General features: G+C 41.2%; 1 pseudogene; it reads left to right on the forward strand.

Annotated features, from left to right (window-relative positions):
• The first annotated feature begins 71,441 nt into the window (after positions 1 to 71,441).
• The window catches only part of Ube2c-ps1 (ubiquitin-conjugating enzyme E2C, pseudogene 1), an 871-nt pseudogene continuing 223 nt past the window's right edge, over positions 71,442 to 72,089 (forward strand).

The following is a 72,089-nucleotide window of genomic DNA, read 5'->3' on the forward strand; positions in this document are numbered from 1 at the left end:
AGCTACGGTGTACTTATATATAATAAATGAATAAATAGAAATTTAAAAACATAATTTATTTCAAAAAACCAATTTTGGAGAAATTAACTTTCAGGATTCAAGTATCTTTTCTCATATCTTTTGGGGTTTAAGGACAATCAGTCATAGTGCCTTGCATGACTATGTATATATACATATATACATGTACATATATATATATATACATATATATATGAATATAGAAAATGTTGAGAAGAAGCGAAGACAGATGACCAGACTTCCTGGGCATCACTGGAGGCTTTTACACTTGTTCCCTAATTTTAAACTTAAGACCTTTTATTAGCAGGCAATGGCTGATCTAAAAGGGGCCACCTTCTTAAAGGAAACTGACTCTCCTACCCTCTTCCCTCTCTCCTTTTCCATAGCTTTAAATTGCCAAGACACCCTCAGTTATGACTCTGAATCCATTCCCACCTCTCCCATGCTTGAGCACACACATGTTTCGTGCATGCCGTGGTTTGTAGTAGGGATTCATATGGGAGCTTCCCTGTTGTATCCAGAGAATTCTGATTCTCCATAGTCCGGTGCCACCTCTGTCTCTTAGGATTTTACTGTCCCATCTTCCAGAAGAATCCTTATGGCTTTGCAGGAGGTATTAATGAACATCTCGTGGCCTTGCACCTCTGCAGTGATTTGGAGAAAGGGTCCCTGTAGAACTATGATGAGGATTGAGATTTTGCCAGTCACATGAAGCAATCCCATTTCTCCCTGCATCATGGGGAACATGAAAGATTGACTGAAATCAACACAATTTGTGGATGGCTGATGGGCCATGTGTCTGATGTTGTCACTGCCCCGCATTTGAGTTTGGTTCTCTTACACGTCACCTTGTACACTCAATGCATATCTCTTCTCTGGAAAGCTGTTGTGTGCACCCAAAATGGCACCACAGTCCAGAAAGTAGAGGAGGTCATGGGAAAGACTATTAATTAGGTCAGTCTTGACCCTCAGCTGATCCATCATATCCCGGAAAAGCCATAAAGACATTGGGATGGCTTCTCCCTTCTTTTCCGCAGCCCTTTCAACAATTATGTTACGACTAAGGGCCATCTCAGAATGCCAACACCCACGCCATGACACCCTTTCTGAGGACAAGAAGCTAGCTCTGGGTTTTTCATTGACTTTTTACTTAATAGTTGAAACATGGTGTTCCAACATCATTCATTATTTCTGTGTTTATACCCTAGAAGGCTACAGAAAGGCCCAATCCACCATTGTGTTTTTTCCAAATCCTATTACAAGGCTCTATGGAGAAAGTTGTGAGGACACTTTCTGAGTCGAATTAAATAGTACATTCAGAGTGCTTTATAAGTGCATTTTGCAGAATGGTGATTGAGTTTGAAACTCGGGTCAACTGGCTGGTTGTTACTTCTGTAGAGCAAACATTTCTCTTCTGATCAGGATTCCAAATACCCACATTTGGATGCAAATATGTGACTGCCATGACTGATTTCTTGGGACTTGCCTGTGCAGTATCTCCTTTCTTCTTCGTGCTATGCTGAGCTTCAAAGAGCAGCCAAAGACCTATATGGGTCATGGGCAAACAATAGCTAGTTTTCTTTTTTTTTAAACGTGAGTTTTCAAAATTATAGTTGGGGAGAGGGATATAAAATATGTCAGAACTAATATTGTGTATCTCAGTCCAACTATAACATGCTCATGCTTACTGCGGGTCCATTGAGCTACAGATCAAAGGAACAATGGCCAGGGAGATTGGGCTTAGAACAGAGTTCCAAATTATGAACATAGTTGTACTCAGACAACAAAACAATCGTCAAAGCATCTTTGGCTGTTGGTTTGTTCGTTTGGCGTTTGTATTGGGAAAGGAATATAAATAACCTATAAAGTTTTGGGGAGTCTCTTAGACAGGCCTGATCAACACACTAAAATACGGTCTCTCGTGAGGACAGAAGCACTTTTAGAGAACCTCCGGGAATACAGCGTAGTCTTTTCTCAGAAGTTTTCTTTCTTCCCACCCCCACCATCTATGAATAGTTTTTACCTCCAATTCAGCTAAGTGGGAGAATTGAAAAGTAGGAGAGAGTATCACTGGTAGATATTCTGCTTCTGGCAAGGCTCTAATTCTATTTCCTGCTTGATATATCATCTTATTTCCATTTTCCCAAAATGTAATATAGAAACTTTCCATAATAAACGATTCTTAATTTTCCACCTTTTTTTTTTTTATGATTGGCATTTTCAGATTTCTCAAGGAGTCCACGGGTCGTTTCTTCACATGTTGCAAAAATAAACGTAAAAAAAAATGAGAGGCTTGCCATCGTCGAGCAGACATTTCTGAATTAGTCTTGAAGCCAAGAGAATGTATTCGACTGTCGGGAGAGGACTGGGGCCAATCGCTTGTTCTCAAACAGATATCAAAGTTGCTTGAACAAATGGTTCCTGTTAGCTGGAGAAAGATATCGAATGGAAACCATGTGCCCCTGGACCTTGTGGTTTCAAGTTGAACCACAGGCTACAAGAACTGCCAGGCTCTGGCCTTGACTTCAGCCATGCTCGTGGGGAAGAGGAAAATTGTCAGTGCCACCTCTAGACTTGTCTTAATAAGGAGACCCAGGAGCACCTACAGCCAGGACGGCAGCCATGTGAAACATCAGAGAATCTATGCAGTCTCCAGGGCATCAGGACAAAGACATTTGATTTTCTCTGGTGAGCACCCGAGTATGGTAGAGATACTGTGGGGCCCTTCTAGGAAACAGACCACAACCCAGGGAGGCTAAAGAAGAATAGAAATTTGTATCTCCTTACAGCTATCATTAAAATGAAGAAAGACACACCAGAAGAATTAATGGAGTCCAAAGTAAAAAAAAAAGGACAAATTTCTGAATGGCATCATTTATCAAACTCCAGGGGAAAAAATAGAGAACATTGTAAAAGGATATGAAGTGCTATTTTATATCGCGAAGGCAAAAGAACCATTTAGCTACATACACGTGTCCTTCCGCCCTGAGCGTGGGATACGTCTTTGCCCAGCCATCAAGCTATGGAATAGGATCCTGAAAAATGGTAGCTTTGACCGTAAGTTACCAAGCAGCTAGAAGGAATGATGAAAATGTCCTCCGCTTCCTCTCCCATGCCTTGCCTTACAAATCCTCTTTATTTCAGAAGGATTTATTTGGGGCAGCTCTGGTCCCCACTAGTTTGAGAGAGGAATAAAGAATCACCGAGAGCTTGAACGGATTCAATACCATTAGTCTTAAACTGTCAAGCATTCTGCTATCGAGGTGGAGAATTACATCACGGAGTCTAACACCCATGTGTAAGGAGCGGTAAAACACACACACACACACACACACACACACACACACACGCAGCACCATATTGTGTTTCAACAAAGATCTGTCCCTGGGAGCAAATGTGCCACGGACATGGGGAATGTTGGAACTGAAGGTGGCTGTGCAGGGCTGAAGGGGTATATCAGCAACTTCCCTGCTTCCCTCTTGATTTTTGTATTAAATCTAAGACTTCCCTGAAACTAGTCTTTAAACATACCTCAAATTTGTCGTGATAAACAGAAAATCAGTTATGCCTTGACATTTTGATTAAATGATTAAGCTAAGCTAAAACTTATAGAGGTGAAGATTTACATGCATATGATGCATGTGTATAGGTTTATATATATAAAGGGAAAGAGGGAGGAAGGAAGGGGAGAGAGAGAGAGAGAGAGAGAGAGAGAGAGAGAGAGAGAGAGAGAGAGAGAGAGAGAGAGAGAAACACAGAGAGATCTTCTCTGGTTGGTCTTTACTGTCATCCTGACCTGGTTTAAAATGGTGTAGGAGACACAGCTCAGAGGATGTGCAGAAGTGTGTTTCCAGAGAGACTTAGCTGAGGAAGATCTACCCCGATGTGGGTGGCACTATGCTGTTGACTGAGTTCCTGAACTGAGTACATGGAGAAAGTCTGGGCGCCAGTATTTGTCTCTGACTGATTGTGAACATAATTTGCCCAGCTGCCTCATAGTGACATCACCGTCATTCCTTTATAATGGACTGTTTTACCTCAAACCACCAGGCACACACATTCTTTTTTTCTTTAAGGAGATTTTCTAAAAATACATATAAATTTAAAATTTTGTTTAAATTAGGGAGCCTTTAATGGAAATGTTGTCATGGCAACAAGAAAACTAAGATGGCAGCTATGTCATGCGCTTATCTCCCATACAGAACTTCTACATGTTTCTAAAAAATTAATGTAGTGTTTCACACCCCAAGGCAAACATCTCGGGAGGCATGAGGTTTACAGTTATAGGGAGAAAACATTAAAATGGCATTCAGACATTTCACCCATTTCTACCTAAGAATTTTCTTAGGCTGAAGTCACGCGGGTCTCACTTTGCCTTCTCCGAAGTGTCTAAGGGACACACACATTCACCTGTCAAGAAACATGCTCACAGCAGTCAGGGGAGTGCCTGCAAGAGCAGAGAGACAGCTCCTCCAAGGTAAAATTCAGGATCAAGGTGGCGTAATCCTATGAAATATGAATGGCACAGCCTTACTGTTTACATAGCCATTGGGTGGATTGCTATTGCTTATGTTTACTCTGATCAATAAGGTTTCACACATTAGCGAACTCGCTCTACTTTGGTTCACTGTGAGAAGTGAAGGGATCTCTGATCACTCTAATTATGAAACGAGCCCCCCCCCCCCCCCCGCAAAAAAGTCAGAACTCCAAGGCCCTTTCCAAATACAAGGAACTAAACCAATACACATTCCGGACTCTCAAAGAGTGAACTACATGAAAGCTATGGAGTCGAAACTAACTTTGAGCCTGTACGCCATTAAGAATTTAATGACTACCGACTATGTGTCAGACACGTGTGGAATTTCTCGGTCTACATACTAATGCTACAGGTGGTCTCAGAGTGCTTTACTCATCCCAACACTCAACAATGTCTGCCTATATTTATATTCTGCAGGCATATAAGTAATTCATAGACAGCACGCAGAGGATAAGGCTGTCAGTCATTGCCAAATACCACCACACTTTATCCCTGTTTAATTGACAAAAATAAAAACGCCAAACCTTGAAAGAACCAAGCTAACTCACAATCTATTTAAAAATGATCATCACTGGTGTAGCTCTCTATTTTTTTTTCCTGAAATGACAAGGTGTTTCTCCTGCAATTATTTTAACATTTCTTAAAATAATATGCATATGATATGCAGGTATGCATAGGACTTAAGTCTTACTCTCCAGTGAGGATCCACACTCGTCATGGAGGAATTATCTTTATACCACGTTTACATATTATGATGCAAAGTTTACAGCAGAGAGTTACAGAGTTCTAATCAAGCCAACAGCCCAAGACCTATATGAACCTTAGGTGTGGAAGAAGGACAAGTGAACAGGGCAGAGAGTCTCAGTATCTTAGCCATCCAGGTAGCTGCAGCCAAGTGCTATACTTAATGACCCATCCTGTCAGTAGATGGCACCTGGAGCTTTAAACTTACACATTGACGAGGCTGTGGTGAAGAGGTACCGTCTGCCTTGATTAGACAGAGGGAAAGAGAGAGGCAAAGAGACAGAGACAGACCAAGAGACAGAGACAGAAGCAGAGAGGCAGAGAGAGAAAGAGAGAGACAGATCAAATCAGCGCTGATGCTTCACGGACCCATTTTGACAGCATGGTCATCCGGAAGGACAATTTCAACAACTCGCCTTAGCATGTGGTCACTGAGACTGACCACAAGGATTTGATATTTTTCAGGACCAAAAGCATGGTCTACAACTTAAGGACAGGGTTTCCTGTTTTAGCAAAGCCTGCACAACTTAATTGTAGAGTCAGGTGGGAATTGAGCCTCCTAAACAAGTACAGTAGGTGGGGGGATGCTTGGTATTAAAAATAAACAAAACCCTTGGTTTTACTTTTCTGAAGACCAGCTTCACCGAGGTGTGATTGACATGCCTTACAACTGAATCACTCTAGAAAAGACAGAAGGAGAGTAAAAGGAGAGAGGGAGGCAGAAGGATAGAAGCAGAAACTCTCACAGGACTTGGAATAAGGTATGATCATACATTTCTAAGAAATGTGGCATTGAAAAAAGAAGAGAAAGAAACATGGCATTGAAACCCATTGTTTTGTATTCTAGCTCTGAAGATACATTTGCAAATGATTTTTAAGAAAAAGTGTAAAAATGCTGACCAATGGTTGACAAGAGCTAAAGGCATCCAACAGCCTTTCTGGAGAACTGCCCTAAAGGTACGTCTGTACGCTAGAGCGACCAGAGCAGGGATTGAAATCTGGTAGTCTTCTGTCCAGAGACCATAGTAGAAACTCTCCAGAAAGGGTGAAAATTTGGAAAGAGAGAGAAAAGGTTTGATGTATTCTCCACCCACAATCAATAGCCACATTGTTGTAAAGATAAAATGTTGACTGTTTTTCACACCAAAGACCCATTTGCTTATTAAATATTTGCTATCTAATTAAATGGGGATAAAGGTATTATTATGGCAAGCAACAAATACCCTGGAAGTTCAACTTGTCATTTTTAAAAATAATTTTGGGAGGAGGTCATCATTTAGGAAAGAAAAATTTATATGTCAATCTGAACTCCCCAAACTATTTCCTCTGTAATTTGTTTTATAACCAAACCAGCGTTGATTAAAAATAATGAATGCAGCAATCACCTTTTAAAGCATTACCCTTTAAAGGTCTGTGATCCTTTTACCGCAATTCACACTGGTGATCATGATGTCATTATTTACATGGAATCAACAAAGGCTAAAAGAGAGTTTTCAGAAATGACTCTGGCACTCACAGAAACTAGTCTCAGTAGCCACATGTGAACGAGAACATGAAGTATTTGTCTTTCTGTGTCTGACATATTTCCCTCAGGGTCTGGGAGAGAGGAGGACTTTAAGGGAGGTTGATAGAAAGGGGTTAGACTACAGGTGCAGAAGTAATGACTTCTAATGATCTGTAGCATCTCGAGTGGAGGAACTCCAGCTCACAATAACCCACTGTTTGAGTAACTAGAATACAAGAACATGAGTTTTCTAGACAAAGAGATTGCAAGGAGACATAAATACATTTAATCCAGTTCTGATCAGGATACATTCTATGCACATACTAAAATAGCTCAGCATGGTTCATACACATACATAATGATTAAGCGTTAATGAAAATCCATAAGATTACTTAAAGAGTGGGCATAGTAACTATGCTCAGATGGCACACATTATACACACATACACACACATGGAGGAAGAGAAAGAAAGATAGACAGAGACAGAGACAGAGTACATTGGACCCCATGAGCATGTGCTATTAAAATGAGAGTGATAATAAAAGTAAGCCTACTAGGAGCTTCAAACAATGCAACCTCCCTAGGTATCCAAAGTTCACCAGTGATCATTCCATGACAGTTTCTTTATGTGAATGGATTGTGAGTGGAAATGTCCTGTCTTTCTACAGAAGCATTAGACACTTGGGTATGAACTCACCATGTGCTGGAGCTCAATGCCCGGATGGAGTTCTACCTTACATTCAGGGTTGAGTCTTTTCTTTGGACAAAGGAGCCTGAAGACTGAGTGAGTTTTCTTCCTGTATGGTCAAACATAATCTACCTGGGGCACAAAGATCTTGTTCTTCATTTGAGTCCAGAATCAGCAAATTCAATCTAGCAGTGGCAGGCCCGGGGCAAAAATGGAATGCCAACAACAGGCCAGCAGTCCAAACCACGAGCTTCTGGAAAACAAGATTGGACTTGGAGAAATGACACCAATCGTGGAGCCAAGAAATCTCACCCAGTTCAGTGAACAGTTTCTAGTACACAGTGCACATGGATGGCCAGGGGCATCTGCCTTCTTCTAGTCTAACAAGTATGTCAGACTAAGGTCTTAGTGTAGCAGCCTCTGATGAGGTGAATTCTATGCTTCTGGCTGCTCTCACATTCAATGGCTGTTTTGGTCAAGTGACTATGAAATTTTCCTGTGCAACTTCTTGATTTCTTGAGTAAGGACATGGTTTTGTCTTTCTATCTGACAGTAAGCTACATTAACTTCATGCTGGCTCTATAATGAGAAATTAAAATATTTACCAAGTACCTATCCTACTGTAGTTAGCCTAGCCTAGTCTATACTCATCTCTCTTTCTCACCTGCCTTCTTCACAAATCATCACATCATCTCGGATCTTCAGAGACTCCCTAAAGGAACCAAAGATTCAAATGCCCAAGAGTCAATGAGAGTCAATCTACATCTCAAATGTGATCACACCAGAATAGCTTTGTAGTTTTCTCAAAGTTCCAAAGTAGCTCCAGGGAGCTACTCCAGCTCCCTGTTTCTTTATGTATAAAGAAATGATGTTGCCGTCAACTGAATTTCTATTTTCCCTTATAAAATATTTTTTTAAAGATAGGATCTTCCTGTGTAGCCCAGGGTGTCTCAAATCTAGACTCTCATGTCTCCTGCTTACAGTGTACCACGGTTATAGATGTAGAACAGGACCCCTGGGTAGGGTAAACTTCTGAAATATATCAAGATTTGACACTCTAAGTAAATGCTCATTATATTAAAGAATAATTTATTCCTACTGGCCATGAGATGTGGCCTCCCGCATGTCATGCATAAAGTTTTGAAATACACAGTCTGATATTCTTGCACCACTGGAATGAAAACACCATCACCATGGTATCGATGACGGTTGAGGCAGAGATTCTGACAGAGATACTGATGTTATCTGCTGGGCGTTTAGTCCATGCCAAGAACCATCTTGAGCTTTGCAATATATTATTTTAGTTAATTGAACACACTGAAATTTGATCTTATTATATTCCCCCACATGAATGGCCTACACACATCCTGAAGCCAATAAGAAATGCCCTAATAACACATTGTTTACTTTTCCTAACCCTTAATGAATGACTTACTTCCATTTGGTTAATGGAAACAAGTTCCAACCCGCGTCAGGGCTCATTAGTTTAGAGTCACCCTATCTGCAAAGGTGCTAACAGAAACAACCTGGTAAATACTTCACGCATAGCAAGTGGAATAATGGACTATCCACCCATGTCTTCATTAGTGGCTACTTGGAACCATCCCAGGTGATAAACTTCATAAATAATATTTTACTTAAGCATTTAATGCTCTTGGCTCATTGTTTAAAAGAATAGCACCGTGAGGAGATAAGAGATGGCACTGTAATTTAATGCATTCCCCCTTATTTTCATTGATGGTTTGCTCACTTCTTTGCTTAGGCCATGTGTTCATCGTCCTTAAACTCTAATTACTGGAAGGATATAACATGATGTTAATTACCTCTTGGACTATCACCATCTATTTCACAGACCCCTAAGCTGTGAATAATACCATTGGCCTTTCTGCTGGACAAGTGGCAACCATAGATGTGTAGTCAGCTAGACATGGTGGCACTCCTCCAGTGCCACCATATGAGGAGTGGAGGCAAGAGGATCTGGAATTCAAGAATATCTTCACTTACATGAGACACTTGAGGTTCACTTAGGACATGTAATATCATCTCTAACACAAGGCCAGGGGAGGGACTGGAGAAAAGTCTCAGTATGTGTATTGTCGGCCACCCAAGCTTGAGAACCTGAGTTCAGATCTCCAGTACTCACACAAAAGCCAGGCAAAATGGCTTCAATCCCATTGAACTAGAGCAGCAGGGACAGGTAAGTTCCCAGAGCTGATTGGCCAGACAACCTAACTAAATCTACAACCTTCCATTTGAGTGCAAGACTCTGTCTCACAAGAATAAGTATTTGGAGAGAATCAAAGAAAGATATCTTGATGCTACGTTGATGATATTGACCTCTAGTCAATCTCTCTCTCTCTCTCTCTCTCTCTCTCTCTCTCTCTCTCTCTCTCTCTCTCCTTACTACCTCTCTCTCTCTATCTCTCTTAGTCAAGTAAAATTGTTAATTAAATACCAAAGAGGGAGAAGAGAGACAGAGACAGAGACAGAGACAGAGACAGTGACCTAGAGAGATAGAGATAGAAAAACTGGGTCAGGATGTAGCTGTCTTCCTAGCTCCAGTCTGCTTTTAAGAGACCCACTTGCTTTTGAGAGCTCATTGCTCAGTGGGTATCTGTTCATAAAGTACATTAGTGGATCTGGGACCAGTTCTCTTCTCCTTTGCTAAAGAATACGACCTAGGAGTTGAAGGACCTTGGATACCATTTCTAGGGAAATACATGGCTCCTGTTTAAACAATATGCATCCATAGATATCAGTCCACCTTATCTCCATCAAAGAACCCTCCCCTGGTGAGTAGCTGAACAATATCAGGCATCCCTCGGTTGCAATCTTTCTTGACTCAAGGCATGTCCAAGTAAGACACCATTGGGATGGTTAAAGTGAATGATCCCCTATTCATGATATAGTTCATTATGGCAAAGCAGGCATGGCGGTCTTAGGCCACTTGCTCACATCTTTGTAGATCAGAAAGCAAAGAAAGGGAATTACTGGTACACAGTTTCATTTCTTTCTCTCCTTACAAGAACCTAGCTTGTGTGCTACATGTTGAGGGCAAACCTTCATGTAATGTTAATCCTGTTTGGAAAACTTCCAGAGACTTATTTCGCTCCTGGGCTTTTCTTAATTCAATCAAGTTGATTATCAAAATTCGCTATCACATGTTTGTTTTCTTTTGTTTTGATTTGTCTTGAGGCTGGCCTAGAATGCACCATGTAATCTATCTTTGAACTTGCACTGACTCCCCTGCCTCAGCCTTCTGAGTTCTGGAGTTACAAATCTGAGTCATCATAACTGACCCTAATATCTTTAATTAGTATTAATTAATTAAGTCAAGGCATTCACTATATAGACAATTGCTTGATCAAATCCTTAATTTATATATGTAAGGTAGAGATTTTGAGCAATCTTTTCACGAGGTGAAATGAAACATTAAGGCATTTAATAATGGCATGCGCCAGACAGTAGAATTGGGAAACATATTTGACAGCATTCTGTATTTTGCATACAAAGCTGATGTCTTGTACCTGTCACGTTTTATTTGGTATAGTAGGTACTCATTGTCATCAGTCAGTTAAACTTTCTTACATTACTTCATATGGTCAATGCAGCCATGAGAAAGATGGGCTTTCAGAGTGAGCCTCCTGATTAGGTCAATGAAAAAGACTAACTGCATTATGGAGGCAATGGCCCAAGAACTTGCTTCTCTTGATTGTATCTAGAACTGAGCTGACCAGCATCCAGACATGAATAGCCTGTAACTTGTATTGTTTGAATATTATTGTTATTGTTGCTGTGAATCCATTTGTTGTTGTTATGTATGCATTTGTTGTCATTATATATACACATATATGGGTGCGTTCATGTGAATGTGGAGATCAGGAAATAACCTCCATATTCTCTTTTAGGTGTCTTCTACTCTTTATTTAAGACAGGTCCTTTTATTGGTCTAGAAATATTCTGAGCTGAACTTCAAAGATCCCTGTGTCTCTGCCTCCTGTCTTCCCTTCTCTGAGATCACAAGCACACAAGGCCATGCTCAGCTTTCTATGAGAGCTCCGGGTTCTTGAGATCTGAATTCAGGTTCTCACTCTTACTATGCAAGTCTTTTATCAACCAATCCAGCTTCCCTGTCCTTGGATTTTATTAATAACCCATCATCTTGTTCTTTTTATTGGTTTTCAGATATTTTCAATGCAGGATGTTTAATGACAACACATATTTAGATTTTTTTAATCAAAGATCAATTGTACTAACAGAACTGTTTGCCAAACTGAATTGTATAATGTTCTTTTAGCTACTTGAGTTACAAATGTTGATATCACACGTCCAAGACACATTAAAGACATCTCTTCAAGGGGTCATTCTCTTTTCCATTTCCGTGTATGAAACAGTTATGCTAGAGGGCAGAGATTCGCTAGTTACTTCTCCATTGCAATTGTAACTTACATGTTCAAAATGGGAAGAATCCAAAAGTCTGATGGCTTCTCTGAAGGATAGACAAATAGAAAGAGAGAAAGAAAAAAAGAAAGAAAGAAAGAAAGAAGGAAGGAAAGAAAGAGAGAAAGAAAGAAAGGAAGAAAGAAAGAGAGGAAGAAATAAAGAAAGAGGAAGGGAGAGAGAACAAAAGAGAAAGAAATAAAATAACAAAAAGCAAACATGCAATTTCAGAATTGATATTTATATAAAAAAATCTCAATGAAATGGCATCTTATTGACTGAACCCATTAGCTGGGTATCCATCCAATTGGATGAAACTTTAAGTTACTATTGTTCATGGGTTTTATTCAAGTAAAGAAGTGAGAAGGGAAGTGAATGTAACTGGAGCTTGTGAAGTAGCAAAAGAAGAGAAATGAAAGCCAGGCTTCTGTAACTTTTGATCTTTGTTAAACAGCAGGACACAGAGTTACAAAGGAAACAAGTCTTGGGGAAATGTGAGGGCAACACGTATGGGCTGTGCACTGAGTAATTTCCCGTGGAATAAAAAGAGGGAAAGTTTATTTAACTAGGAACTGATGTACACCACACGGCTGGCTGGCCAGAAGAGCAAATAGAGCTATACAATCAAGACCAGCTCTTGGAATAAGACACTGGGCAGGGGTGGTTTTTAAGTAGGAAAAATAAAAAGAAGCTTGTGTTAGCATGTTGTCAGAGGCAGATTCCCCATTTTCAATGGGGACCAAGAGGGATCTGCACAATGGTGTCAGTGTTGATGACAAATTTTCTATCAAAGCTGTTCAGAAACCCTCTAGAGTCAATGTTAAGATGGGCTATTGTTTAGTGTACAAAGCTGTTGTGTGTGTGTATAGATGATAGAGATACTGGTTCTATCCTGTGGAACTGAACGGCTCTGACATAAACTCTCTAGGCTACTGTTTGTTTGCAGTTTTTGTGTTAGCTTGAATTTTGGTTCAAATCTGTATCCATCGATGACTGGTGCATTTAAGAGAAAGGCCTTACTTTCCCTTAAAAGCTCATCACGTCGTAACCATGCCTAGGAAAGAAGCACAATTGCTAGCCCAACATTCCAGTCTGATGCCGAGAATAGCATCTGGTCTAAAAGCTGGGCGGGGTAAGACATATGTATGACAGCACCAAGTTAAGTTTTGTTAAGACAAAGATGAAAGGCATATTCAATTCAGACACAGAGTGCCCTAAGCAGAGAAGTCGACAATAGCCACAAATGAGTAGTGGGCTCCTTAGTAACTTACCTATACAATGCAAGATAGCGCTTTATGGTTCCCAGTTTGCCTTGTGATTATCATATATTTATACCACTTTCTCTATTGACATTGAGTCCTGAGCTTGTCCATTTTGATCATCCATCCTATTTGGGGCTTGTTTTTTGGTCCAGCTCACAGGCCACACTATTTGGAAGTTTGATGCACTCAGAGAGATTCGGAATTATCTCCCGATCTCAAAGGATAAGAAGGCTCTTCATACCACTGGAAAAAATGAACAACCAAAAGCACAGAATACCAAATTAGAATGCATGGGCTCTAAATAAGACCAATGGTTTGCAAAAGGGATGTGGCAAGACCTGCACACGAACCAGGTAGCTCTATTGTTTTGCTTGGGGTTTAGGACTCAGTCTCTTTTACTGGGATCTGTATGGAGGACCTCCAGGCTGACACTGGAAAGTGCATGCAGCCTTAACGGTGTTTACACTCTGCATTTATAGCCACCTCTTTATTGAGGTTTCCTGCAGTTACTTTGCTAGACGCTAGAAATGTGGGGCAATTAGAAACAATTGTCTGGCTGTGCTAGGAATGCAAAGGTATAGGAAGACATTTAGTGAGAAAAAGACACAGAGTTTTAAAACAATAATAAAACATAACAGACCCTTCAACATGGCTGCTTGTTCTGGTGGTGTTACTTCTACAGATGCATCAAATGTAGCATAAATTCTATTAGTTTCTTTCTCCAAATTGAAAGCCGATTTTCATGCACTAACCATACCCTGACCACAGAAGGAACTGATCAATGCTCGTGTCCTATTCAAGTCCACTGTCTGGGAGTAGATAATGAATGAAATTTCACAAATTGAAGGCCGAAGACAATATTCTGGGGTCGAGCCATTAAATTCAGCCTGATTAATCATAAATTTGAGACACACGAGTTGACTGGCATCCTATGAAGACAGAGGAAATTAAATTAACAGCCAAATTCCTTTGTTCCACATTGATAAAAGTCTGCCTACATAGAAATAGGAGAGTTTCCAGGACTGCCACTACCAACTGTGTGACATTGGGAATATGTTCCAAGATCTCTGGCCTTATTATGAGCATAGGAACATATTAATATCATTTTTCTGCCTCTGCTAGTACCAAAAGAGGCAGAGAAAAGAGGGTTTGGGAAAGAGACGAAGAGGAATATATTCTAAATCATATAACTCTTTATAAAAAATCATTATGTAAATTCTATCTCTATTATCATGATTTTTAACTGAGATCATCTGTGATTTACCCAATGAGTGAGGTATTCTGAACCTTTTTTTTCTTTTTTACAAAACCAAGCATATTCCCAAATTCCTGAAACTCACTGGAATAAAACAAATTGCTTAGCAAATTTCCTACTTAAAAAATATCGAAGGGAAAATTACACAAAAGGATGGTTTTCGTTTGTTTTCCTCTTCAGTTGTGTTGCAAATAGTTCCCCCAATGAAACCTTGGAATTTCCTCCAGTCTGTTCCAGATTATCTCTGTGGGAAAATAGGGAAAAATCAATCTGTTTTCCACATAACCGTATTACATCCCATTATTTGAGGAATGCAAAATGCAAACCCCAATGACCAACAATATCCATCTTTTCCCTCTCGTTTCCAAGTTTTATTTCAGCAGGAGTTATGGAAAAAAGCAACTGCAGGCGGGATTCTACCCCAAGCAACTGCAGATCCTAATCATCATTTATAGAAAACAGGACGGTGCCTTCCTTCTCTTTAAAGTTGGTTGTATCCTTGACCTTGAAAGCTGCATGGGCTTCGGCAACTATGATGTATTTGTGAAGAATGGAGACTGTGGCAAGCACAGACCAAACTCCTGTCCTCCAGTTGACAAGAGACATTCGTTGACTGCCAGCCCAACTGGAATTTGTGGAAGAAAACAAAATGGATTCCATGGAAGTGTCATGTACAGTTTTTAGTAACTTTTGACCTACTTACCTTAAAAAATTTGGTGCCCAGGGATCTAGCATGCCTTATCCTACTTCAATAAAATAGTTATTGAGTGAGAGAAATGAGAGACCATTGGGAGTACGTTTTTCTGTAAGTTTGTAAGGACGATTTATGGGTCTTTTTTTTTCTTTCCTTCCTCTCATTCTTTTATGTCTTTATTTTGTTTGGTTTTATTTTTAGGTCTGAAAGATTGAACCTATTGCCTCCCTCATCCACCGTCCTAGTCATTGATTTTATGATGCAGCTCATTTGATGTGTGTTATTATAAACATTCGATTACATGGATGTTGTATTTATTAAAGAAAATAAAAATATAGTTGTGTGGAAGGCAAGAAAGACGATGGAAAGAGAGAACTTTCTGTATACCTTCTGCTGAGAACCACTATACTACTTCTACTTTGACAGAAAATAGCTTCTTCTCTGATATGATACATCCCAACTACCATTTTCCTTCCCTCCACTCCTCCCATGCCTGCCCACAGCAGCATCTCCTCTCCCGGAGAAGCCCTTCTGCTTCAGTTCAGAAAAGAGCAGGCCCCCAAGACACAACAAACAAACACAACAAAACAGAATACTCTAAGACAAGGCAAAAGCCTTCATATTGAGGCTGCACAGGCAACCCAATAGGAGGAAAAGAGTCCCAAGTATAGGCAAAGAGTCAGAAACACATCTGCTCTCATTGTTACGAGTCCCAGAGAACACCAAGCTAGGAGCCATATGAAACTTCCCTTTCTTAACATCAAACTATTCATTCTTTCATCTTTATTCCTTTTAAATTCTTTCTCTTTTATTTTAAATAGTTTTTCCTCAAACGACATGATGACAGTTCCCCCCTTCTGCTCCTCCTAGCTTCTCCTCACCTCCCTTCCCATTTGAATCCACCCCCTTTCTGTCTCATTAGAAAGCAATCTTCTATGAGATAAAACTAAAATACTAAAATGACGTGAAATCTACCACATCTGACAAAACAAAAAACAAAACAAAGCAACAATAACAACAGAAGGAAAAGAACCCAAGAAAATGCAGAATAAACAGAGAAGTGCTCCTTTGACATTCAAGAATCCCCGATAGCTTTCATTTCATTTTCTAGAAAATAAGAGAAATCTAAGGCACTATAACTTTGATATAAAAATCAAAAGATTTAGGAACAAGCTTTACAATTCTTTCAGGGAACTGAAGAACCTTATTATTATTATTATTATTATTATTATTATTATTATTATTATTTTTGAAAATACACACAAGTATGACACGAACTTTAATCAGTTGAAACTCTCAACTTAGTCTCATTGCAATTCTTTCTGGGTTACACTCTTTTGGCCAAGAGGGAAGACCAAATATTTATAATTGAACAGGGATATTGGCCTTTGGTTTTAAGAGAACTCTACTGTTTTTTTGCACCATGCATGTTCTTCCCTGTTATCTTAAAGTATCTTACTTTGATATGATGAAATGATTTTTTTTTCTCCTTCATTGAACAAGTTAGGATACATCTTGTAAAGGTGGTGATCCACTTAGTGGCGAAGCAGGTACTTGGACCACTGATGCTACAAGTTGAATCACTCTTAAGATCCTTTTGTACTTAAACAAAGTACCCATCTATGGATGGACAAGGTGATCATACCTCCCAAAGAGGATTGTTATGAGCATCAAGATAGATCTTGCATTTCTAAAGAACTTAGGGACTTGTTACCGGAAAAGAATTCAATGAATGTTGGGTACAGATATACAAGTTTATAATCCCAGGGCTGGGGAAATGGCTCAGACAGTAAAGTGTCAGTCCTATAAACATGAGGAATTGAGATCTGATCCCCAAAACACATATAAAAAGCAAGACATGGTTGGGTCTAGCCAACCTGTAAGGGAGATATTAAAAGAGACACCATCTCAAAGGATAAGTTAGAGAGAGAGAGATAATGGAAGACACCTTCTTTTGTCTCTGGGTTGCACACGAATATATTCACAAGAACATATGTATATCATCTAACACACACACACACACACCACACACACACAGGGAAAATTGTTTTAATTTGACATTGACCAAATGATAAAGGATAATTGTAAAGTGATCTTTTTATTTCTCCTTATTGACATTCCAATATCCAGCTAGATAAAATTCCAACATCAAGGTAGATAAAATATTAGTAGATACACACAGGTAGGACTATAAAATCCTACAATTGATAATCAACTCTTCTACATGGATTAGCGAGGTTTTGTTTGCAAGGATTGGTAAAAGTGAAACCATTAGAAACTATTGGAGATCCTTAAAGTTTATGTGAAATAAAACATCATTATTCTACTTGTATTAGGCAAAAAAAAAAATACTCCAAAAAGAAACCTCTTTGAGCATTGCATTTTATTCCATTGAAAGATAATTTATTTGGATAATTTGTCTTTCTAGATTCAAACTATTAATAGTATACCAAAGTGACCCTCAGTTAGAGGGACCCCAATAACTTCAAATTCAAAGAAATAAAAGTATTCTTTGCCCATCCAGAACTTTTCCATCCCCGAATCTGAAAAATGGTGACCTTTCCAACTACGGCAGGGACAGTGGTTTTGGTGGTTGATGAGTGGAATCTGAGACTTCTCATAAACCTCCATCATCGTGCAGCTGTGGGAGGGACCACCCCACTCCCACGAAGCACACGGGCTTTCTAAATAATCTCCCCACCAGCCATAGAGTTGAACACAAAAGGAGCTTTTCTTCACCTCGTCTGAGAGAGTCACTGTTCTTGCGTTAGAGGGTTGGACCAGATTACCTAGCAAGGTCCCCAAGTGCCAAGCTATGCACAAGCATAATGAACGGGCAACAGGAAAAATTTTGAGTCTCCATTTCCATAAACACCATCCCTCTTTGGCATCCATTCTATAAATTAAGCTAAGCTCTCTGTTAATATACACCTATGAAGCATGTGCATAAAATGGTGAACCACTAGCTTAGGAGCTATACTCTTTAGACCAGAGGTTCTCTACAACACTGGGATTGTAAGCCCTTCTTAAACTCACTATCTTAGTCTCTCATGTTACTCTCCTATGCAACACTCTCCCTCCCCTCTTCTCCTCTCAGTTCCCCTCTTTCCTTTCCTTCTACCATTCTAGATTGGGCAAAGCTATAAAAAGAAAACAAAGGAAAACATTTGCTTCTATTTTCAAGTAGGAAGGAGACAAGCTTCAAGACAGAGAGACTCCCTTACAGCCAAGATGACTGACAAATTCTTGTGGCTTTCTCCAAAAGTCAAACCAAGATCTAACCAGCAGCCAGGCTTAGTTCTGGCAACTTTGCTATGCCTGGAAATGAGTGCAATCATATCCTAATAGCTATTTGGATAATTGTTCGTGTGAGGGATCTGCCAACTAATGTTGGAAACAAATCCTTATTACAAATATAGCTTGCACTCTAATCTGGAATATATTAAAATGTGATTTCTATAGTCGCCTATTTCTAAACTGAAATCACAAAACATTGATCACATTTGTTTTTAAAGGAACAAACTTCAAAATGCAATGGTCACAGAGAGGAGTGTGAATATAAAGTCATAAGTTTAGTATTTCAACTTAAGATATCTAACCTGAACTTAATAATTTTAATGAGTGCTGTCTTCTGAATCAATATTAGTCTAAAGAAAGATTTTATTTTCTCTAATAACTGACTCCAATCTTAGTGCTTGCATATTAAACTTACCAGTGACTCATGTTAATCCACCATGCTGGTGATAAAATGGAGATGGACGCATTTATGGTGGTTGATTAAATTGGAATGAGTAAAGCTTACTTACCAGAAGTCTGGATCTACGAACTAAAATTCCCAAACATCTCCTCCCTTTGAGGTAAGGGATAGGAGCTTAACTGCTGCAGTGGGAATCTTAGATGGTATTCATAAAGTTAGAGTGGAAATCATTTTGTCCAATTGCTCATAAAGATGTGCTTGGCAGCCTGGAAAATGAGTAGGGTGCGCGTGAGATAGACTTGGTCTGAATTCTAATGTGTGCCTTATACCCAGGCAATCAAGAGCTGGATCGTTCTCTGAATGGCAATGGCCTCTGCATTATAACGGAAATAAGAGAGCCATTTTCCCTTGCTTGCTATTGTAGTTTATAAACAGGAAAACAGGTAATCGGGCAAGCACAGAGCAAGCAACGAATCAATAAGTGTTCCTTTATCAGGGCCATGGTAGTTTTTGAGAAAGAAAACTACAGCTTTGTGGTAATTAAACTTCAGCTTCCTTGGCATTGACCAGCAAGTCCATGAAGGCTCCCAAGACTCCTCAGGATGTTTCACCAGAGCAGCTCCTTTCAATCTGTGGGTTGCCTTTTGTGAGCTCAAACAACCCTTTCACAGGAGTTGCATATCAGGCAGCCTGTGTAGCAGATATTATAAACCTTATGGTTCCTAACAGTAGCAAATTTACAGTTATAAAGTATTGACCAAATAATGTCATGCTTGGGAGTGTGGGGTTACCACAACATGAGGAACTGTATGAAAGGGTCACAGGATTAGGAAGGCTGAGAACCATTGCTCTACCAAGAGGGACATAGAGAAATATATGTGTGCCCTTGACACTATCAGAAATTACACATCTACCCTTCCTCTTTGGGCCTCTACAACCTAAGGGCAGCCATCTTCTAACATTTTCCCCATGCCCTCTTCAGTGACCAAACCAGCTTAGCCCAAGTCCCCAGTGCCAGACCGAATCCTAAGCCCGAGGCTGTGTCCAGGTTTTGTTCACTTTGGTGTTTAGAAACAAAAGGCTATTGCAATCCCAGGAGCGAGCCAAGAGATTCTAAATAGAACATAAAGCCTAGACATCCAGACTCCTTGGGAGGAAATAAAAAGGTTAAAATCACTTTTCTTGGGTTTTTGTTTTCTGTGTTTATTTTTCCAATTTGGCTACAGTGAGAAGAGAGAAGAAAGGCATATGAGCAGCAGCTTCTCAGGGAATCAGGTCACATTTTGAAAATTGATTAAAATGTATTGGACAGCAGAAGTACGTGTGACTGGGGCATCCATGGGCCTATGTTTTTTTCTATGTTTTCTAGAAATTTGACTTTGTTTTGTTCCATCCCAAGGAATGGAAGGGGTTAGACTATGGTTTTATCTGGAACAGAAAACTGACCTTTGATCTAAGCCCAAGCAATACCCATGTCGTAGAGACTATTGAAGTAATTACATAAATTACATAAAAAAGTGATAAGTGTTGCAAAAGAAGCCCAGATTACATGTATGACTACATAAGACAGTGAAAACATGCAAAGAACCACTGAGCATGGGGTACCCATGCCCATTTCACACATTACAACATGATTCCTATACCTAAGGCCCAGGGAGCATCTTGGGAGAGAGTGTGGAGAGATTATAAGAGCCAGAAAGGCAGGATATCTTCTGGTATATAGTGTCTTTATAGGACAGGAAGCTATGAAAATTAGCTACATGGTGACCTAAGCAAGACCTGCACAATGACAATATCGGTTGTCATCCGAGCACGATGAAGGGGGTCTTAAACAGTCCCCGCCATAAACGACAGCTGTGGGCAATTGATACCTACGAAGAGAGAGAAAAATCACTCTTGAGGAATAAGTTCCCTAATAGGTTTTTCAATCCCATCTAAATAAACATACATAAGAGAAACACTAACTGGACTTGGCAGAAGGCGTGTGTGTGTGTGTGTGTGTGTGTGTGTGTGTGTGTGTGTCTGTGTGTGTGTGTGTGTGTGTGTGTGTGTGTGAAACAATAATAAAGAAAAAAGGTGATGATTTAAGAGGGAGACTAAAGGAGTTTGAGAGAGAGGAGAGGTGTAGTAAAGACATACATACAGTATTAGTCTATGAAACACTCAAAAAAGTAACCAAATAAGTGTCTTTAAGATAAGATATTGAGACACAAACCCAGTTGTTCAACAATTTTTCAAAGTGCTGGCTCAATCAGCTGAGCAAATACATTTCAAAATCTTCCTAAATCCAGAGTGCTAGACAAAGATAACTGTAGTGAGTTAAAAACTTGGTCCTCATCCTCAGAAAACCTTCATTGAGTTGATGAGAATGGGAGTAAGTATCAAGCTGTATTTTATGTTCCATCGTGAATACCTTCAGATTCCTACTGTGTTCTGATCTCAAGGACGTGGTGGTTAGTAGATGTCCTGGGAACTGCATCAAATGACCCAGCTACCTCTCTAAGCTTCCTCTTCTCTGCCCCGTGAGTTGTCTGAGAAATGTTTGCAGCCATCTTTACTGAGAAAGAAAGAAAAAAGTAAAGACCCAACATGGCGTCTCCCAAGAAGGAAGAGGTGAGACGCTATCAGGTTGCTCCTTCTGTGGCTCAAGCTCGATTCCTTTCTACGTAGTAGCTCAGACTGTTCTCTGACAATATCACACTTCAGCTGTGTCATTTTCTCCCCATCCTATTGACTCACTCCATCCCCTCCTCCTGTATCCTAGGCTCGCTTTCCAAATTAAACCCTGCACATGGCTCTGTCTTCATCCCTGACACCTTGTGAAATAGTTCATCTTGACTTGTTACATGACTGAGATTTAGAGTCACCACAGAAATAAACCCCTGGACATGTCTGTGAAGGATTATGTAGATTAGATTAATTGAGATGAGAAGACTCATATCAGAAGTAGATGGTATCGTCCCATAGGCAGGAATCTTAGGGTGAATAATAGAGACTGACCAGAGCATACTGCTTTTGGATGCCATGTGACTTAGAATGTCTGTTTGCTCAGCATGAAAGATGCCAATACCAAGTACCCTCGCCACAAATGATTTCGCCATTCTACAATCTGAATTCAGGAGTTTCTACCCTGGGATGTGATTATTTTAACACGTCTATCACTCTTCTAGGAGGAATTCATATAGGTTACATATCAGTCCCTCCTGTGCTCCTTAATTTATATTGAATTTAAAAATGAAACGCAGGCTCACACCCATTTTCAGAGCACTGCACAGAATGTCTCCTGGTACTTGCAAATATCCGCCTCTGTGGTTCTTTGTGGAAGGTCTGCCTTTCTGTTTCGCAGCAGGGGTCACATCCAAAGTGATTTTGGATTTCCGTTGGCTCCCTCACCTACTCTGTGATGTGCCGTGACACTTTGCACTTCATGTACACTTAAATAATGGTTACTGAAGGAAGGAGCAGCAAAGTAGATGAGAAATGAAGGGCATAACATCTTGAACTAATACAGCTGACGGTAAGGAATTATCTACACAAGCCCAGGAATGCCACTGGGCTAAGCTCCCTTAGCAGCATTACACATGTCAGCATACACACAGTGAATACCAGAGGTTGTGCACACATTTTCATTAAGATGCACTCTTCCTCTTTAAGTGAGCTCTAGGCTGCTCCAGATGTGAGATGGTAGCCATATTTCAACTCTCCACCTTCACACCTCCCACCGGTGTTAACCTCTTTTCCCCAAGATTTATGCCTTTTTTTATTGTTCTACCTGGAGCCATGCCAGGCCCCAGGATCAAACTTCCCAATCTCACCAAACTCTTGGGTGAAGGGGGCAGACATCAGACTTGGTAGAAAGGTCTAGTCTGGTGATGCGGGAAAGGAAATGCTTACCTGTCTCCATGGAAACATGGGCACCTCTAACCTGATGCTGTACAAATGAAATGTGTTGTTCATTTTACAGGACTAAATTCTAAGAAAACACAGCAGTTTCTGAAGGCAAATACATTGAAGAAATCTTCTGCAAAAGCTCTTGCTTTGCAAATTTCTATTTAATCTTAAAAATTATGCATATGAGTGCCTGCACCAAGTGAGTGCCTGGTGTTCATGGAAACCAGAAGGAGGCATTAGATTCCCTGAAACTAGAGTTAAACATAGTTGTGAGCTGTCACAAATGTTCCAGGTTCTCTGGATGAGAAGCAAGTATTCTTAACCACTGAGCTACTTAACCACTGTTCTAGTCTTTTTTTTTTCAACTTCTAATTGTAAATGTAACTTTTATTAGCCAGATGTAATTGTTGCCTTGGAGGCTTACTGCTGATTAGTCTCACCCTTTCTAGCTTTTTCTGAACCCAGCTGGCTGGTTCAACTAAGTCGTTCTAATTCAAACTCCTCTCAAAGCTGACTGATTCAAACTGGCTTCTCTCGGCTTCTCATCGAATTGCTCTGCTTGATTTTGAACTAACTCTGGTGATTTTTTTTTCTAATCTTTTGGCTTCTTCTTATTCTCTGGCTTGTTCAGTGTTCTCTAGTGTCTAGCCTGTTCTCTCTGCAACCTGTCTCTGTAAAACTGTCCTGATACAACTGCCTCTGAACTGACTTCAACCAAACTCAACTGACTCGCTGACTGTGCGGATCTTAGCCCCTTTCTCCTGTCTGTTCTCATGAGAGTTGGTCATATCTTATCTCTGAGTCATTCTGTCAAATCTTTCTCTGATTTGTCACTTTGTCTGACACTCAATTAGACATCACTTTCAAGCATGACTGCTTCCTTCTACAAGTTAATTTTACCTTCATTGTTTGGGATGAAAGTTGTGCACTAAAGGCATATACTCCAGAAAAAGGGAATAAAGGTATGTAGCATGTCTGAGTTCCAGCCAATCACACCTACAACGTCTTTGAATGTGATCAATTGCCAGAGCAACCATATTGTTGGATTGAAATTCCTTTGCATCTAACCACAACACATTAATAATGTACTCTGAGTATCAAGTGCAGGGTCATGCATGAGGAAGCAGTATATTCTTCAACAGATATAATTATTGATTCAAGCCACTATAGGATTTAGTTAATCCCTTTAGCAATTATTAGTAGGGGTATCAAAAGTGAGTCTATAGAATCATTTCATGAAAATGGGGGCAGATAGAAGGCATGTTTCTTTCAACTGTACTTTAATAATGTTCATCAAATATTTCTGAGGGAAAAAATGTTTTAGGTTAAGTAAATCCTTTCCCCTGCTGTGCTGACTGAAGGGCTCTGTGCTTCATAATCAGCTGGAGATCAGTGGGCAAAATGCTTGTAGTACCTGGGTTTAGATCCTCAGACCCACATTAAAATGTCAGACATTGTTGCATGCTTATATATAGGTTCAGCATTGGAAAGAGAAAGAGAAGGACAGATGCCAGGGAATTTCTGTCCAGCCAAACTTACTAATTCGGTGAGTTCTAGGTCCAAGGAAAGACTGCCTCAGTCTCTAAGGTATAGAGTTAACAAATAAAGGTATTCGGTGTTGACCTATGACCTCCATAATTCATAATGAGTGTCCATAAATGTATGCACACTCTTGCACACCTGTGCACAAGAAGCAAACTAATAAATAAGCAAATGTGTAAACAAAATTTTACAAAAAGAAATTCTGAGCAAAAGGTTCCTAGTATCCACAGAGTCCTTTCAGAATGATTTCCTTTCACCATAAGCTGAAAAGTTCTCATCAACGAAAGCCTCTGCTATGACTCTGTCTCTTCTTAATTATGTGACCTTGGTCGGGTCATGATGCAACTCTGTGCCTCACTTTTCCCGCCTGTAAAATGGTGATAGAAAATCCGACACAGAGAGGAGGCTCAGCATAGCAGGTTTCCACCTTGTCACTTACTGCATGCTTGTTTAGAAACCCTCCGTGGTGCACCGTAATGTCTTCCAAAGGGAAACTTTCAATCCTGGAGAGAGACCTGTGAGTGGAGATCAAGGACCCTCACCTGCAACCCACAGATGAAACTGACATTATTTGCACCATCCCTTACCACGGTTATGTGAGCTGTAAACAATGCTGGGAAGAGGAGATCCTCTAACCTGCAGACCTATTTCCATGCACATTTGTGTATGTCATCAGCCACTCCCAGGTGGGATCTCCCTTAACACAGCTGCATTGGAACCATCCATCCTTCCTTAACGAAACCCAAGGTGGTCATGGATTGTCCAAGTTGGGATCAATGGCATCGTTACTTTGGACCGTCCTTAGTTCCCTAGCCAGGAAGAGGAGACCTTTGTGTATATTCAGGAAAAGCATGACAAAGGAAGATTCTGGAACACATCTATGGATTAAAAGTGATAATTCTCAGCTCCCTCATCAGGACTCACAGACACTGACTAGAGGTGGAGGCAGAGCACTTACGTTCACAATATCATAAGCTTCTGATGACATGAATGAGCCAGATTTTAATATTTACTTAAGTTTCCTTTTTTTAATTTCAAGGACTAGCACTTGATTCAGATATTGGAAAAGTTTTAACTGTGCTTAGAACAGCTTGGGCATACTAATAGATTTGTTTCCACAATATATCTTATTGACTGGAAATATGATCAATTCTTTCAAGAGAATTTAATATCAGAGTTGTTATTGACCCAAGACATATTGGCCATAATTTCATAAATAGATAACAGTTTTTCATAATTAGCACATCAATGTGTGTGCATGTATGTGCACATGCACAGATTACCATATACGCTATCTAATTAGAAATATGTGTCTATAAGACTTTTACTCTAAAAACAGAACTTTAAAAACATAAATTCTCAGAAGTACTGCCAGAATACCATGGCTGCTTAAAGCTGCCTGTTTTGGAAATAGGAAACTCTAGCTGCAAATTCCCCAGGTTCTGTTGATGAGATCAACCTTCCTGTACACACTGAGAATAGTAGTATATTTGACTGTTTTGCTTCACAAGCTATCTTCTGATCTACACACACACTGCATAATCTCTTGAACACGAGTAATTCAGTAGTCTTTGGGGCTTAATAGTTTGGAGTGTTCTAGTATAGAACTCACTCAAGAATGTTTTTTTTTTCCCCAATTTAAGTAATTAGTGATAATGGGCAAAAGAAATATCACATGAAGCTAGTTAGGGCTGGTTTCTTTTAAATTCGTTTGACAGGAAACACAGAGAACAATGACTATTTGAACATCCCAAACCAATACTGTGTAAGCTGAGGGTCACCCAGACAATGTCCAGAATGACCTTTACCACTTACGTTGATTTCTTGAAATGGTCATTTAAATGGATGCTCGTGAATAAAAAGTCCACTGAACCAAGTGATTTGAGTCAAATGCAGACCTTGCCAGACTTGGAGAAATGCCTCGGTATCTCCACTCCCCACTGCCCAGACTTTTGAATCCCTCAGTGTTGAACTTCTTTCCCTCATTCACCCTTACTTAGACTGCTGCCAGCCACAGATGGTCAGTCGTGTTTGTCAGTATCAAATGATGCCAGGTGATTTTATAATATGGAAAGACGCCCAATGACATGAAAGGAAGGCTTTGTAAAAACCACTTCTTTTCTCCATTTAAAAATATTTCAAATCTGAATTTTCTGAACTAAAATATCAAAGCTCAAGCATATTCAGTGCTCAGACTCGGCGTTTAAATTTCAGTTGAAAAATAAATGATTAAAGGTAACAGTGTCCGGTATCTTCCTATATGTTATGCCGAGGTAGGCAGGCTGGCTCAAAAGCCAACGTCATCACACCACCTGTTTTTGCAAGGCTTGCAAGCTAAGAATAGATTTTACGTTTTTAAAAGTGTTTTCAGCCGGTTGTGGTGGCGTACGCCGGTAGGATTTGCTGAAGGAGGCAGAGGCAGGAGGATCACGAGTTCGAGGCCAGCCTGGGCTACACATTTAAAAGTGTTTTCAGCTTAATAGCCATAGAAGTACCAATATAATTTTTTTACAGAAAATATTTGCCAGCCCCAGCATTAACCTGTAAAAATATTTTTATTGTCTTCTGAATTTGATTGTTGGATTTTTATCATGAAATATTAGGATTAGAGTTAGCAGTATTCCCATAATAAATTTTATTCTTCAATTGGGGTAGGACAAAATATGGTTAATTTGAAAAGCCACATTATCTGGAAAAATCTGTAATATGTAAAGGAGAAAAAAATGCTGTAGATTAAGAACTCTTAGACATGCAGGAAAAATAACTTATTTTATATATTCTTACTGAGTAAGGTGATCAGGTACAGTGCCCCCAAACTTTGCTATTTAAACAATTTTCTTATTAATTCCTCTGCACTCTGTACGTGCAATGTACACACACACATGTGAGAGCACACACACACACACACACACACTCACCCAGGCAGGCTCACCAACAGGTATCTATATAGTATACACACACACAGACACACACACACACAGACACACACACACACACTCACCCAGGCAGGCTCACCAACAGGTATCTATATAGTATACACACACACAGAGACACACACACACACACTCACCCAGGCAGGCTCACCAACAGGTATCTATATAGTATACACACACACAGACACACACACAGAGAGACACACACACACACACACTCACCCAGGCAGGCTCACCAACAGGTATCTATATAGTATACACACACACAGACACACACACACAGAGACACACACACACACACTCACCCAGGCAGGCTCACCAACAGGTATCTATATAGTATACACACACACAGACACACACACACAGACACACACACACACACACACACACACTCACCCAGGCAGGCTCACCAACAGGTATCTATATAGTATACACACACACAGACACACACACACAGAGACACACACACACACACTCACCCAGGCAGGCTCACCAACAGGTATCTATATAGTATACACACACACAGACACACACACACAGAGACACACACACACACACTCACCCAGGCAGGCTCACCAACAGGTATCTATACACTACACAAACACACACACACACACACACACACACACACACACACACCAGCCTTATATTTCATCGGGGTGCACACTTGATGGCTTTTATTCTCTAAGCATTTGGGTAGCATCGCCTTTAAAATGGGATCCACAAAGGTTAGTGGTCCCTGGCTTCTTCATATAGGTGTTTGGAAGTTTCCAGTGTAACAATGAAGCAAGACCGAAGCCCCAATAACAAACAGCTGAGTGGATCAATAACCCCTGTGTTTTCGGTCCACACTTTCTCAAAGTGGCGCATGGAAAAAGGACTATTTATATCTGGAGCCTAATGAAGTAAAATTATCACAGCCGACATGCGCTGGTGGTATAATTCAGAGACAGGGCTTGGCTTAGAGGGATTTGCAGGCTGTTTTTATTCCAGATTTTATTTATTTTCTTTAGTGAAACTTAATCCCCTAATCAGTTCCAATTTACATATTTTCAGCTCCCACCCACCCACCTCTTTCTCCCCAGTACTGTTCTAAAAGAAGTGGTGTTGCAGAAATGGAATAATTATTATGCTAAATAATTATTCATTTGCAACGTGCCCTTGTCCATTCTGAGCAGACAGATTGCTGGTCGAAAAGCAGATGAACTTGCAGGCGGAGAACATTGGGTTTCTGTTCCAACTCCTCCTATTCCTTCCTGTGTGGATGCCTAGGTGTACGCACGGATGTGGCTGCATGTGTGTTTTTAACTTGATCCACCCTGCAAAGTTTTGTTCACACTAGCTCTCCTTTCCAGTCTTACGGGATTAATATTCTGCTAAATGAAGTGTTGCAAATTTGAATTTTATTTGGGGCTAAATGGAATACCAAATGGTTATACTTAAAATCGTGGTCAGGTAAGGATTCAGTGATGGAATAAAAATCCTTACTTGAATAAACAGGTCAATGAAATTATCTTCCAAGTGAGGCATTTCCTTACTTCTATTGACAAGATCCCTTGAATGCCATTGAAAACATCAGCGATTCCAAATCCCTACACGATGAAGTGGCCTCTTCTCATCTTATTTAGACTTGGTAATTATCAATGTAATAGGTCTATGAGAGGACAATGTACAAAAGTAGCTGTAGTTGTAGCTGATTTAATTTTATTTTATTTTAAATGGATATTTTATTTATTTACATTTCCAATGCTATCCCCTTTCCCAGTTTCCCCTCTGCAAACTCTATATCCCATCTTCCCTTACCCTGCTTCTATGAGCATGCGCCCCCAGCCACCCACCCACTCCTGCTTCACTATTCTAGCACTCCTCTACATTGGGGCATCAAGCCTTCACAAGACCAAGGGCCTCCTGTCCCATTGATGCCAGCTAAAGCCCCTTCAGATCCTTCAGTCCTCCCCCCCTAACTCCCCCATTGGGGTTCCTGTGATCATTCGATGGTTGGCTTTGACAATCCTCATCTGTATTGGTCAGGATCTGGCAGAGCCTCTCAGGAGACAGCTGTATCAGGCTCCTGTCAGCAAGCACTTCTTGGCATCAGCAATAGTGTCTAGGTTGGGTGTCTGCATGTGGGATGGATCCCCAGGTGGGATAGTCTCTGGATGGCCTTTCCTCCAGTCTCTGCTCCACTCTTTGTCCTATATTTTCTTTAGACAGGAGTGGTTCTGGGTTAAAATTTTAAATGTTCCCTTTCTGACGAGAATCGTCAGTTATCGTAAAGAGCCTCTGGAAATGTCCAATTGATGCCTCTTAGAACAATTAAAGAATTAAGAATGGAATATGGTCTATCCTACTAGGCCCACAGGCTTACAGCCTTGGTAATCTGAAGAATTACAAGACCGAAAGGATGTCCCAGCAATTAAAAGCACTAGATTCTCTTTCAAAGAATCCAGATTGAATTCCCAGCACTGACATAGCAGCTCAGGGCCTCCTGTGCCTCCAGTTCCAGGGACCCTCTTCTTTTGACCTCTGCCAGAACCAAGCACACAATACTGTGTATGTTCACACGCATGCAGGAAAAGACACACACTCACACAAAAATAAAATTAAAAGATTAATTACAAAGAGAGTTGAGGAGACTGAACAGTGGCATTATTAGGAGAACCTATCTGAAAAAGGTAGAGGTGGGGAAAGGGGGGAAGGGACTGAGGAAGACCCTTGGACTTCTGGTCTGCCCATGCACACATGTGCATGTATGCCTGCACACACACACACACACACACACACACACACACACACACGCGCGCTCACACCATTAAACAAACCAACCAACAAACAAATAAAAACAAAAACACCCCCTCCCGCAAAATACCAAGAGATCCAGGGAATACTCAGAGCTGAACATTTAGATAAGGAGAATGGGTTAGAAGTTGAATTTGACAAACACATAAGCAATACCAATTCAACACAGGAAGTCTTCTCTCTCTCTCTCTCTCTCTCTCTCTCTCTCTCTCTCTCTCTCTGTGTGTGTGTGTGTGTGTGTGTGTGTGTGTGTGAGAGAGAGAGAGAGAGAGAGAGAGATGCATACATGTACTGTACATCCAGAAATATTTCCTCTACAAAACGATCTCTACAGGGATGGATGCATTTCCCACGAGACAGAATGGCTGGGAAGCTGCTGGGCCTATTGGGAAAATTTAGGAAGGCACTGGGAAGATAACCAGAGAAGGCAGAAGCACAAGCCCACGAACGGAATCAGAATACCCTACATAAATCCTCTGCAGTAAAACAACAGAAGATTCAGAAAATAAAAGACATCGGGGTAAACGGCAGGTTCTTCAACTGGCTTCATGGTGAGCACAGAGGGTATCCATGTCCGTGTGAGTCTGAGCTACCATGAAGTTGCTTGGCTCCATCCAACTTGAACACAGGAAAGAACACAGCACTGAAGGATGTAGATTTAGAGTCTGATCCACCCAGGTTTTTTACCCCAATACAATTGTTTCTCAGCTGCTCGTCCTTTGCTAGCTCATTTTAATTGCTTAGGCTGAGGCTAATCAATGCATGGTAACTTTACTATCCCCACAGAGATTTGGGGAAAAAAAAAGTTTCTTCATGCTTTAACATGCAGGAAAAGGTCTAGGTAAGAAGGGTTAACCTTTGAAGCAGTTTTCCCTCGACAAATTTCTTTAAGAAAGTTTCAAACATTTGATATGAATTATAGACTATTTTCTAAATTGTTTTCCCTGGATGCTAATTCAATTAAAGCCCCCCCCCAAAAGTATTTCTTGATCATTCACCGTATGCCCAGAAGCATGGCTGGCACCATGGGAGATATAAAAATATTTTTATAAGCTCTCTTTGTGGTTACAAATATTATAGTTTAGTTAGGAAGATAAAAACTGTGCCTAAGAAGCCAGGAAGATATGCAAAAATAAAATAGAAGCCAGGGCCGAGGGATTGCTTCAACCTATGAGAATTCAAGTCAGGGCAATTAGGATTCTGGGCATGCAGCAAGGCTCTTGGTTTGAGACCCTGGAGCAGCATTCTGAAGGGATGGATGGTGGACTGATGTGTGATGTATGAGGAGACTAAAGGAGGTTGACATGAAGAAATTCTTCTCAGGAGAATCAAGGGGCAGGGGTTGGGGAAGGCACCCTTGCTCATTTCCTGAAGAAGCCAGAGCTGAGAGGGATCGTCGTCTTTTTTTCTTGTAACTGTTATCTCCTTGCTTTATTCCTCCACACTCTTTTGTCCCACTGTCTAGTGAAAATCTCTGTGTCCGTCTCATTCTCTTTCTCTCAAACATTAGCTTTAGAGGAGGTCATAAGATGAATGCTTGAACACTACACCTACTCCACAGTGATTTTTTTTCCAAATTCTGCCTACCATCCTATGCTAAGAAGAAACATTTGTCATGTCCCAAAGGAACGCATTTGGTCATTACGATGAATGCAAGTTTAAGCTTTATTCTGGTTTCATTTATGTTCTATTCTTTCCAGGATTCTAACCCAAACAGACACTGCATTAAACTGAATCATTGTGTCTTTTTAGACTCCTCCTGGCTATGACACTCTCTCAGACTGTTCATTATTTTTGATGACATAGATGTTCTAAGAACATGTACTTTGCATATAGATATAGTTTGAAGAATATTTTGCAGGTATTGTTCCTACGGTTTCCGGTTTGAGCAAGGAAGATCACACACGAAGTGTCCCTTTTTTGCACATTCCATAATATAGGTTTATAATTTATGCTATAGGTTTAATTGTGATCATTTAGCTAATATGGGGATTTTCGGGCTTCTTCATTGTTAAGATCCCTTTATATCCTCTCTCTACCCTATTCTTCTTAGAAGAGAGAGTACCAAAGTACTTGTCCCCAGTTCCCATTAAAATATTGAGGGCTATGTTTCACTTTCATAATGGCTGAGTATCTGCAGAATGTATTTAGAATTCTTCAACAAGATAGACTTGTCTATCCTCTCATTATGTAATTATTCATTCCATTACTTATCAGTATCAATATGGATTAGAAAAGGGTACTTCATAGCACGTTATATAATCTAATATCATAAGCTTTGTTGATCAAATTGTTCCAGCTCTGATTAAAGGGCGTTTTCTCCCTGATTCCTATCAGCATGCAGTGAATCGTTGCGTCAAGTGTTTTCACCACAAAATTTAATAAGTACATGGAGAGATTTCACTCATATATATATATATATATATATATATATATATATGTTTTATTTTGTTGAACTTCTAAGGCCTATGATGTCATAGATCTTATTAGCCTCTTGTTCCAGAGTGTTATATCCTTCCAAATTACTTAGATTTTCACTTTTCCAATGGAAAGTCTTCGATCTTTTTTCCTTCACTGTAACCGAAGTTAGTGAAAATGTGGGCACGTAGTCCTGATTGCAGGGTAACTAAGACCCAGTTCTGAGGAAACTGCTTCCATGCAGGATTATGGGGGAGCAGGATTGTGCAGGATTGGAAGAGCTGGGGTACATCCTCAGTGATTACAGTACAACAGACTTGGACTACTTCTTTTTTTAACAATTTTTTTCTTTTCTTTTTTTCGGAGCTGGGGACCGAACCCAGGGCCTTGTGCTTGCTAGGCAAGCACTCTACCACTGAGCTAAATCCCCAACCCCGGACTACTTCTTTACAATGGGAAATGTGAGACAAAGAGCGTTTGTGTTTTATTCTGTAGGACTTTGTACCACAGATACTGAAACACAAAATTGAGATTTCTTTAAATCTAAAAGGATCTTTGAGGAGTGTTGTGTGTGGAGTACAGAGGTAAGCATCGTTCTCTTCCTGCCTCCAAGAAGCTTAACAAGCGCCAGTCTACACATCCACGTCAGGCCGTCTCACTCTCGTCCAAAGAGCTGCTGTGTGGTTTTCAACAGTGGTTCATGACTGAGGACAATTTTACTCTGGTACCTGGGACACTTGTAGACATTATCAGTTGTCAATGCAAACCAGCTAATGGAGACTAAGAGGAAGGAGCCTGAAATTTTTTATTTTTTTAAACAATACTCATACGTATTCTTTGAAAACTCCAAGCCTGTATAAAATGTATCAAAATCATATCCACTCCCAAGTCTCCTCCTCCCTGGCCCCGCCTAACACACCTTTCTCCTGAATTCATGTCCCGTTACTTGTTTCAGTGTTTCATTTTACAGGGATAGCGAAGCTTACCCAAGTAAAGAAATGTCAAGAACTCAGTGTAGACAACATAAAAATCTTCTACAATGTCAACCATATACCCAGGGTGAAAAAGAAGAGTCTAGAAGGATGTGATCATAGGATAAGGAATCCTTCTGCCCGTGTGCTCAGAAGATGTCCCCCCACAGGAAGGAAGCAGAACAGAATGCAGTGGCCACTGTAGCAAATGTTCCTGAGTTCCTCATGCGGGAGAAAAGAATATTCAAAATACTGACTACTTCCTTGAGGCCAGAGTCATGCCACACACCCAGGGATGCTAAGTCGGAGGTCACCTTGGTGGGAATTAGGATAAGATTTGAAGAGGAGGCTAGAGAACTCCAGATTTTTGAACAAGATGATCAAGAGTGGCAGCGGTGAACCTGGATCATGCAACTAACATGGCAAAGTTCAATTCCATGAAGCTACTTCAGTGTGCACCGAGAAACATAGAAAACTAGTTACTGTTCTACTTCCGGGGGCCATGCTTGCAAGTGCCAGAGGTCAACCGCCATGAGAGTCAACCGCCAATGGTTTACCTCAGTCCTGGGTGAGGCAGTCATTCAGTTAAGAGACCAACGTTACAAATTTGCCGTCTGGCTTCTCTAAACCTGCTTCATCTTGTGGTTAAGTCAAGTCACTAGAGTTCTGTGTTCGTCTTAGTCAACAGGGTGGAACCAGACCCAGAGAGCAGAATATAGGAGCAAACAGCATACATTCTATATGTTGAGAGTTTGGAACCAAACCCAAAGAATTTGTTATGGGGCTTCCTCCACTCAGGAGAAGCACAGACATCTTCCACCATGGAGAAGAGTGGTCTTTCACTCTAAGGGTGGAAGCAGAATTACAAAAATTGTCTCAAAATCCTTCCTCTACATCAATTGCCTTCTAGAAAAATAGGTGATGTTAGATGCGAATGAATCAGAGTTATGTGGATTACATTTTCTATAGATGACACAAGGGTTTCAACATTAATAGAAAAAATGCTCAGAGCAAGATACAGTTTGGATTTTGCTGAACCCAAAATATTTGAGAAATACCTCAAGATACTTGAAGAATCTTAAATCCTACCAAGATTTCCAATCGTTGGGGAAAGAAATTAGAGTTTGAACTCCTTTCCTTTAACAGTTCATGGCATTGTAAGCAACTTAGAGGGGAAACGTCCTCTGTATGTGTGTTTTTCATGCGGGTATTTTCATTTACAACTTTGGCAAACACTTGATTCGGTATACTGTGCTGTAGACTCTCTACCTGGGTCAGAATCTTGGTCTCCCTTGTCCAGCCAGCATGGAAAGGAGAACATGTGATTTGCTTCATGTAATGTAGAATTAGGAAGTCCCTACAAGAGCTCTAATATGATTCTGTAAGGAGTTATGGCAACATTATTTATAATTGGTTATCTTGTACTTAGCCCTTCACCAATTCACCAGGAAAGGATGGAAATTTTCCCAGAAAAATTTCCCCAGAATCTCAGAGACAATTTTTCTAGGTTCTACGTTTCAAACTTACAAATTACCCCACGCTGTTTACTAACTCAATCATTTACTTCTTGCAAGGGCAGAGACGAGGCATGGCCAGGCATGATCATATATTCCTTCCGGTTTTAAGCCAGAATGGATGCTGTGCAAAAGCCTTCATGAATATACTCCCAAATGTGGTCTCAATGTTTTACTCGTAAGGCTTTCTCATATAGTATTTTGAGAGACAAAGCATGTAGTTTTAATTGTGTCATGAGGGAGGAAAATTTCAAGTCCTACCAATATCAGACCCTCTGGGTCCTGTGTCAGAAGTATGCAGTATCACAAGCAATGGTGACTTAACCTTCCACATATGCGAGACAACCAAAGGCAGTATCAGTAGATGAAAAATGTAAGTGGTCTCTTAGACAACTAACAAACAATTCAACGTCTGACACTGGGATTTTTATTAGGTATTCTATGGCTCTTGGGGGAGGATTGTCAGCCCAGATGAAACATTTTCAATTGAACTATGTATGTATGTATGTATCTATAGATATATGTATATATGTGTATGTGTATATATGCATACATGCATATATGCATGTAAGTATGCATGTATACACAGACTTATATGTATAATAGGATAGCTAGATAATAATATCATTACTATATTTTCAGGCATCCTTACTATAAAATCACCCTCCTCTTTCCTCCTTCTGTTTTCCTTTCCATATCATCCCCTAATTAAAGCTCCCCCTCTTTGCTACTCTTCACTCTGCCGCTCCTTCCAGCCCCCAAATGGCCCCCACTTTACTTTCCAGATTTTTTGCAGTTAGTGCAGGCTATGTACTCATACAGGAGAATTTGGAATGAAGAGCCTCAAGATGACAGAGAACATGTGACACTTATCCTTCAAAATATACATGTACGAGTACTATCATAAGAACCGAGCAAGTTGTGTTTATACACACTAAACATATATGCATACAAAAACACATAAGCACACATGTATGTGACAATGATTAAAGAAAAACGGTGTTATTCCTTAGGAGCCATTGACTTCGTTTGTTTTGGAGGCAGGGTTTACCAAGAGGACCTGAAGCTTCCTGGTTAGACTAGACTGGGTGGCGTTCTAGCTACTGGGATCTGCCCATCTCTCTCTCCCCAGTGCCGGGTTACAGGTGTGCCACCATGCCTGGGTATTTACGTGGGTGCTGAGGATTACACTCAGAGCTTCATGCCACCACAGGAAGCATTTTACCAACTGCGCTGTTGCCCCACGCCTAATATTTTTATTGCTTAGAATAAACTCTTTTGACTTTATTGTATCTTTTATCTTTTTATCCTGGCCAGAAGGTGCATGATTTTAAGAGTAATCACTCTTTGTACTTTGAAGTGGCTAAAATCATTGTTTCTCGATTGCTCAAACAAACATTTCTCAACAAGAGCCTTCATCCATATAATCATTGTTATCTTCCATTCACAAACAAAACAACAAAACAAAAAGCTTACATATGTCACAGGAAGGCTAAGTAATACTGTCTTACTGTCAACCAGAAAGGAAATGCTATGGGAAACGAAGAAAGTACTTTATCATTACAGTTTTTAAATTACTACATTGTATTCCTTTTGCGTGCGTCTAGGTCCATATGGATGTGAACACAATGAGGGGACTTGTGCGCATGCATCACGGTACATGCATGAAAATCAGCAGGCAGACTGAGGAACTCATTTCTCTCTGTTCAGCTTCTGGGATCTGGGGATCAGGCTCCAGTGATAAGTCTTAGCTGCAAGCACATTGACCTGCTGAGCCATCCCACCAGCCCAGAGATAATTTAAACATGGCGACGGTGACATGTTATCTTCTAACCCTCAAGGAAAGTTGCTTGTGTAAACTGTAATGACCATCTGTCCCAATTAAAGAAGCTCGGCACCTGATACAACAGAGACCAGAAACAGTCCTTTCAATCCTTTAACTCCTCATCCATTGCCACAGAGCAGAGTATCCCACAACAAAGTGGAAGGTAGAAGGAACGTAGATTCCAATGAAAACCTCAAAGTCAAGGTCCAGATTCCCAAGGGATACTCGTGTTCAGAAACTTCTCAATAAATACTCACATGGCTATAGGGTAGAAACTTCCAACATTGCCAATGGTGTACCATACAGCTTTGAGGAAAGGCCATTCCTGAAACTGTCACAGGAACCACTGATGTGTTACCATACCAGAAGGCAGCACCCAAAGTGTTTGGCCTACGCTCTGCTTGGATGGTATTCATTGTATCAACTCTCTCCAACCAGAGCTGTAAAGGTTGCACTAATTATCACCCAAGTGCCTCTCATGATGAACCTCATGAACAGAGTTCTGGTTACTTCTAAGACGAATAAAGCTGTTAAAGCAAGACTTCCAGCAAAGTGTGTGTGTGTGTGTGTGTGTGTATATATATATTGTGTGTATATATATTGTATATATATATTGTGTGTATATATATAATATATATAGTGTGTGTATAGTTTGTGTGTGTATATTTATATATATTGTGTGTATATATATATATATTGTGTGTATATATAATATATATATATATAGTGTGTGTGTGTGTGTGTGTGTGTGTGTGTGTGTGTAAGTTCTGTCCTTTACATGGTGAGACCAACTTATAGCTTCTTTGATAGTTCCAAATTCAATGGACATTCCCCTGCTGCAGCAGTTCAATAGTCAATCCAGCAACAAGCCATATTTTCATCTAACTAATTTTTAATTTCCCCATTGATGTTTCCAAAGCTACCAATTTTAGTCCTTGGCTTTTTAAAAATGGTAGCTCCTAATGTTTTTCTGGGTGGTGTATTCCCTGCTGGGTATTCATAGCTACAGATACTTTCCGATGGAATTCTTTGCCAACAGGTAGACCTTGATGAAAGCTATGTGGAAAACCCTGGAAGGTATTGTCTGGAAACACAGAAGTCTTTTAGCTTGTCTCCTTGGTGGTGCTCACCAAGGAGATCTGAAATGCTCAGCTGTTTGTAATCTCTACCGCAAGGTTCCCCTGTGAAGCCACAAAGACATGACCTCCTGAATAATGTGTTTCTTACCAGATGACAAGGTAATAGGCATGGTCGTGGGTGTAGAAGAGGACATACCACATACATCAAAGGCATATGCATCCCAAGTCTTCAGCCAAGAAGACCAAATACATAGAGTATTCATGTACACATGTCCAGAGGCAAGAGATGTTGGTATCCTGTATAGTAATCTCTGCCTGTTCCCTTTGAGACAAGCTCTCCCACTGATCCTGGACCAAGGCTGGTAGCCAGCAAGGGCACAGCTTCACAGTGCTGGGATTCCAGGCACATAGAGCCATGCCTTGCCTTTTACCCAGTGTAAAGCACTTGAGCTCAATCCTCCTGCTTACATAGCAAGCAGACCCATGTCCCCAGCCCCAGGGGCAGAGCTCTAAAGTGACTGTCTTCTTCACAGTGGTGCTCACATGTTCTTGATGTGGAGACAAAGTCCTGGAGACCACCATGGTCTGAATAAAACAAGGAATTCACTGATGCCAAGACCCAAGGACCATCTTCATCGGAGGCAAAGATCATCTTTCGAAGGTTGAAATCTGAAACCCATCTTCTATGGAATCATTTGTCTCCCCAATACAGCTGTAGAGAAAAATCTCTAAAGATTCGATTCTACCCTCACTCTTTGAGGTTTCCAAACCCAGGGCCTTTCCTGGTTTTATTTAAGCCTTCTATTAGTTTATTAATTTGACAGGGGACCCTGTAATTGCAGCAGCTTCTAAGTCCTACTGGAACTTTCGTCTGCATCTCCCTGAACACACACAAAATTTAGTACCACTGCAGCACTTCTCAAAACAAATAAAGCTTTGCAAACTAGTCACCAAGCATCCGAAGCAATTAAACTGCATTTGTTTCTTTTCTGGCCTTCTCACACAATCGGGGCCTTGTGAGAGGCAGGCACTCCTCGAATTCTGCCGTGTTTTCTTTAGAGGAAAGTTTGCCAAAATCTGCCTACCCTGAATCCACCCCATATAAGTGAAGTCTCAACTGGTGGGAAATGGACAGTTGTCACATCACACACACACACACACACACACACACACACACAGACACACACACATACACACAAACACAGGCTCTTCTTCCTATGCTACTAAAACGATGATATCCCCATAGTGACACAAACCAATCGACTGCAAACTTACTGGACAGAAGACGCAAAATGTCTTTGAACTGGATTGCTGCACCCCAACTCACGGAATCATGTCACGAAACTTAAGAAGAACACAACAGAGTATGTACCTGGTTAGCAAAAAGTAACACAGAAAAACTTTCTAATTAAAAGAATTCCACTAGAAATGAAAGCACAGCTTCCCTCACAGCCCTTGGGTTGTCGCAGCTCTCAATTCCCAATGGTGAGCTGTCACAATTGGAACTTTTATTTTTCAGAAAGGGTCTTGAACGTCTAGGTGATTAAAAGTGACTATCATTAACTTTGCCTGATTTAGCATCTTGCCATGTGAGTTCACACCCCCATTTTCTCACTGTTTACTCTGAGTTGCTCTAACATGTGGATGTGGATCTGGTACTGATTAGTAACTACACAAAACAAATGAAATTGTTATTAAAATAATTTATCAGAGGCAACGAAAAAAATTAATAAGGTAAAAGTTTGGTGTGGGCAGGCCTTAGGAGATGTAGACTTTTATCCTGAATTCAGTATCAGGATCTGAATTAATTCCCCATGACTCTGATATATCTCAACTGTGCAGTTCGGACTGGTTAAGCAACATCATGTGAGCTCTGTTAAGAAACGACACCTGTGTCTCAAGCTAAACCCAACATTGGTTGGCCACTCCCATAAGTTCTGCATCATCATGGCCGCAGCACATCTTCCAGGGAGAGGAGATTGTGGGAGGAAAGATTTGTAGCTGTGTTGGTGTTCAGATTTCTTTTTCCATAGCCTGTAGAGGACTTTCTTACAACAAAGAGACTAGAACAAGGGGGTGAAGGCTTCAAGCCCTCAGGAGCTCATACACTTTATGCTGAATGGGCTGTGTAGAAAAGACCCTCAGCAATGGTGCCCCCAAAACATATATGATTTCTAATAATGTTCTGTTATACTCATAGATTGGTGCCTTGGTGCCATGTCTAGTCGTCATCAGAGAGGCTTTCTCCGGCCTCAGATGGGTGCTGGCATGGAGATTCATAGCCAGATATTATGCAGTCTGCACCTGGTACATGCTACGTTATCATACTATCACATTCAAGTGAATCAAGGACCTCCGCATAAAACCAGTACACTCAAACTAAGAGAAGAGAAAGTGGGGAAGAGCCTCAAACACATGGACACAGGAGAAAATTTCCTGAACAGAACACCAATGACTTATGCTCTAAGATCAAGAATCGACTTAACCACCATCCCAAGATTACACAGGGATGAACCTATGGCTCCAGCCACATATGTAGCCAAGGATGGCCTTGTTGGGCATCAATGGGAGGAGAGGCCCTTGGTCCTATCAAGGTTGGATGCCCCAGTGTAGGGGAATGTCTGGGTAGGGAGGTTGGTGGGTGGGAGCAGGCAGAGGGGAGATGGGATAGCAGGTTTCTGGAGGAAAAACCAGGAAAGGGGGTAACATTTGAAATGTAAGTAAAAAACATCCAATAAAAGAAAAAGAAAAAAAAGGAATAAGAAGAAGAAAGTGGGAAGGAGGAGACATTTCTCTTCACAAGTTTAGTCACAGGTAATTTGCTCATTCTCCCATCAATAGTCCAGACCTATGGCCTGTACTCATGCATACAACTCAGTTGGTCATTAAAAAGAAAAAGAAGGGGCTGGGGATTTAGCTCAGTGGTAGAGCGCTTACCTAGGAAGCGCAAGGCCCTGGGTTCGGTCCCCAGCTCCGAAAAAAAGAACGGAAAAAAAAAAGAAAAAGAAAAGAAAAAAGGACATGAAATAGGTGATGGCTTGGTGGGACAAATAAATGGTGTAAAGGAAGTGGGGGAGGGACTAAAGAGAGAATAATGAATATTGAGAGGAGACGCAACACATGTGCACGCACGCACACACATAATCCTCACCCCAAAACAAGAGAACATACAACAGATCAAAGTAATGAGTCGAAAGCAGCTGCATTAGCAAAAAGCCCACTGGAGCAGGTAATGAATCACGGAGCCTTCCTCCCTGGAACTCTCTGTCAGGTCCTCAGGCAGCTCCGCAGGTCAGAGATCACCTCTCCACTGGTGTCCATCCCCTCGTGGTTCTTTACTCCTACAGAGGTAGGGGGATGCCCTTGAGAATCTTGCGATTTCCTGCTTTCCCAGACTTAGCATGTTCTGTTCAACACTAGCATTCTCGTTCTCCACCCACTCATCCTTCTCCCTTCCTCCATCCCTGCTGTCTGGAAATGTTTCTCTTTGGAAGAAACTGTAGTCTCAAACAGGCTTGATTGGCAGACTAACTCACAAGCTTGCAAGTCCCGTTACATCACAGAACTTCAGCTACCACGACATAACCTTGTCAGGACCAGTGAAGAGTTCTCCCAAATGAACTTTGTGAGTCTTAAAATATTCATGGAACCATTGGAAGATTGGTTTTGGTCCTCATATTTGTGACAAGCATGCAGTTTTTGGTATTAGTAATTAAATCCCAGCAATGGTATATGTTTTTTTTTTACAAACACCAAGTGGTTTTTAATCATATATTTCAAAATACAAATTATTTTCTCTTTTATGTGTGCATATGATACGTGCCTGGTATCTATAGTCACTTGTGCATGTTTGTGTGTTTGAATGCAGATGTGCAAATACCATACTGCGTATGTGGAAGTGTAATATCTGTCCCTCACCTTCCTCCTTAATTGAGACAGGGTATCTTAATTGTTGTGGGTGCATATCCCAGGCTAACTGGTCCCACAGTGTCCAAGGATTTACCTGTCTCTGCTTTTATGCTCATCTCACTGTAGATGCTCTGGGGTTGTAGATGTAGGATGCTTTGGGCTCAATTCCTCTTACAAATGAGAAGAGTCTCATTCTCATTTCCTCAATATTGATGGCCTGATCACAAGTTCACATCCCAAATTAACATGACGCCAATGTGAGTGTCACACCACTTAAATATAGGGTGACATTTCTGTTTTTAAATTATTCATAATTTGAGGTCATAGCACTATGCACTTTGCTCATTTAATATTGCTAAATACCTTGGTCACATGTTTTGATAGGATGAAATGACACAGGTGGCATCACTGTTCTCTCCAGGCGTCCCTGCCTGTTTTCTTTGATTCTGTGATTAAGACTTTTTCCACATTCCTTACAGAGTCCCACTGATATCCTATCACATGTTAACTCGAGGTTTTGAGCACATAATTTAACTCACTGAATAACTCTCGGTTAAAAGAATACTAACAATTCTCACTAAAATTAGTGTTAGGTAGATTAAATATATTCCAAATCTGTTGAATACTTTTCAAAAGTCTGGTCACAAAATAATTATAACAATTTTGGGAAGTAATAAAAGTAATAGAAAATGAATATAATATCTCTAGCAATCTCTTTAATATTTATTTTTAAAAAATCTCTTGTGTTGGGAATTGGTTCTAATGTTTTGTCTTATTTTAGCTCCCAAAAGCTGAGTTTCCAGACCCAAGGGTCTCTGCCTCAGCTGCCTCCCACTGATGAAAAAGAATTGCTGTACAGCCAATGGCTGGGCAGGGCGATGGGTGGAACTTAGAGATTGTGCAGGCAAGGGACAGAGGGAGACGGGAGAGACAGAGAAACGTGATGACAAGGAAGCAGAAAGATGAAACTTAACGACCCACTGGCATGTAAGAATCCGGGGAAGTGGCCGATTGGGTCTGGGGTAGCAGAGATGAAATCTAAACTTTAAAAGACGTTAACTCAGGAATTCTGGAGAGGAACGTTTGCTAGCTGCAGGGGATTTAGAAGTGCCCAGCAATTGAGCTACTCAAGGCATATCAAAAATAGCTGGCGGGTGTGTGTCTTTCATTCCAGAATCCAGAGAGCTCTTGGGCCGGTGCAGAGTGGGCACTACCTGCCCGGAACCAATGTGGTTTCACTAATCCACTGCTACTCTCTTGGCTAATATTTTTTAATCATGCTATAGCAAAGTGGCCCAGAAATGGGTATGAGACAAAAATGATTTGAAGGAATAAAACCAAAACAACAGTAATCCAAATATAGACACACACACACACACACACACACACACACACACACACTATCTCTTTGATGTATCCATTGTCTGTCAGTCACCATCTTTGTCAACTACATCTTTGTCGCTATCTCCATGTACCTTTAGAAATTGATAGTTATATACCCAGCTATCTGTAAACATAGATCAGACAAACGTGTTCATTTAGAATTGGGACCAAGATTGGTGTGTGCTAACATGGTCATATTACCTAATTAAGTCACAGGTCTTCTGGCTGGGGATATTTTTAGGTGTATGAACCTCATGGCTATCAATAAAAACTACAATAGTGCTCTTTGTAACTAAAAATAACTTTCAGCAGGATTAGACGGGCTTACATAAATTATGAACTATAAATGCCATAGCAATCACACATTTCAGTCACCTAAACCCAAACTTTGCTTTGTATGGGAATAACTTCAGAGATGAATTTTAAACTTGGAAAGTGCTGGTCTTGGTCAAAGACAGTGTTATCACCTAGGGGCTCCCCTCAACACCTTCTCCTGACTTGGAACCCTTAGCTCTTCCTGATTATTTAACCTGTTCAGGGGTGGGGAGAGACTGGAAGATTAACACATCCATGGTTGAATCCCCTTTACAAGAATAAGACTCCCATCCCTTAGAAATGTAAGGTTTGACTATTTGGAAATGTTGTTAGATAAGAAAGAAGAGGAAAAGAAATGGCCTAAATCAAGCATGGTTGCTCTTTAAGCCAGTTACAATTCACTACATTTGTATGTGGTTTATTTAACTTGGATGCCTGTATCGTAGACACAAGAACTTAGCACAAGAGCACTGAGAAGTGAACAGTCATAGCTTTGCTGCTTTCCCAGGAGTTCTGACTGACTTGTTACATCTCCCTTAGTGTTTCTATGTATGATTGACAGATTGTGAACCCCTCTTTGGGTGCCTCCTCTTTGGTTTTCATTATCTTACTCAAAGTCACATTAATCCTAGCTGTACAAACCACGATGGACTCTGCACCATTTCCGCATAAAGAACAGACTTGTAATTCCCTCCTAGTGTCTCTCTCAGATGACCACTTCCCTCCTGGTGTGCATCTCTGTGAGCTACACAGAGGTGGATATCTCACTGGAAGGAGACAACCTTTTTCTTCCTAGTTAACAGAGTTCTGAGGATCTTACTCTTCACAGCAAAATGGCCTGTCTTATATTTTCAGATGAAAAGATAATATATGGGGGACTAGAGTTGATCAATGGGTGCTATATGCTAAAATGCCACCAATTAATAGCCTTTGGTATAAAAATAAAATGTATGTTTCTTAAATTTTGATGAGTGAAAGACAGAAGAACAAGGGAGGAGGGAAAATAAGGGGAGAAAGAGGAGGGCGTGTAATGGAAGAGAAGAGGGAGGGAAGGAAAGGGGGAGGAGTGGGGAGAAGATGGGAGGGGAGAGGAGAGGAGGGGAGGGGAAAGGAGAGAAGGGCAGGGGAGAGGAGAAGGAAGAGGAGGGGAGTGGAGAGGGGGAAGAGTGTAAAAGAGGAATTACAAGAGGGGAGGACAGGAGAGGGGAGTAGGAGGAAAGATGAAATAGGGGGAAAGGAAGAGAAGAGGAGGGAGGAGAGGGGATGAGAAGAAGCCAGGAAGGAAAGAGGATGGCTGAGTGGGAAGGACGGAAAAAGGGGGAGGAAGAGAATAGAAAAGGAAGAGGAGGAAAGAAGGGTATTGGAGGAATGATAAACTGAAGTATGACAGGAGCCTAGGATTGGAGGGAGAGAAGGAGCAAAGGAGAGGAAAGAGGAGTAGAGAAGGGGAAGGGGTGAGGGAGAGAGGGAGGAAGAGTAAAGAGAAAAAAAGGAAGAAGAGGAAAGCAAGAAGGAGAGGGAGGAGAAAGGCAGGGGGAAGTGGAGAGAAAAGATGGACGGAGGGAAAGCTGAACAGAAACCCATTTTCAATGTTATTTTCTTCAATTTTGCTTTTCTCCACGTAACTTTTGGTTCAATAATCCAACCCTTTGCATCCCGGGTTTCTCAGGAGTGGCGGCCAGTGACAGGACAGCTCCAAATTTGAAGCTACAGTTTGTATTTCTTCTCCTCGTGTTGATCCTGACTAGAGATAGTCCTGACTTCTTTCTCCATGTTAATATCCCATAACGAACACAACGGTATTTTAGATCTCGCATGTGGCTCTACCCAGAGCAGCTGTCTCTTTGCTAGAGCAAAGGTGTTATATCAACATCACTTCAAAAAGGGCCAACTAGATCTGCTTTAACAAGTTTAAATGAGAACACTCACAACAGTAATTAGTCACTCATTCGAGCTGTGTCCTTGCTCTGCAAAATCCTGAAAAACTCTCAGTGTTTTAACTGACCAATTTGTCAAACAGAATTGCAGGTGATTAGACCTATGAAGCCTTCAGAGCAAACATGGTGAGCAAAGCGATTTAAACAGAGAATTGCATTATCCTTATAACCAGAGGTAAAGCGCATATAAAATAAACCAAGAACATGCCCAGAGCGATCTTTACATTGTAGGCCAGAATGCAGGCGCGGAATTCACGAAGCTATTCCCGATTAATGTGTATGTACTTCGCTGGATTGAAAAGTCTCGGCATAGAAAGCCCATAGAAAGCACAGATCCAAAGGAAAATTAAACTCGTAGCTGTGCCACGAGTAGCCTGTAAAGAAATAACCGTTTAAACATACAATCCCATAATTAGCCTGGATCTTTTCATTCAAGCACTACAGGTCAAAACCACTGACTTTCCCAAGTCAATGGGGGAAAGCCTTCCATTTCTCCCCTGTGTATTTGGATGTGTGTAATTAGACTTCTCGGATGCCAACACAAACCCATGGAGGCTTTCTCCATACAAGTTTGGATTGTTTCTGCTCCAAAAGCTGGATCAGAACGTGCCGGTACACACCAGCAGCAACACGCTGGACGGGAAACACCACCTGACCATTCCAGCCAAGAGGTTATTGCTCACCGCTAAGATAAATATCAGGGATAAAAAATAAATTGAATCAATAGCGTTGCAAAAGCGAATGCTATTAACCTAAGGACTGCAGTGGATTTGGTGTTGAATTTTGCCCGTTCATTTGCATTTATTTTCCTGGTTTAGCTAATGTTTTAGCTGATCCTGGACATGGTGAACTATTCATAGGCTAAAACTTGAGGTTATTGGCCAACGTATCAGTTAGCACTTGTTCTGACTACACCTTACGTAAATTCAGAATATTAATTGTTTGAATGGTTCAGCTGGATTTTTCTCCTCTCCCAATATAGACAGACTTCTTTTATAGCCACTCTATCTGAAATTTAAAATTGTAAATGCCTGTGTCTTTACACACACACACACACACACACACACACACACACACACACAAAGTGGTGTGTCCTGGGACGAGGTCTAAGGGTTAGCTTGAGAATTTAGAACAGATACGATAGCATTATGGGTTTATTAACTGTTAACATCTCAGTCATTTCTGTCCTCTCTCACAAACAGGTTAAAGTTCTCAGTCATGGTCACAAATTCGAGCATTACAGCACTTATTCTCCAATCCACGTTTGGTGATACATAATGACGAAGTGGAATTCCTCTGCCCCCTTGAACCTGAGCTTACCTCCATGATTTACGTATCAGAAAGAGAATGGGGCAGAAGACATGTTCTATGGCTTCCAGGATAAATTCATCAAAGGCCAAGAGCCTTTGCCTGCTTTTCTTGGAATATTTGCTCTGAGAATCTAATATCCAGGGTTTTTGTTGTTGTTGCCATTGTTTTGGTTTTTGATTTGTTGTATTTTTACAACTTTAATTAAAATATAATTACATCACTCCACCCTCCCTTTCTGCTCTCCAGCCCCCTTGCCTGTTTCCTCCCAGCAAACCCTCCAATGTCACCTCCCTGCACCTCCTCCCCAGTTGACAAGCACAGAGATATAAACACCTGGTGAGTCTATTGTGGTTATTTTCCGGGTTGATCACTTTGAATCAGATAGCGAGTCAGGGAGCTCCTCCCTCAGAAAAGACACGAAGGCCGCAAGGACATTGATTCAGAAGCAAACCGAGAAACAAATTCTAAATTTGGACATTTCAAATGGGTCGTGAGGATCTTGAGAACTTAAGCAACAGGGACACAATGGTCACAAGACAGACTGTTACTAAAGTATATAATTTTCAGTTTGCGATGGTAGTCACCTTTAATCTCAGCACTTGGAGGCAGAGGGAGACCTTCTTGATCTCTCTTCAATTTAAGTTGTTAATGCCTGTGGCTTCTGTAGAATGTAAATCAAAACAATTATTTGGGTAAAATACACTCCTTTTGGTGGACAAAATACTGTGCCTGGGATGGGGTAGATATTGGCGAGCTTCACCTCAGAGCCAATTCCCTCATTCGGATTGTGCTGGAATCTTAACTGAGAGTCTCCTCCTTACTCAGACTGTACGTTGTTCCACTGAACACAGAAAATGTTTCCAGTATTTAGTAATGTGATGCAGTACCTCAGGGGCTGCAGATGATTAACTGGGCTTAAAGATGGCTCTTGAGAGAGGAAACATGGTTACCTGCTTATCAGAAAGACTTCTTCCTATGCGCATCGTAAGAAACTGCTACTCTAGTCTGTTCAAGATGGTCTTGGAGCATTTGAAAAATCTTCCATTGGAGTGACGATGCTTTAAAAAAAAACGATAGTAATTGGTTGGTAGTAATTAATGATGATGACTATCTATCAGAATTAATTTTCATGCCTTCTGCTCTCCCCTGAAGGAAGTCCTTTCCCCACTGATCCTCTTTAGTGAAGAAGGGCATAAAAATTCAGCAACAAAACTTTCAGATGCGATTCAAACACAGGCCATTAGGTGGTTGCCAAAGCAAATAAGGTGTTAACATTACTGGCTCTTAAGGTCTCTTTTTTTCTGTCCCGCTTTCTCTCTTGTTAGACCTGAGTCCTTTGGCTGTATCATGTTTAAGGCTTTGCATGGAGCAAGGCATTAACTTCTTTCATGAGCACCCTCTGTCTAGAGCTAGAAAGAGAAGAAGACTGAAGACAGTGACCTTTGACAATGACCTTTGATGCCGCTTGGGGTAGGTGACTGCCACAAAGAAGGAGTCCCCTTATGGCTGCCTTTTCTATCTCCTTTTGTACTTTAGACTCATTGGCCTTAGAGGGAAGTAAGCTCAACTTAGAGCGAGCCAGCTTTGGAAGAAAGCCAAATACCTCATATATATTGAAAAGAAAACCACTCTCTTTCTCTCTCTCTCTCTCTCTCTCTCTCTCTCTCTCTCTCTCTCTCTCACACACACACACACACACACACACACACACACACACCCCAATATCAATCCTTTCGTGGTTTTTAAAAAACCGGGGAGATATGAATGTTAGCCTGCAATTCTGTTCTTTGAAACATATTGACCGCCTCCCTTCACAGCATCTTACTTAGTGGGGCGCAAATTGTTCAAATGTGAAAGAAAAAATTGCAACATCAGTATAAGGTTGCCTAAAGAAGTCCTAGTCCTCTTTCATGGCCAAGCCCCTCCCTTTCTTGCCTTTCTTGGCCTTCCTTTCAGGCACCACAGTAGTAACACCTCTGTTAAAACCTAGAGGGAAAAGGGTTAATTTGCATGGCTTGGAGCCAGGCTTCTCTTAACTAGGGAATTGTCAGCCAGCAGTTTGGAAAGCTGCCTCCACGTCTGACTGAACGTTTTTATTATCCTTTTTGAGCAAAGGTGGCTTTTAGACACTCACAGCAGAACAGGGCCTTCTGATCGGGAATCGACAGACAGGAGCCAGAAAGCTGTCTGCCCCTTCAGGGATGGCTGGGGAGCCCCACGGAGGAAATACCACCCAAACTTACCCTTCAGTCTAAGACAGACCTACCAGGGAAGTTGCAAAGTCAGCAGAGAGTGCTGGGCAATCTAAAAGGGAGGCAGGGGTATGGAAAGAAAGACAGCGTGGGGGTTGAGGTATTATGGAAAAAAGGAGCACATGGATTGGAGAGCTAAACTCGCTAAGTGTAGTAATGCAAAGACAATGAATCTAAACTCAACATGAGATACTCATATATTGGTAATTGTTAAAGCCCAGACCCAAAAGGAAACTGCCAAGGTCGGGTTGAAAACATCGCTAAGAGCTTCTCAGTTCTGATCGGCTTTGCTCACCCGCAACTCTAAGTATGGCTATGTACCACGAGCATACGCGTGCGTTTGGAGGTATTTTTTACCACTTTATCTTTGATCCAATTAAACTCGCCTGTGTTGATCCGCGAGGGGAAATCTTAGCCTCAAAATGTCGAAAGTGTCCTAATCACTTCATTGCTTAGTTCTCTCACAGCAGTGGTTCTCAACCCGTGAGTCTGAAACCCCTTGGGGATTTCGAATGACTTTTTCCCGGGGCTGCATATCAGATCTCCTGTATACCAGATGTTTACCTTATGATTCCTAACAGTAGTGAAATTACAGTTACAACGCGGCAATGAAAATAATTTTATGGTGTGGGGAGGTCACTATGAGGAGAGGAACTGTATTAAAGGGTAGCAGCAATAGGAAGGTTGACAGTCGCTGCTGCAGAGCATCCCAGTGTTTGGATAAGTCAGTGGCTGTGCTCATACATCACGGCGTTGATGAAGATCAAAAGAGATGTGTTTGGAGGAGGCGATCGACAGATCTCGCAGAGTGAAGAAGAGTTCTGGAAAGCAGGGTTTTGACTTTAGTGCCCACGAATGCCCCAGAATCCCTGTGAGGACACATTCTAGCACAGAAGTAGTCTGTGGGCAGTTGATTAGAAGTAGGCGATCAGGATTGGCTGTGCCCAAGGCAACACTGAGGAAGGGAGACTGGTGTCTCTGAGCTTGAATGTAACAAGATGTAAGTGCACACAAAAGTCCTCCTGCCCTCACTCCAGCTCTTCACATTCTCTGTCATCAGAGAAGTCAGCGGTGCTACAGATGCAGTGCATGGACACAGAGTTCTCAAAGTGGGGTCCAGGGAACACCCTGATGCTGATGTTGCTAGTCGTTAAAAGGACAAATTTGAAACACAGACAGGCTAAGGAACGTTCCAGGGAAAGCTGTATCCTTACCTTCTCCACAGTGATCGTGAGGATGCTGGAATTGAGCAGCACGGATTAGCTGAAAGAGAAGCAAACTGAAGATGACTTAGACAAGAACTTGCTTAGCGATCTTTACTGATCCAGAGGATGAAATAAAGTTCAAAGGGGGAGATTAAACAGAGGCGCTGAAAAGATGGCTCAGGGGTGAAAGGTACTTGTTGCTCTTGCTGGGTTCAATTCCCAGAAGCCATGTGGTAGGTTACGACCATCTTTAACTCCAGTTCCAATGTAGCTGATGCCCTATGCTGACCTCCCTGGGCACCAGACAAACATGGTGGGCAAACACACATGCAGGCAAAACACTCACATATGAGAAATAAAACTAATTAAAATGAAGTTAAACATTGTCTTAGTTGGGGTTTTACTGCTGTGAGCAGACACCATGGCCAAGGCCACTCTTATAAGGACAGCATTTAATTGGGGCTGGCTTACAGGTTCAGAGGTTCAGTCCATTATCATCAAGGCGGGAACATGGCAGCATCCAGGCAGGCATGGTGCAGGAGGAGCTGAGAGTTCTACATCTTCATCTGAAGGCTGCTAGGAGAATACTGGCTTCCAGGCAGCTAGGATGAGGGTCTTAAAGCCCACACCCACAGTGACACACCCACTCCAACAGGGCCACACCTCCAAATAGTGCCATTCCCTGGGCTGAGCATATACACACTATCCCAAACAAAGTCGAAAAGGAGTTTATCATCCATTACAAATGGGGAAGAATTGTCAGAAACACAAAACTAACTAGAGGTGAATGTGTAACAAGAAATACAATCTAGACCCAATGTCTGGTATTCTCGGTTCTTTCAATTACCCCACCACATAATGCCTATGGCCCAGGAGAAATTTGACATTGTTTCTTCTTGCAACTGAGTTATGGCTGCTTCCCAAAGAGAGCGAAACTATATACAGATACGTCCACACCCCACAGCTGTCATCTCGGCTAGCAGACCGTGGATGTTTCTCCTAAGGCAATGGACGGAGCCTCTCTGTGCCAAAACCTGGAAATAAAATAATTCTGAAATGAAATGCTCAATCCAGGATATTTGGAATGATTACAGCACCAGCAGCCAGTGAGCATTGTTTAGGATACCTTGGTGCAGTGTAGTTGTGTGGCAGCAAGGCTTTCAGGACTGCTCTGACCTCTGAATGAGTGTCCACACTAAAACTAAGCAGTAGAGTTCATTCATGCTTCAAAACGAGCCTCCCTGTGAGGTACCATTCTCACTTATGAAGACAGTGAAGCAACTGTCTGACTTGCACGGCCCCCAGCTACAGAGTGCGTCCATGGAGAAAGGGTACTTAATAAGTTGGTAAAGATTTAAAATTATTTCATATATATATATATATATATGAAAAATATGCAACAGGGAAACCATGAGTTTGTCAAGGTTCATTTAAGAATGCCTTTGTTCAATTAAATACAGCTTAATTTTTTAAATGTTAAAAATTCATAATCAGTGATATATTCAGAATTCTTCTCGGTCTAAATCGGATGCATATATTAACACATTTTTTATGCTTCTCTTTAGATAACCTAGACGTCTGGCTTCCTTCAACGGTGAACTACAATGTGGAAATGTAAGCCCAGGAAACCCTTTCTTTGCCAACTTGTTTTTGGTCATGGTATTTCATCACAGCAGTTGAAACCCATGCTAAGATAGGGACTGGTTAATTTCTATTCTTCTGCATAATGGCCGCCTTTGGCAGTTAAGGTCTGTAAAGGTCAGATGGATAAAAATTTGATGCGACAGCCACTCTCATCGCGATAAGCACAACGCAGCATAATCTAAGTTCCAGGATTCCAGCTGGGGTGATGGCTCAGCAGAAAAGAAAATCTGCTGCTCTGGGAGGGAATCCACGTTCTCAGCACCCATGTTGTAACTCTAATCCCAGGAGATCTCATGCCCCGTTCTGACCTCGGCGCTCAAGGCTTGCGAGTGGTGCACAAGGCGTACATACCACTCACATGCGTAAAATAAAAATAAATCTGCTATCACTCACCAGGAGTCCTTGTGTCTATTGTTGCTTGCCTTTGCTCTGAACATAATGAGCCAAAGTCTTCATGGCTGAGATCTTTGTTTCTGCCTCCTGTGTTTTGTTTTGTTTCCTCTCCATGACCACTTACATGCAATTCAAATGGCGTAAGTGTCTAGACGACTACGCAAAGGCTCCTGTCCGTCAAGCACACAAATATATGTCATTGAAATAGTAAACAGACCTCATTTATTTATTTATTTTGGTTAGTTTGCTTATGTTTGCTCAATTCCTGGGATTAAAAAATAAGACATATTTCATAAGCGCAGGTATATATTTACCAAGCAGATATCATTCATGTTCATGAATATATTTTTTTATTTTTCCAATCAATCTACAAATATTTTATGTGTATGTCTGACTCTCACAGTGAAGGGGAATTTTAATTCTTTCTGAATTCTTACAGCCTTTTCCTACATTTTCCAGAGGTGCACAAATATTCTGCATGCACTACTGCCGTTTGACATATTTAGTCTACCCTAAAATTTTCTAAGTACCTTAAGGCTGGGAGCTGCTTTTTTTTCACCCGCCAGAATCCTCTCTTGGACCAATGAGGGAAAACATGACTGACTAGCCAATAACTGGAACTATAGGAAAACTAACCCAAAGATCGTCCCTAAATTTAAAAGGGGTTTCTATGTCTAGGAAGCAATTTTAAGCTACATCTGAGTCTCCTGTGAACCAAAATTCTCATCCAGGATGATTATGCAAAGGATGGAACCATAGAGCTTATGAAAGGATATCATTCTAATATCAGCTAAAAAGCAGCTTTCAATGAAGAGCGAAATATAAGTAAATGGAGAGATAAAATAGAACGCAATTCCCCTCCAATGGTGACATTGTAAACAACGTTTAAGCACATTGAAAAAAATGCTAAAATATGTGGTTATAGCCAACAAAGAATTTCAAACACTTTTATGGGTTAAAATGTATACATGTAGGGGTTGAAGTGACCCATTGTTTAGAAGTATCACAGGAAGCAGTGGAGTCAGCCTAGATAAACACAAGGCACCGGGAATCGGTAGCTAATGAACTGGGTGTCAGGTAAATCAGGGATTGCTCCATTTCCAGGACTCATAGATGTTTAAAGACCCATAGAGAAGGTTCTTAAGAAGCCTGTATCCATGCAGCTACACAGGTAAGGTAACTTCCATTGCTCCCATGTACCCTCATGTAATCTTCCAGCCTTTTCCTCATCTTCGCCAGTCTCTGGTGTTTGCTAAACTACAAGATTGGTTTCTTGGCCATGAGATCTTCAGGCTATATTCTAAATTCAGAAGATCCACCTTCTTGCTTTAATGCTGCTATGTGACCTTCTTCACGGGCTGAAGGGGAAAATTGTAATATTTTCTGAATAGATGTGGCACACATGTCTTTCTCTCAGTCCCAAACTGATGGGGTCAGTCAAGAATTAAAATTATGTAAGACAAAAATGTATCCTTTCACCTGAACTCCTGAGTTGCAGCCTCTGATCTCTGGAATGTGTTTCCCATGCAGAGGATCCTTTTGTATGTGGACCATACCATATGTCTGTAGTAATGGTGTTATATATCATGGTTCCTTGGATCACATTGTTTTTCCTTTGGTGGGATTTGAAATAAGATCACCCCATGGGCAACCATGACTAATCTTTAACAAACTCCCTTCCCAGGCAACTGTCCCTGAATATTGTCATTGGTCACTGCTAGCAGAAACAGATACTATTTACAGGACAGATCTGGGGGGAAGTCATCTGGAAGCTGCATCACCGTGACTCATTTGCTGGGTTGGACCCACAGCTCTTGACTCTAGTAAGTCATACCCATGAATAAAATGCCTGTGCTCATTCTTAACGTTCTTCTAGCAATGGTTAGGGGCAGACAATCATCTTGGAGACTTCCCATTCTCACAGTACCCTCATTCCTTCAGCTTACAGATAGGCTTAGTGACTAATAATGCCCTTGTGAGGACTGGATAAAGATAGAGGGAGAGCTCCAAGTGTGTATAACTGTGGTTGTCTCTGGGCGACTATCCTAAGCTTCTATATTTCTGCAAGTCAGGATGCTGAACACACCTCGTGATTTATATGTGCAACCTCTGCCTCTCCTGGATTCTGGGAATATCTCATCATCTGTTTGCTGGCTGTGTTTTTTGTCATTAGCTGTAAGGTTGTGTGTTGTGGATCTCCTACATTCCTCCACAACTTTACAGTGAATTTTAAAAGTCATCTCTCTTGTGCCTCAGGTTTCTTACTTCTGTTGTATGTTCCCTCTCTCCTTTCTGGGCTTCGATTGGTTTGAAAATAAAGGATTTTTACATAAAATTTAGCACCACAGAATTCTTTTTATAGCATATAAGTTTTCAATTAAATTGACTTAAAACTTGCAACAAATTCTATCACAGCTACGTTTATCCTCAGAACAGATTTGGAAATGAATGGAGAGAAGGGAGCAGAGGCCCCTGAGACAGGTCTGACACAACACAATGCCGTGCAGTGCACACTTTATAAGAACTATTTTAAATAACATGATCGTGAGGAAAGCATAGCAATTTTCCTTTTATACACAAGGGTTTTGCTCAAAATGTACTACTGATAACCAGCTCAAATCTTCATCCCTGTTCAGTATACCAAATAGTTATAATAATACTATTATTTTGTTTATAATTATATTTTACTCAGATTTAGATCCTGAAGATTACTTGGATAATTTAATAAATTCTGTTAATTCTTGTAATGGACAATAATATCTACTGTAATCATTTCCAAATCATGAGAAGAGTAGTTTATTCATATAGGAAGCCACTAGCATTAAGCTAAGAAAATAAACTACCCAAAACAGAGTGCCACTATTCCAAGGAATATCTGAATAATAAAATTTTCACGCATCAGCTAGGCATATCTTTTCTGCCTTTACTATACCATGAAATGCACACACCAATTATCACATTTTTTAATGCTTCTTCATAAACCACAGTAGAAAATAATAACAAGAGACCAATGGAGGGAGGGGCCCCAGTAAGAGAGGGGAGAAAGAGGCAAAAAGAGGGAGGGCAGGATCAGGTATGGGAAGAGACAGGTAAGAAGTCCAGAGGGCCAGGAGAATGAATAGAAATTTGTAGCAGTGTGGGAGGATGGGGGAACCCCTAGTAAGTCCCAGACAACCGGGATGCAAGAGGGCCCCAGCATTCAATGGGGTGACCTTTGCCAAAATGCCCAACAGCAGTAAAATAGAACCTGAAGAGACCACCTCCAGTAGATAGACATGGCCCCTGTTTGCGGTATGGGGGCTACCCACCCATCTCAAAAAAGTAACCCAAAATTGTTCCTGTTAAAGGAAACACGGGGAGAAAAATGCAGCAGAGGTTGAAGGAAAGGCCATCCATAGACCTCTCCACATTTGGAGCCATGCTATCCGCAGACACCAATCCCCAACTCTTTTTTTTTTTTTTTGGTTCTTTTTTTTTGGAGCTGGGGACCGAACCCAGGGCCTTGCGCTTCCTAGGCAAGCGCTCTACCGCTGAGCTAAATCCTCAACCCCAATCCCCAACTCTTGAGCTGAGGTCAAGACGTGCTTGCAGACAGGAGCCTGGTATAGTTCTCCTCTGAGAGGCTCTGCCAACACTTGACTAAGACAGATGGAGATACTCACAGCCAACCATTGGAGTGAACCTGGGGACCCCAACAGACGAGTTAGGGAAAGGGCTCAAGAAGTGAAGGCACTTGCCCATAGAAAGAACAGCCGTCTCAACTAACGGGAACCCCCACAACTCCTAGGGACTAAACCACCAACCAAAGAGTATATATAAGCTGGTCCATGGCTTGGACTGCCTTATCTGGCATCAGTGGGAAGGGAGAGGCACTTGGTCCTGTGGAGTCTTGATGCCCCAGAGAAGGGGGATGCTACAAGGGTGAGGTGGAAGTGGGTGAGGGAGCATCCTTTTAGTGGCAAAGTGGATGGGTTAGGGGATTCATGGAGGGGAGACAACATTTGAAATGTAAAAAATAAAATAATTAATTAAAAACGCCACAGTAGGAGCAGAGAATACGATCACATGATGGAAATCAAGTTGAGCTTCAGTTATGTGACCCTAAAAAAGCAACTGTGTTTGAAGAAGTCCAAGTGTGAGTTCATTGTCAGAAGAGTATGTGGAGCTACATATTACAATTTCCTCACTAAGTAGACTCGGTCATTGCTAAATTTGTTTCAAATAAGCAATGTGCCTTAAGAGCTTCAGGATGAGTCAGAGATCTACCCCAGGGCTTTCGCTAATGTGAACTTCTTTCCTCATCCTCTTTATAACAATATCCTCTGGAACAAGGTAAGCAGTCTCCTCGTCTTCTCAAGCCTGGGTTATTGGCAGGCTGATTTCTAACAAACCCAAAAGGAAAGAACAGGCTTACTCCAGGTCAGTGCTTCTCAACTTCCCTAATGCTTTCCTAATACAGTTCCTCATGTTGCTGGGATCTCAACCATAAAATTATTTTTATTGCTACTTCATAACTGAGATTTTGCTACTGTTATGAATCACAATGTAAATATATCATATGCAGGATATCTGATATGCGACCCCTGCGAAAAGGGCATTCGACATCCCCCCAAAGGGGTCGTAATCCACAGGCTGCAGACCACTACTGCTCTGTGGAGAATTCAACCTAGTGCAACTCCAGACTCTGCGACTCTAGACACAGTAGGAGAGAAGGAAACTAAAGAAGAGTGTAGAGTATGATCAAGAAAGGGTACATGCTCATGCTCTGACCCAACATCCTGACATGGATCCTAGAAAATGCACACAGGAGTTGGAGAGATGACTCAGCAATTAAGAGCACTGGCTGCTCTTTGGCAGGACCGCAGTTCAGTTCCCAGAAGTCGCATGATGGCTTACAAGCATCTGTAACTCCAATTGCAGGGGATTCAAATCCTTCTTCTAGCCTCTGTGGGCACAGTATACACATAGTGCACATGTAATTTCAGGGAAAGTACCAAAGAAGAAGAAAATACCTCCATATGTCTCCAAAGAAAAGTTCTCAACACTTAACTAATTTGAAACTGTTGATCCTCCTCACACACTCCAGGGTGCTGGGCCCTCCATAGAGATCCCTGCAGATTCTCTTGGTCCTGTTCCTGTACCCATTGACAACTCCCTGTGTGCTTTTGCTTGTAAGAACTTGTTAATATCTGGGGTTTTCTAAGAAAGGTATTTCATGACCCTGGAGCATCTCTGTCCTATATCCCACAGAGAGAAGTATTCATGTGGGTTCTCCTTCCTCTCACCTGACTACTAACTGGTGTTTAGTGAAAAGGATGGTGAAAGTTTGACACATCTCTCCAACCTCAGAGATAGCCTCTGAGAGTCCACTAGAGCTATGATTTTGTCAAGAATCCTCCCTGCCTTTGCTTACCATCATCCTATGCTTTGCTATTATAACCCCACCCTTTAATAATCAAAAGGGTAATTGCTTACAAAAGAATTTCCATAAGAATCACCTCTTAGAAGATGTGTTTGGGACACCTGATGCAAGATGGCACCTAATCACTTATAATCACTACACACACACACACACACACACACACACACACACACGCAGAGAGAGAGAGAGAGAGAGAGAGAGAGAGAGAGAGAGAAAGAGAGAGACTCACAAACACACACATAGGCACATAGGCATCTAGAGTTCCTATCCTAAATATGAGTGCACTCTAGGATCATACACATCTGTGGGGAGAAAATAAATGTTTCAAGATGAAATGCAGAGGCTGAACTGTAAACTATAAAGCAAAATAGAAAAGCACCCTGTAAAAATATATGTCATACCCACTGCTTGTGAAGTTCAGAAACCTTCATGAAGAAGGGGTTTTGGAAAGGCTCCACGACTGGAAGTCGTGGACATCTGTGGCTATCTCTGGAGAAACATTATTTGCTAAACATGACAGGGCCACCACATGCACGAATTTGAAGAAGCTTGGACTTCATGCAAAGACCTGGACAAGATCAAGCTGGCCAAAACCCTAGCATCAATGGGAGAGGGGCCTCATCAAGTCTGACCCCTATCTGAGAAGCTGTTAGGAATTGATGGGCTCTGGGAGGAAGGAGAATAATTTTCTCTAGGGAGATAGTCCTTGGAAGACTAGCCATGCTCTTGGTCATGGCCCTACACCTGTGGACATGTGGGAATACTAAGTAAATGTAAAGAGCTTAAAAGCAACCAACACATGAAGTCGGAGGTCAGGGTGTGGGAGGGATAAGGGAGGAAAAACTAAAGAGGAGGAAATGGGGGGGAGATTTCTTCAAACCATACTGTATACATGCATGAAGTTATCAAATATTTAAAAGCATATCAGAAAATAACAATGAAGTACCACATGGCTGTCACCATCATTATTGCACTTAGACTTACTGTTTAGAGTATTCTAACACTGAAGACCGCTGCCACTCCAACAGGACTTGTCAAAAATGAAAATTCCAAGACCCATCTCTAAGTCAAGTGACTCAAATCTCTAGATAGAACCCAGAAATCTGAATTTTAATAAGTTCTGTGTCTGGTGCTCAACAAAGATCATGTTAGCAACGCATCAGAAATCATTAAAATTCTTTGCAAAGGTTGTAATCTAAATATATTAAGAGTTTAAAACAGGGAGAGTGTTTGTTGGGGAAAGGAACCAGAGATTTGCATTCTACGTGGAAATCAAAGGGTCGATCATAACCGTGATACCAACAAAGACCGTAACACCTCTATTAATTTATTTTAAGATTTACTTTGTTATTATTTTCATTCTCTCTCTCTCTATTTATATATGTGTGTTGATCTGTGTGGGAGCTTGTTCACGTGAGTGGCTCTGTGTGAGGAGACCAGAGGCATCAGATCTCTCTTGAAGCTGTATTTATAGTCAGTGTGAATTGCCCCTCGTGGGTCTTAGTAAATGAACTTGTGCCCTTCTGAAGAGCGGCTAGTGCTCTCAAACACTGACCCATCTCCCCAGATCCACTCTTCGCTCATTTCTGGATAAACAGGAATTAAGTACTTGTTATACCCTAGGCACAGTTCTAGAGCCCAAGGTTATAACAGTAAGAAAAACATCGATGTGTGTGAACCATGTGTTCATTACTGTTAAGACCTACCTTAGAGTGGAATTGTTGGGTCATGAGTAGGTGTGTGTTTAACTTTATTAGAAATTGCTAAAGTGTTTTCCATTGTGGTTGGTACATTTGCACTCCCACGAGGAATAATGAGAGTTCTAATCAGCCTGCTTGGTGGACAATAGTCAGTATTGTCAGGCACTTAAATTTAGCCTTGTAGTGGGTGTGTACTAGAACCTCTTTGTGGTTTTAATTTGAATTTCCTTGATGACTAATGATACAGGGCACTTTTTCATACACTTTTTGGGTATCAGGTGTCTCCTTATGAGAAATGCCTACTAAAATGCTTTCCCTGTGTTTTAATTGAGCTCTATATCTTTTTATTGAGTGGTAGAATTCATTACTATTTTGGATACAAGTCCTTTGTCAGGTCATGTTGTGGTAGGCAGCTATGAATACAGTTCCCAAAGATCCCACTTTCTTGTATTCTTGTCCCTGCATGGTTACTCCTTTCCTTTGAGTGTCTGTGGCACCTGTGATTTGCTTTTAATCAAGAGAGGACAGCATGATATGTCATTATGGCCAACTACATTTGGGTGACAATATCAGAACTTTCCTGTGTCTACTGTACTTCATAAGTCAAGCTGCTGCAAGGGAGACTCTCACACGAGATTCTAGGGATATGGATCCCTAGGGGATGACTAAAGCCTGAAAACAAACAACAGAAGCTCAAGTCTGTAGAATATGACGGGAAAGCTAAGCTTTCAGAAAATCATCTCCCTTTTATGGAAATCATGGCGTACTCACAGTAAGAGGTCCTACTGCAGAAGAAAGCCCGCTCAAACTCCTTCAATACAGGATAACGAGATGAGCATTTTCCTCATCTTTAATACAATCAATACCCACAAACAACATGTGCGCACTATGAATAATTCCCTATATTACAGATGGCCTTTCTGATGAGCAGTACTGCCTCAAAGTGGCTTTGATTTGCATTTCCTCGATGACGCTTTTGACATTGGTTGGAATGTTGAATATCTTCAGTGTGAGGTATTTGTTTAAACATTTTGCCCATTAAAAAAAAAAAAGTAGTGTATCTTTTATTGAATCATAGGGCGCTTCAAATAAATTCTAGCTATTGTTCAATTTTTGAATCAGCATAGTAAAATCGCTTATCTATCCTAGAAAATGGCTTCACCTTTCCGAGGTTATCTTTTTTTAAATTATGTATGTATGTCTGTGGGCAGCAGGGTTGCGTGAGTAGTGGAGGTGGGTATGAGCATGTGTATGCAGGTATCCACTGAGGCCGGAAGTGGGCACCAAATCCTATGGAGCTGCTGTGAGTCACCCAACCTGGATGCTGGGAACCAAATTCCAGTCCTTGGCAAGAGCAGAAAGCGCTGCTAACTACTGAGGCGTCCCTGCAGCTCTGAGGGTTACCTTTCAACAAAACACTAAAATAAAGCCTGAAGTGACCTAGACAATCCAAAGTAAGGTTAGTGATGGGATCTGAGAGGAGGCTCTCTGGTTTTGGTTGTTAAAATATTGGTTTTTTTGTTTTGTGAGATTTTATCTCTTCTATCCTGAGCCAACCCTGAACTCACCTTGAACAGAATCTCCTGCCAATGTGTCTTGAATGCTAGGATTGTGTTAATGCTATGTACCACCCGCCCTAGTCTAATTTAGTGCTGTAGATGAGACCAGTATTTAGTCTTCAGAGGAAAAGGACCTCTACATTCAGAGGTACAAGACACATTCTCTGGCCTCAACAATGTATATATAATACCAAGTAGGTTCCATTTACTGCTCAGATCAAGGGCCTGTCTTGAAAAGTGTAGAAAGAACCCAAAGAATGCTAGAAATAATGGCTAGTTAGCCTCTCTTCGAATACCTGAGACGTCTCTGGTTTTAATGATCATCTACCTTGCTAGACAAGGACTCTCTACTCACCAAGCTACATCCTTGGCCATGCACTGGTTATCTCTTGAAGAGAGTGTATTAGTTTCTTTTCTTGTCCTTGGGATGGAATCAATTAAAGGGAGGGCAGGTTTTCTTTGGCCTATGGCTCCATCATAGTGAAGGTGTGGTGGCTGGGACTGGCTCCTGTCCACAGAAGTGGGAGCTTGGTACCTCCAGTTCTCCCATGGCGTCCGCCAAGTAAGAAGGATGAGAATGGCAGCCAACAGAGCTACGAAGCTCAAAGACCCACCTCCAGTGATCCGGCACAGCCAGGGATGTCTCTCACCCCAAAGGTTCCATCACTTTCCAAAATGGCAACACTGGTTAGTGAGCAAATGTTCAGGCACGTGATCCGTTGAGACATTTCCCACTCGAACCGTATGAGCCAGTGTCCAGGATTTGGTTGTTGGGTGAGAAGAAAGAAGGAGAAAGGATCAGAGTTGATTCCTAAATTCTGACTGTTGCAACTCAAGGTCTAGACCTTTCTTCTGCTGAGAACTGCTACTGTGTTGGCATTTTCGTGAGACGTTTGCCATGGTAGCCACCATCACCATCCCTTATTGCTTCTGGAAAATAATGTCAAATGCCAGTTCCTAATTTTCATCATTTCTACCATGCTCGTTCATTCCCTTTGCCAGCCTCATTCCCCAGGACCTTTGACTTGGCAATTCTGGCTGCAGAGCAAAAGGACCCCTATATTCAGGGACATATGTCACCTGCTCTATCCTCAGTGATGTATAATGTCAGGTAAGTTCCATTTATCTCCCAGATACGGTTTTCCTGAATCAAGTGCCAGTCTTGCCAAGTATAGGAAGAACCAAAAGAAGGCTGGGAATAATGGCTGGCTAGCCGGTCTTCTGACCTGAGACATCTCCAAGGTATTTAATGATCCTTTTATTCTCCTGGGGTCCAAATCCCTGGCATTCTTTTCATCTATTCAATCTTTCTTCTTCTAGGGCATGTCTACTCAACTGACTAGGTCACAAAAGATAAACAGACTTCGGTTTCAAATATACAAGGATACATTGACTTGATGCCACACTGCTCATGGCACCACTCAGTCCATAGTTGACACTACAAATTTAGCATCTGTTTTGCAAATGTCATTTTCTTCCCAACCATCCCTGATACTGGCTATATGGGACCATCACAACGTGACCTTGCAAGACTCACTTATCTAAGAGTCTTTTATAATTTCAAACATCCTTTGTTTTTTTTCTGTTTTTTTTTTAATCGTTTAATTTTACAGACAATGTTTACTTTAAGGACAGAAGCTGTCTGTATTTGTTATGAACCCATTCTACACACACACAGACAGACAGACAGACACACACACACGCACACACACAGACACACACACACAGAGACAAACACACACACACAAACACACATGAGAGGGCACTAATATGCTAAACACAGACTTGACTGTCAGTATTTAATAAGTGGAATTAAAGAATGATTTTACAGCACTGTAAAACTCTTTCTAAAATGCTAAAAAAAAGCACTGGACACAGTCCCACTTGAGCCAAGGCAACACCTCTACCTCTTATACTTGTAGAGGAGCAAATAAAGCCCTAGTTCACTGTAATATGAAGAATGTCTATCAAGAAGCTTGACTGTGAGTAAAAATTGTCTGATATTATCCTGACTCAGGTAAATATCCAAGCAATTTTAGATTCTTTGATTTTTCAACAGATTTATTCAAACAAAATTTATGTTTAGTACAGTTAAAATATTAGGTAATGAGACCACTATTAAATTTTAGGTAATGTTTACCACCACGGACACCTCTGATCCTTCCGTGGGCTAGGGGAGATTTCTCCTAGGTTTTTACTTTTGGAGTCAGTCTTAGCTTCAGACAGACACTACGTTACTGTCTGTCTCTGTCAATTTTTCTTTTGTGGATATTTTCTACTAAAAATGCAGCCCATGTACTTATCCCTGGGAGGGGCGTATTTAGCACACCTTGCTTAAGGTTCATGCTCAGGCTAACTTGTATCAGTAAGTTGTGTCAGGAATTCCCTCAGTGCTGAAGGTTTCTGTAGATGTTAGGTAATACTGGATACCGGATCCAGTTGGATGCACCCTGAAATTGACAGAGTGTAATCAGCTGTCACACGCACAGAACAGCTTTTGTTTTCCTAGGAACTGTTTTATGCATTTCAAACTCATCCTGGCACACAGGAGAGTGAGGAATTATTTCCAAATATTATTATGTCCGATCACTTAATATCATGGGAACAAAAGGACCGGGGAAACCAGTTTCTGTAAATTAAGATCTCCTTCAGACAGCACTCCCACGGGAAACCTCCACTTGACCTGACCTACAATAATTGCCGGAACTCTATTCAAGTTTAGCTAAAATTCTGTGCATTGTTTGGGTAACAGAAACAGCAAAGAGCAATCTTTTAAAATTTATTTCTCTTGTGCCACTCTAATTCTTAGAAAAGGATATCATCTTTTCCTTCTTTTAAACTTGGTGTGTGGAGGGATGTGAGTGAGGTCTGGTACTTGTGGATTTGTATGATGTATATACATGTAGGTACAATATGTGACATGAATGTCATCCATGCACATGAAGGCTAGAGAATAACCCAAGTGTCACTTCTTGCCTTCCATCTTGCTTGAGGCAGGGCTAGTTTCTTTGCTCTATCATGTGTATGCCTGACTTCTCCCATTTCACCAAAGAAGTGCTGGAATTTAGACATGTGCTAGCCACCAGGCATTGTCATAGGTGATCCAAACTCAGATCCTTACACTTTGACACCATTGAGATATTTAGTCACTGAACCATCTCTCTAGTTTCACATCATTTATATTGATCTTCAATGGGCATGGTCTTTTTTTTTTTAACAAGTAGACCTCTTTATTTAATGGCAAACAACATAATATTAGAATGACGTTTTTGAAAGAATTGCTCTGGCTTCAAAACTAAAGCAGAGGCAAGGGCAGGGAAAATGGGAATTAAAGAGTTCTGCTGTTGGGTGCCATTTAATTCTGTAGAGAATTTCCCATGTCGCACTGTAAGAGAGCTAACATGCTTCTGCAAAGGCAGGATCTTATGATGGGGACTGAATGTATGTAGCAGCAATGGTGGGCCAGTCACCTCGTTAGTCGGCATTTTTGGAGAGGCATGCAACACTATAATATCATTTTTAAGCTGCTCCCACTGGCAATGTGGCTATCACTGTCATCTTCAAGATGTTTTGCAAATATTTATGTCCTTGGCCAAGCCACAAATTCAATTTGTGCCCAGTTAAATCCTCATAAAAATAGTGTCTATGACAGATGATTGTTTTTTTCCTTCCCAAGCCCAGAGAAGTGCCAAAGTAGGCTATTTTCACTTTGGGTAGGAAATGTTCCATTTAGACTGACGCACAATGACGTGGCAAATGCCCCAGCGTTCTATTCTTGTCACTGGGCAGAACTTTGGAGTTGCGAAAGTGACGTGACCACTGAAGAGAAACAGCTAATGGCGTTTCAGTATCCCTCCATATGTCACAGACATGTTACTTAAAATATCACATGTGTTTGTTATAGTCATGCTGAGTTGGATTGGCAACTCAGTACTTGAGAAGGATAACCAATTAACCTCTAAACTCCAAGTGGCAGCCTCGGCCAGATGGCAGTCTGGGACCATCTTCCGTTGGAACCAAACACTTTGCCTCAGTAGGAAGCATCTTTCGTAATACAAAATAATAGAAATTTAGTTTTAAAATTGGAGCAGAGGCTGCCTCTGTCTCTGTTGCCTGCCATGGGGTCCTCTTCCTCTGATTAGACTGCCTGGTTGGGGCTCAGTGGGAGACACTGCTCTTGTCTTACTGTGACTGGACATTCCACGGCAAAGCCGTATCCAAGGGTGGCTTCCCATTCTCCAAGGATGAAGGGAGGGAGGAATGGGAGGGAGAATTTGTAAGGTTGGGACTGGAAGGAGAGGAGGTTGGGCTGTGATCAGATGTAAAGTGAATCAGTTAATTAATCAATTAATGCCAAAAAATGTTGCGTTGTGCGTATGCTTGTGTGTCTCTGTGGAGGCATGTACGATGCCCGTGAAGGCCAAAAGAGGGAGGGAGAATATACTAGAGCTGGAGTGAAAGCAAATGTGAGCCCCAGGAAGTGGGTATTGAAGACCAAACCCTCCTTCTTTGCAAGAGCCAACTCTCCAGACCCCATCTAAAGTGTTTTCTGAACTTTGGTTTTTATTCAAATCATTTAATTCTTTTGTATTTAAAAAAATACTCTCTGGATTCTATGTCACAAAATTACTGTCTATTATCTATAAACTGTCTTGTGAAGCTGTTACACATTTTGTGGAGGAAGGCCAACAATAAGGAGGATTCATTTAATATCTTGATTATCCAATGTGCATTAATATGTAAGAATATAACTGCTAGGAATTGGTACTAATGCTTTGTCTTAATTCAGCCCCCCAAATTGGGACTCTGTGTGGAAACACTGAAGGTCCCTGTCCCTAGCTGATTTTTGATTGATCAATAAAAAGCTAATAGCCAATGGCTGGGAAGGGTGAAAGGGGCAGGACTTCTAGGTTCCTGGCAGAAGAACGAGAGAGGAAAAAGAAAGGGTCCACCCTGAGAAGGAGTGGGACGAACCATGCTGAGAAGGAACAGGAAGGAGTAATGGCTGAAATGTAGGTACGAGAAGGAAAGCAACATCCTGAAGGGCTGCCCAGAAGTGTCACCTGCAAAGGTAGGGTGTCACCTAGAAGAAGTCAGAGCAGCAAAGATAAAACATAGATTTTTAAAATACATTAACTCAGGAATATCAGAGGGTGTGTGTGTGTGTGTGTGTGTGTGTGTGTGTGTGTGTGTTTCATTTGTGTATTTATAAGCCCACACTTTTGTCATGTGGATATGGCATGCAACTCCCTCCATTTTATAATGCAGCATCTTGTTGTTCTTAGGAGAATCTTCACTTCTTTGTGGTCGCATTGTGGTATTGACTATCAAACCCTACACCGGAGGTCCTCGTTGAACTCTACATGCTCTTCATTATAGATTCTCCTACACCATGCCAGCCCTTGCATGATGTGTTCTGTGGGTCCAACTCTGCCAGGCCATCAGGTAGGTTGGCTAGGCTGTCTTTCTTATGTCTGTGAATGTGTTTTTCACCTCTCTGGATACATCCTCTAGCTCCGGCTGATAAGACCCGACGTCGTGAACAACAATGAGTGCATTGTGTGCCTTCGCAGAGACTGCTCTGCCTCATTGTCAGTGGGAGCGTCGTCTTCGCTGCTTGGAGTGGACAAGCCGTGTCAGACTTCACACATAGCTTTGCTTTCAGACCGGCCAGTCTGTGGCTACAGGGTTTGTGTTTTTAATACTTGGGTGGACTCCACCACACAGCTTGGATTTTTAAAAATTAAAGGCTTGCATCTGGTACTTTGAGAGGGTTTGTGTCATGGAAAGACAGAATGAATGATTCAGATAGAAAACATTTCCATCTTCTCAATAGTCGCTTACTTGGCATAGTATTTGAAGGCAACCTTCAGAGACAGAATAATGATGGCCTGGTCTCCCGTATGTCTACGTGACCGAAGCATATGGAAGACGACGAATCCAGGGACTGTATCAACAGGTTTTGGTAAGTAGGAGGCTAGTTTAGGGGGGCTTTCTGGCAGCGCTCCATCACTAAGCTTTTAGTGCAGCTCCCATTTCAAATCTTCAATCAACCTTCTACACTCAGTCTCTTACTTTAATAAGCACTAAACCCACAGGCTGGCTTTCAAAAGAAAGAAAAAACCTACATTAACTGTTAAAACTTCCCTGAAACCTACTCATGGGAACTGCGCACATATGGTGTTGTAATTTTTTTTTTTAAGTAAGACATTTGTAGTATTCAAGAAATCACTAAAATGTGTTGGGTTTCAGAAATTTTTATAAACTGAACTTCAAAATAGATAAATTATTTTTATTACTTGTAGGAAAAGTCAGTTCAGGAAGAAAAAGTTTAGATGGAGGACAACTTTTTAAAAGAACTTTATCTCCCCTGCAAAAGTATTCAAAGGTGGGGACTTTGGGAGGAACTGGTTGATATGGGCAGGGTCTTCAAAGACAAAAATAAAAAAGTGTGTGGAAAATATCCCTTAATCCTATCCTTTGACATCCTGTCATTCAAGGACTAGGATAAAGGTCCTTAATAGACCCCAAATGCTGGTACCATCATCTTTGACATTTCTGTCTCCAGAATTTTGATCAATGATCATATACTGTCAGGATACAGAGATGGCTGGGTAGTTAAAAGCATGTACCGTTCTTGCAGAGAACCAAAGTTTAGTTCTCAGAAACAACATCTACTTCCAGGATATCTGGCATGTTCTTCAGGTCTCCCCAAATACCTATATATGCATGCATGCATACATACATACATACATACATACATACATACATACATACAAACATACATACAGAGAGGGGGGGGGGAGGCAGAGGGAAAGAGAGAAATTTAAAACATTAAAATCAAAAGTAATTAATCAATTAGTTATGTTAGAAGATGAGCAATGATGCCTTATAATGAAAACAAAGCCAACCAAAGGTAACGAAAATTCTACTTTATTGGTAAAATGTCTATTAAGAATTCTCTATCATAATAACTGTTTTGTAGTGTAGAACCAGTTTTTAAAGAGAAAATCCTCATCTGCCTTGATAATTATTTTTGTTTTCTACTCTCTGTCCATGAGTGATCATCTCCCCATTCCCTTCTCTCCCAGTGACTTTGATTTTGCTTCAAAGGATGCAAATCCTTATCATTTACAGAGATCTCAAGTGTTCCTTGGCAAAGTAATTAACCGTGTCTTCATTCTGATGATATGTCACTTTTGGAAAATTGAGAGGAATGTATAAAAAGGAAAATGGTCAGTCTCCACTCAACCCATTCAGCACTACAGTTCAGTGATCTTGAATCACTCAACTAAAGTAAAAAGAAACAACCCTTTTTAATGATATTGATGAAACAGCACTTGGCCCCTTCTAAAATGTCCCCTTCCTTTCCTCTCCCTCTCCTCTTTTCTCCCCTCCTCCCTTCCATTTCCCTTTCTTCCCCTCCCCTCTCCCCTCCCCTCCTCTTCTTCCTCTCTCTCTCTCTCTCTCTCTCTCTCTCTCTCTCTCTCTCTCTCTCTCTCTCTCTCTCTCTCTGCTTCTCTTGTCTACTTTCCCACTTCTATCCTGTTGCTTCTCTGTTTATCTGACTTCTTTGTTTGTTAGTCAATTTGGTCAGGTCTCATAACTCACTTTCCTGTGACAATTCATCTCATTGAACTCATTTAATCCTCTCTTGCTCTTGATCCACCTCCCAAAAGACGCTAAGCATTAGTGTCAAAGATACCCCATTAGAATTTCTCCTGCTCGCTAAGGACACTTTCCTTTAACTAATCGCTTCCAATCTCAGGGATTTAAAAACCATCTCTCCGCAGATGAGTTTTAAATTTATAGCTCTTATCCTGAACCCTTCCCAAACTCCAGGCTCATAAAAACAACTGTAAAACTTAGAACTCATCAAACAAAACAATTCATTCATAAATCTCCCTATTCACACACTCAGCCCCCACCCAATCCACACTCCTCCTGCAGAGTGGTGCAGTCTCACACTCTTTTAAAAGGGCTACTTTTCTCCATTGGTTGGCTAAGCTACAGGGATCAGAGTTAACCACTTTTCCCATTCTTTCTCCCCACCCCCCACACCACTCGCTGCTCTCAACAGTCAAATCAATAATTATCTCTATTATATCTCTTTAAAACTTCCCAAATCTACTCACTGATCTCTTCCTTCCAAGCATTCACCGTGTCTCAAGTAAGCTGCTATCATTGCCCACCTGCTTTGGCTTTTCCCCTATCCTCTTTCTCGGTGCATTTGCTACTGGCTGAAGATTTCTCCACTGCCCTTTTATTCCTTTGGATATTTTATGTATTTATATTTCAAATGTTATCTCATCTCTCCTCCCTCCACTTCTATGAAGATGCTCCCACTCCCACCTACCCACTCCCATGTCAATGCCCTGGCATCCCCCTACGCTGGGAAACAAGCCTTCACAGAACCAAGGGCTTCTCCTCCAATTGATGCTCAACAAGGCCATCCTCTGCTACATATGCAGCTGGAGCCATGGGTCCCTCCATGTGTACTCATTGGTTGGTGTTTTAGTCCCTGGGAGCTCTGGAAGATTTGGTTGGTTGATATTGTTATTCTTCCTATGGGGTTCCCCTTGTCCTCTTCAATGAATTCAGGCAAGAGAGACAGTTTTCATAGCAGCCTACTCAACAAAGCAAACTTTATATTGAAGAGAAAGATTAGAAAGAGTGGCATGAGCTGTCTTGAAGGGGGTTACCAATAGAGTTGACACTAAGTTGTGGATTTCAAAGACTGTAATAAATATTTGTGAAATGAGACGCATATACACGAGGTAAGGTGTTTGTTTTTTCCACCTCTCAAATTATGAGATATGGATCTCCTTTCTAGAGTGTTCTCTTGCATGATCCTCTCATGAAGGCCACAAGGCGGGCAGGGTCCCCGTCTTGTATACTTCATATGTTTGTATGTTTGGCAACTGGGAAAGAGTGAATGTCTTAGTGTCTGATAGAGCGGGAAGAGCCAAGTAGACTCAATGGTGACAAACAACAAAAGAGTGCTCTGATCTTCAGGAGACATGACAACTAGGGTGTAGTTACAATCGGCTCATTTTCCTTATAGCTAACTTCCTCCATAAGTAGGAGAAACAGTACCAAAGCCCAGCTTCAGATCTCTGTGGTTGCCTTATACCTGACTCCTTGACTAGCTGGCCTCACATTCTAGACATTGAGTCAGGAATCTCAAAGTAGGACAGAAGAATTAGACTCTGCCTACCTCAGTTTTGCCGAGACAACAGTATCAGATATGAAAGTGTATGTGACCCAATTTCACGTCCAGTTTTCAAAACAAATCCCCATTAAGAAGTCCTCACGGAGAACCTGAATTTCCCCTATATAATCTGAGCAAAAAAAATCCAAAAGAAGATTTGGAAGGAGGCTCTGTATGAAATGATGTCTTTTTCTCTTGTCCAGTAGAAGTGCACAAGAACAAGAAGCAGAGAGAGCTTGCAGCATAAAGAGTTCTAAATGCCGCACCCCCCCCCAAGTCTTGCAAGAATGTCTAAAGTTCCCCAGGAAGAGAAATGTAAATACCCAGATCAAAGGGAATGCAAGAAGGACGATAGTGATTTGAAATGGGAAGTTCTTATTTAATCCTGTTCAAGATTCCCAAGGAGGCTAAGTTACCCATCCAAGACTCATCACTTGCTGAAGCCCTGTAGAGGGCAGCGGTGGGTGAACAGCACTTAGGCGTTTGCGTGACTTCACAATGGAGACAGTCTTCACAGGTGGCACAGCCTTGCTAGGGGGAAAGAACTGACCGGTAAATCAATGATGGGATTAAGATTATGAAACTTTGGGGTTGGGGATTTGGCTGAATGGTAGAGCGCTTGCCTAGGAAGCACAAGGTCCTGGGTTCGGTCCCCAGCCCCGGGAAAAGAAAAAAGAAAAAAAAAAGAAAAAAAAATTATGAAACTTTGTAACATCTACCTGTCTATCTCTATCTATCTATCTATCTATCTATCTATCTATCTATCTATCTATCTACTATCTATTATCCATCTTTCTATTTATTATCTATCATCTATCTATCGTCCATCTTTCTATCTATCATCTATCTATATGTACATCTATCAATCTATCATCTATCCACCTACATATCAATCATCTATAATTTGTCTGTCTGAGTTTCTGAGTGAGAGCTAATGACATGTCTCAGTGGGTAAAGACCCTCGCCGTCAAGCTTGACAACCTGAGTTAAGTCACCGGAGTCCACACTGAAATGAAAGAACCAATTCCAGCATGTTATCCTCTGATATCCGCATGTGTGCCTTCACATGCATGCATCTGCTCACAGACACATGTCATACACACACAAACATACATGAACATAATACACAGGCTCAAGTTAGTCAATAAGATGTAAACTGAAGTATGGCATAGCAACATATGCCTGTGATCCTAGCATTAGGGAGGATTGTCAGGGAGATTGTAAGGGTCTGAGACACTGGATGCCGCATGACAAGACCTTGTCCTAAGTTACACAAATTAAATTAATGGTAAAAATCAATCAATACAAATATGAACATGGTCTCAGACTGTTGTTTTTTGTAAACGTTACAGGTCTCCACACTCCAGTCCCTGTGCCAGCACCTTTGGGATGGCCTTGCAGAACCTCGACCCAGTTGCAGCCAGTGTTGCCCAAAGGAGCAGAACCCTGCGGGGGCGGCACCTGGGACCCTGTGGGCAAGAGGCTACAGCAGGAGCTGATGATTCTCATGATGTCTGGTGACAAAGGAATTTCCACCTTCCCTGAATCAGACAACCTGTTCAAATGGTTAGGGACCATCCACGGAGCGGCTGGCACCATATATGAAGACCTGAAGTATAAACTCTCCCTAGAGTTCCCCAGTGGCTACCCTTACAACGTACCCACAGTGAAGTTCCTCACACCCTGTTACCACCCCAACATGGACACCCAGGTCAACATCTGCCGGGATATCCTCAAGGATAAGTGGTCTGCACTGTATGGTGTCAGGACCATCTTGCTCTCCATCCAGAGCCTGCTAGGAGAACCCAACATCGAGAGCCTTTGAACACACATGCTACAGAGCTCTGGAAAAACCCCACAGCATTTAAGAAGTACCTGCAAGAACCCTATTCAAAGCAGGTCTCCAACCAAGAGCCCTGACGCCAGCTCTCCAGCTTTCTCTTGTGTCGTCTCTTTTCTTAGATCGTCTGGCCTTTCTCCGTGGTTTCTGAGCTATGCTGTTGTTTTTGTTTTGTTTGTTTTTTTTTTTTTAATTAA

The sequence above is a fragment of the Rattus norvegicus genome, chromosome 10 (assembly GCF_036323735.1).
Source record: "Rattus norvegicus strain BN/NHsdMcwi chromosome 10, GRCr8, whole genome shotgun sequence".
Taxonomy (NCBI): Eukaryota; Metazoa; Chordata; class Mammalia; order Rodentia; family Muridae; genus Rattus; species Rattus norvegicus.